This window comes from Coregonus lavaretus, assembly GCF_964263955.1.
Source record: "Coregonus lavaretus genome assembly, contig: HAP1_SCAFFOLD_436, whole genome shotgun sequence".
In the NCBI taxonomy this organism is placed as follows: domain Eukaryota; kingdom Metazoa; phylum Chordata; class Actinopteri; order Salmoniformes; family Salmonidae; genus Coregonus; species Coregonus lavaretus.
In genome coordinates, this window is record NW_028161380.1 from 192,995 (window position 1) to 265,083 (window position 72,089).

A 72,089-nucleotide genomic window follows, 5' to 3' on the forward strand; every position below is an offset into this window, starting at 1 on the left:
AAGCATGCACGGATTACAAGTCAAGCTTATTGCCATTTATATATATATATATATATATATATATATATAAACTAAAAACAGAGTATTGCATTTTATTTTATTCGATATGGCTGGTTGCAGGCTTCTTGTCATAAGAGACAATGTCCCAGCTCTAAGTTGAGTCAACGCTTAACATCCAATAAAGGCAGTTCCTTTAAACCTGGACTCCTGACTTATTTGTTCAGTATTTGGAATATTCTACAGGCCAGTTTATTAGGTACACCATCCCATTGTATATAATATTCTACAGATTGCACCGTGTCCCATCCACTGTACTTGAACAAATATGGTGGACGCCTTGGCACCATAAATTATGTCTCATCGATGGTAGTAGATTACAGATGCTTTGCTAAAACAAAATGTATATTTTAAAAATAACTGAAATATATAAATATTGTCCGTGTGGGGCCAACACGCCCGCCAGTCAAAGCCAATACAACAGCGCCCCCTGGTGGCTAACACAGTATTTACTGAATAATGTGTTTGTTTTCTAGAATAGTGTTTTGTATTCGTTTGTTATTTCGTATTTGACGTGTGAATCTTTGTAACTCAGGGCTAATTTGTAAGAGACGTTAGTCTTAACATAATTCACTGTCTAATAATGGTAACCAAATGAATAAAGATGATCTGATATATAGAATATATGAATGAAGTCAACATGGCCTTGTTTTGTAACAATTTACTCCCTACTTCTAATATATTAGAATTTACTGAGGCAGCCATAACAAAACCAAAGAATGCTGCAGGACTCTCCGGATGTAGAAATACTATTTTCACATTTTTATTTCCACTGATCTCCTCTAACAGTTTAACATGATTTAAGAACATACCGTTATACACAGATATTGGGGGGGGGTGTTCGACGACGACGACGACGAAAACTAAACAAATTCCATACAAAATGGTGTCTACTCAAGCGCAAGAAAATATATGGTCATGTCTAGATGGGATACAGCTTTTGTCAAATTGAAGTCTAAAGTAATTTTATCTAACTCTCCCAACCTGCTACGCTAATTCTCCTAACCTGCTACGAAAACTAAATTTTGACAAAAGCCGTTTGCATTCTAGACCAGGGTTCCCCAAACTCAGTCTAGCCCCATCTGGTTCACGTTTTGGTTTTTGCACTACACAGCCGATTCAAATAACCAACTCATCATCAAGCTTTGATGATTTGAATCAGCTGTGTAATATAAAAAATATAATATGCCATTTAGCAGACGCTTTTATCCAAAGCGACTTACAGTCATGTGTGCATACATTTTATGGGTGGTCCCGGGGATCGAACCCACTACCCTGGCGTTACAAGCGCCATGCTCTACCAGCTGAGCTACAGAGGAGTGTAGTGCTAGGGCAAAAAAAACTAAACATGCACCCGGGGCGGGACCGAATTCAAGAACCCCTGTTCTAGACACAAAAAAAAAACATCTATGTGTATAAAATAACATTGTGGGTGGGAGAGTTCCAGTGGCAACATCATAATCACCACCTCCTCCTCGATTCTTCTCTTCTTCTCTGGTTGTTTTTAAATACATTAATAAAAATACAATATTTTAATGGCGCTTTAAACAAGCAGACTGTTAAATTATAAGAGGATCTAGACAAGGGTTCTCAAACCCTGTTCCTGGAGAGATACCCTCCTGTAGGTTTTAACTCCAACCCTGTTCCTGGAGAGCTACCCTCCTGTAGGTTTTCGCTCCAACCCCAGTTGTAACTAACCTGATTCACCTTATCAACCAGCTAATTATTACACAAATCAGGTGCGCTGGATTAGGGTTGGAGCGAAAACCTACAGGACGGTAGCACTCCAGGAACAGGGTTGGAGAACCCCATAGAGATAGATAGAGGACTCGTCTTTGTATCTGTGCCATTTACAGTGTCTGTGACAGCGTGGGCAGCGCCATTTTGAAGTAGTACATTTTCTTCTTCCGAATTGGCTGATCCCTCCCGATGACCCGGTTGGACATGACTCCAACAGGGTCAGCAGAAGGGATCAGCCAAATGAAGTTGGAAGCCCCACCCAGTTGACTACATTAAAAATGGTGGAAGCCCTCAATGGTGCTGCCCATGGTAACACGGCCACTAGAGGCCTCTGTCATTCTCTATGGAGAACCTTGCTCTGGAGGCTAGATGATGGGGCAGTTTCATAGAGGTCAGGGGTTAAAGGTCGGAGGTCAAGGTTCGAGGGTTCAGAGGGGGAATTCTCCAAACAAAGAAAATGGCACACAGACTTTATGCAACTAACTTTACGTCGTGTCATAGTTACCACCGGGCTACTTTTCACCATATCACTGTATATCTGTTATTAGTTACCACCGGGCTACTTTTCACCATATCACTGTATATCTGTTATTACACATGATCAACCACATGATCAACCACATAATCAAAACAACAGCATCAACCACATGATCAACCACATCAAAAAGAAAAACACAATTTACATTTTTCATCATAAGTTTAAGTTTCACAAGGCTTCCTTCCTTCAGCTTGTGTGCTTTCGGTGCTGTAGTGCTTCTCTGTTGGAAACTGAACTGGTTTAGAGGAAGGAGAGAGAGGGAAGGAGAGAGGGAAGGAGACCGAGAGAGGTGAGGAGATGACTAGCTGACCGAGGTGTATCAGGGTCTGTTACCATGGAGATGTGAGGTGGAGGTGTATTGGGTCTGTTACCATGGAGATGTGAAATGGAGGTGTATCGGGTCCATTACCATGGAGACATGAGGTGGAGGTGTATCTGGTGTCCGTTACCATGGCTGCATCTGACAACACCCGCCATGTGGGTTACATCAGCAGATCTTGTCCTGTGATTGGTTTAAAAACCTGGTAGGATTCAAAGACATGCCTTTCATGGCCACCGAGCTCCTCCCCCAACCCATATCCCATAACAGGCCCTGCCCAAAAAGGAAGCTTGTTAACAGGCCCCACCTACTCAAATACAGATATCTACCACCACACTACCATCACCACACACCAGTCTCAGCACTCAGGGTCATATTCATTAGTGCAAAACGTAGCAAAACGTTTTGTAATAGAAAACTAAAAGTTCAGGTAGTCCCTCCCCGTTTTCTTCCGTTAGGTGAACACGATCCTGAATAGTAGTAGACCCACTAGACCAGGAGGAAGAGGAGGAAGAGGAGGGAGGAAGAGGAGGGAGGAAGGAGGAGGGAGGAAGGAGGAGGGAGCAAGGAGGAAGAGGAGGAGGGAGGAAGGAGGAAGAGGAAGGAAGGAGGAGGGAGGAAGAGGAGGGAGGAAGAGGAGGGATGAAGAAGAGGGATGAAGAAGAGGGATGAAGAAGAGGGAGGGCCCTCTTGTCTGTCTCCGGGACTCGGGAATGTCGGTGTGCCCTCTTCAGTTTTTTAATTTAATTTTAAATAGTGTTTTTTATATTTCCATTATGTTCCGTTGGAAGTGAGCGCAGACCCCAGACCCCCTCCCAGACCCCCTCCCAGACCCCCTCCCAGACCCCCTCCCAGAGACCCAATGCCTGCCATACTGCTGGGCTAGTGGGGTGGGGTGAGCAGGGTAGCTGGGGTGAGCAGGGTAGCTGGGGTGAGCAGGGTAGCTGGGGTGAGCAGGGTAGCTGGGGTGAGCAGGGTAGCTGGTCTGAGAGCTGTCTAGGTTCTCAAGGTCTGGAGCCATACAGTCTGGCCTGCCGGCTGGAGGCTTCTGCTGGCTGAGGCTAGGGGCCGATGGAGTGTAGCTGAAACTGTGGCCCCTGAAGCTGAACCTGGTTTGAGCCGCCCGGTGTAACTGAAACTGTGGCCCCTGAAGCTGAACCTGGTAGGAGCCGCCCGGTGTAACTGAAACTGTGGCCCCTGAAGCTGAACCTGGTAGGAGCCGCCCGGTGTAACTGAAACTGTGGCCCCTGAAGCTGAACCTGGTAGGAGCCGCCCGGTGTAACTGAAACTGTGGCCCCAGGGCTGGACCAGGAAGCTAGGGGTCTGTATCTGTGGCCCCAGGGTTGGACCAGGAAGCTAGGGGTCTGTAGCTGTGGCCCCAGGGCTGGACCAGGAAGCTAGGGGTCTGTATCTGTGGCCCTTGGGCTGAGTTTAAGGGCCATGCTGTCATCTGTTAGCAGGGTAGTAGTTTGGGTCCAGATAGTTATATCCAGGGGTCTGATCCAGGCAGTAGTCCCTGTCTAGGAAGGTCTCATGGTGATAGACCGGTTCCAGACGGTGGCCGGGCGCGTGGCTCTCAGTCTTGTACAGGCTGGAGGAGGTAAACACAGGGGAAAGACAGGTTCATAAATTATCATTGGAAAAAGGGTTGCACGTACACCTTACAGTTGTGGCCAAATACACTGCTCAAAAAAATAAAGGGAACACTTAAACAACACAATGTAACTCCAAGTCAATCACACTTCTGTGAAATCAAACTGTCCACTTAGGAAGCAACACTGATTGACAATACATTTCACATGCTGTTGTGCAAATGGAATAGACAACAGGTGGAAATTATAGGCAATTAGCAAGACACCCCCAATAAAGGACTGGTTTTGCAGGTGGTGACCACAGACCACTTCTCAGTTCCTATGCTTCCTGGCTGATGTTTTGGTCACTTTTGAATGCTGGCGGTGCTTTCACTCTAGTGGTAGCATGAGACGGAGTCTACAACCCACACAAGTGGCTCAGGTAGTGCAGCTCATCCAGGATGGCACATCAATGCGAGCTGTGGCAAGAAGGTTTGCTGTGTCTGTCAGCGTAGTGTCCAGAGCATGGAGGCGCTACCAGGAGACAGGCCAGTACATCAGGAGACGTGGAGGAGGCCGTAGGAGGGCAACAACCCAGCAGCAGGACTGCTACCTCCGCCTTTGTGCAAGGAGGAGCAGGAGGAGCACTGCCAGAGCCCTGCAAAATGACCTCCAGCAGGCCACAAATGTGCATGTGTCTGCTCAAACGGTCAGAAACAGACTCCATGAGGGTGGTATGAGGGCCCGACGTCCACAGGTGGGGGTTGTGCTTACAGCCCAACACCGTGCAGGACGTTTGGCATTTGCCAGAGAACACCAAGATTGGCAAATTCGCCACTGGCGCCCTGTGCTCTTCACAGATGAAAGCAGGTTCACACTGAGCACATGTGACAGACGTGACAGAGTCTGGAGACGCCGTGGAGAACGTTCTGCTGCCTGCAACATCCTCCAGCATGACCGGTTTGGCGGTGGGTCAGTCATGGTGTGGGGTGGCATTTCTTTGGGGGGCCGCACAGCCCTCCATGTGCTCACCAGAGGTAGCCTGACTGCCATTAGGTACCGAGATGAGATCCTCAGACCCCTTGTGAGACCATATGCTGGTGCGGTTGGCCCTGGGTTCCTCCTAATGCAAGACAATGCTAGACCTCATGTGGCTGGAGTGTGTCAGCAGGTCCTGCAAGAGGAAGGCATTGATGCTATGGACTGGCCCGCCCGTTCCCCAGACCTGAATCCAATTGAGCACATCTGGGACATCATGTCTCGCTCCATCCACCAACGCCACGTTGCACCACAGACTGTCCAGGAGTTGGCGGATGCTTTAGTCCAGGTCTGGGAGGAGATCCCTCAGGAGACCATCCACCACCTCATCAGGAGCATGCCCAGGCGTTGTAGGGAGGTCATACAGGCACGTGGAGGCCACACACACTACTGAGCCTCATTTTGACTTGTTTTAAGGACATTACATCATAGTTGGATCAGCCTGTAGTGTGGTTTTCCACTTTAATTTTGAGGGCGACTCCAAATCCAGACCTCCATGGGTTGATAAATTTGATTTCCATTGATAATTTGTGTGTGATTTTGTTGTCAGCACATTCAACTATGTAAAGAAAAAAGTATTTAATAAGATTATTTCATTCATTCAGATCTAGGATGTGTTATTTTAGTGTTCCCTTTATTTTTTTGAGCAGTGTACATTGTCACCCTTATACTTTTCTTAAATAAGTTTTAACCCGTTTCAGGTATACTGAACCAGCCAATACATAGTAATTGAAGAAAGGGTCGTTGGCAAACACATCAATGAAACCGAAGTGGTCTACTGCACCAGGAACAAAACCGCTAAGATGCAGGCCAAGGTATGCAATGGAGTAAAACCTTCCTGTTTAAAATCATTAGCCTGATGAACAGATCCCCAGCCAGGCAGGACTCACCAGTCGGAGCAGTTGGAGCAGAAGTCTACAGCGTTGTATGAGGGACAGTCCTGACAATGCCACCGCACCCCCTGGATTGGCTCCACACCACACACGTCACACTGGAGAGAGAAACATTAGCTAGTCTCAGATGCAAGCTTTAAAAAAAAAAATACTAATGTCAAACCACATTACACTAAGGAGAGAGTTAGCTAGCTACCACACAGATTACACTAAGGAGAGAGTTAGCTAGCTACCACACAGATTACACTAAGGAGAGAGTTAGCTAGCTACCACACAGATTACACTAAGGAGAGAGTTAGCTAGCTACCACACATATTACACTAAGGAGAGAGTTAGCTAGCTACCACACAGATTACACTAAGGAGAGAGAGTTAGCTAGCTACCACACAGATTACACTAAGGAGAGAGTTAGCTAGCTACCACACAGATTACACTAAGGAGAGAGAGTTAGCTAGCTACCACACATATTACACTAAGGAGAGAGTTAGGTAGGTACCAAACAGATTATTTATTTATTTATTTTTATTTTAGTCATTTAGCAGACGCTCTTATCCAGAGCGACTTACAGGAGCAATTAGGGTTAAGTGCCTTGCTCAAGGGCACATCGACAGATTTTTCACCTAGTCGGCTCGGGGATTAGAACCAGCGACCTTTCGGTTACTGGCACAACGCTTTTAACCACTAAGCTACCTGCCGATTACACTAAGGAGTGAGTTAGCTAGCTACCACACAGATTACACTAAGGAGTGAGAGTTAGCTAGCTACCACACAGATTACACTAAGGAGAGAGTTAGCTAGCTACCACACATATTACACTAAGGAGTGAGAGTTAGCTAGCTACCACACATATTACACTAAGGAGAGAGAGTTAGCTAGCTACCACACAGATTACACTAAGGAGAGAGTTAGCTAGCTACCACACAGATTACACTAAGGAGAGAGTTAGCTAGCTACCACACAGATTACACTAAGGAGAGAGTTAGCTAGCTACCACACATATTACACTAAGGAGAGAGTTAGCTAGCTACCACACAGATTACACTAAGGAGAGAGTTAGCTAGCTACCACATAGATTACACTAAGGAGAGAGTTAGCTAGCTACCACACAGATTACACTAAGGAGAGAGAGTTAGCTAGCTACCACATAGATTACACTAAGGAGAGAGAGTTAGCTAGCTACCACACAGATTACACTAAGGAGAGAGAGAGTTAGCTAGCTACCACACATATTACACTAAGGAGAGAGTTAGCTAGCTACCACACAGATTACACTAAGGAGAGAGAGTTAGCTAGCTACCACACATATTACACTAATGAGAGAGTTAGCTAGCTACCACATAGATTACACTAAGGAGAGAGTTAGCTAGCTACCACACAGATTACACTAAGGAGAGAGAGTTAGCTAGCTACCACATAGATTACACTAAGGAGAGAGAGTTAGCTAGCTACCACACAGATTACACTAAGGAGAGAGAGAGTTAGCTAGCTACCACACATATTACACTAAGGAGAGAGTTAGCTAGCTACCACACAGATTACACTAAGGAGAGAGAGTTAGCTAGCTACCACACATATTACACTAAGGAGAGAGTTAGCTAGCTACCACATAGATTACACTAAGGAGAGAGTTAGCTAGCTACCACACAGATTACACTAAGGAGAGCGCGTTAGCTAGCTACCACACAGATTACACTAAGGAGAGAGAGTTAGCTAGCTACCACACAGATTACACTAAGGAGAGAGAGGTAGCTAGCTACCACACAGATTACACTAAGGAGAGAGAGTTAGCTAGCTACCACACAGATTACACTAAGGAGAGAGTTAGCTAGCTACCACACAGATTACACTAAGGAGAGAGAGTTAGCTAGCTACCACATAGATTACACTAAGGAGAGAGCGTTAGCTAGCTACCACACAGATTACACTAAGGAGGGAGAGAGTTAGCTAGCTACCACACAGATTACACTAAGGAGAGAGAGTTAGCTAGCTACCACACAGATTACACTAAGGAGAGTGAGTAAACTAGCTACCACACAGATTACACTAAGGAGAGAGAGTTAGCTAGCTACCACACATATTACACTAAGGAGAGAGTTAGCTAGCTACCACACAGATTACACTAAGGAGAGAGAGTTAGCTAGCTACCACACATATTACACTAAGGAGAGAGAGTTAGCTAGCTACCACACAGATTACACTAAGGAGAGAGAGAGTTAGCTAGCTACCACACAGATTACACTAAGGAGAGAGAGTTAGCTAGCTACCACACAGATTACACTAAGGAGAGAGGTAGCTAGCTACCACACAGATTACACTAAGGAGAGAGAGTTAGCTAGCTACCACACATATTACACTAAGGAGAGAGTTAGGTAGGTACCAAACAGATTACACTAAGGAGAGAGAGTTAGCTAGCTACCACACAGATTACACTAAGGAGAGAGAGTTAGCTAGCTACCACACAGATTACACTAAGGAGAGCGCGTTAGCTAGCTACCACACAGATTACACTAAGGAGAGAGAGTTAGCTAGCTACCACACAGATTACACTAAGGAGAGAGAGTTAGCTAGCTACCACACAGATTACACTAAGGAGAGAGAGTTAGCTAGCTACCACACAGATTACACTAAGGAGAGAGTTAGCTAGCTACCACACAGATTACACTAAGGAGAGAGAGTTAGCTAGCTACCACATAGATTACACTAAGGAGAGAGCGTTAGCTAGCTACCACACAGATTACACTAAGGAGGGAGAGAGTTAGCTAGCTACCACACAGATTACACTAAGGAGAGAGAGTTAGCTAGCTACCACACAGATTACACTAAGGAGAGTGAGTAAACTAGCTACCACACAGATTACACTAAGGAGAGAGAGTTAGCTAGCTACCACACATATTACACTAAGGAGAGAGTTAGCTAGCTACCACACAGATTACACTAAGGAGAGAGAGTTAGCTAGCTACCACACATATTACACTAAGGAGAGAGAGTTAGCTAGCTACCACACAGATTACACTAAGGAGAGAGAGAGTTAGCTAGCTACCACACAGATTACACTAAGGAGAGAGAGTTAGCTAGCTACCACACAGATTACACTAAGGAGAGAGAGTTAGCTAGCTACCACACAGATTACACTAAGGAGAGAGAGTTAGCTAGCTACCACACATATTACACTAAGGAGAGAGTTAGGTAGGTACCAAACAGATTACACTAAGGAGAGAGAGTTAGCTAGCTACCACACAGATTACACTAAGGAGAGAGAGTTAGCTAGCTACCACACAGATTACACTAAGGAGAGAGAGTTAGCTAGCTACCACACAGATTACACTAAGGAGAGAGAGCTAGCTAGCTACCACACATATTACACTAAGGAGAGAGAGTTAGCTAGCTACCACACATATTACACTAAGGAGAGAGTTAGGTAGGTACCAAACAGATTACACTAAGGAGAGAGAGTTAGCTAGCTACCACACAGATTACACTAAGGAGAGAGAGTTAGCTAGCTACCACACATATTACACTAAGGAGAGAGTTAGCTAGCTACCACACAGATTACACTAAGGAGAGAGTTAGCTAGCTACCACACAGATTACACTAAGGAGAGAGAGTTAGCTAGCTACCACACATATTACACTAAGGAGAGAGAGTTAGCTAGCTACCACACATATTACACTAAGGAGAGAGTTAGCTAGCTACCACACAGATTACAATAAGGAGAGAGTTAGCTAGCTACCACACAGATTACACTAAGGAGAGAGAGTTAGCTAGCTACCACACAGATTACACTAAGGAGAGAAAGTTAGCTAGCTACCACACAGATTACACTAAGGAGAGAGAGCTAGCTAGCTACCACACATATTACACTAAGGAGAGAGAGAGTTAGCTAGCTACCACACAGATTACACTAAGGAGAGAGAGTTAGCTAGCTACCACACAGATTACACTAAGGAGAGAGAGAGTTAGCTAGCTACCACACAGATTACACTAAGGAGAGAGAGTTAGCTAGCTACCACACAGATTACACTAAGGAGAGAGTTAGCTAGCTACCACACAGATTACACTAAGGAGAGAGTTAGCTAGCTACCACACAGATTACACTAAGGAGAGAGAGTTAGCTAGCTACCACACAGATTACACTAAGGAGAGAGTTAGCTAGCTACCACACAGATTACACTAAGGAGAGCGCGTTAGCTAGCTACCACACAGATTACACTAAGGAGAGAGTTAGCAGGCTACCACACAGATTACACTAAGGAGAGCGCGTTAGCTAGCTACCACACAGATTACACTAAGGAGATAGTTAGCTAGCTACCACACATATTACACTAAGGAGAGAGTTAGCTAGCTACCACACAGATTACATAATGTGGTGTTTTGTTGATGGTGGTGGAAAACACTGTCTCAGGCGCCGCTCCAGAATCTCCCATAAGTGTTGAATTGTGTTGAGATCTGGTGACTGAGACGGCCGTGGCATATGGTTTACATAGTTTTCGTGCCCTGTGGATAGGGGCGTTGTCATCCTAGAAGAAACCACTACCTTGTATCCATGGTACAGGGCCATGGCGGTGTGTGTGTGAGTGAGTGTGTGTGTGTGTGTGTGTGTGTGTGTGTGTGTGTGTGTGTGTGAGAGACTGTGTGTGTACCTTGTATCCATGGTGAAGGGCCATGCCGCTCTCAGCCTGGATCTCCTGTAGTTTGTGTTTCTTCATCCTCTTCAGCTCCAGAAGCTCCTTGTACTCCGGCAGGTGTCTCAACTCCACAGGTACACCATCCTCATCCTGGAGAAACACGCACACACACACACACACACACACACACACACAGAGACACAAACACACACACACAGAGACACACACACACACACACAGAGACACACACACACACACACACACACACACACACACACACACACACACACAAGGATACACAAACACACACAAGGAGACACAAACACACACAAGGAGACACAAACACACACACACACACGAAAACACAGACACACTCCTTAGTATCACAGACTAATATTTGCAGTGAGTTTTCTAAAGAGCATAGGCATGCAGCCCCTCTAACCAATAAAGACTGGCTCCTTGTAGTGAGATTCCTTTAACAGTAGAACGGCCGGGCCTCGACTGCATGCAGCCCCTCTAACCAATAAAGACTGGCTCCTTGTAGTGAGATTCCTTTAACAGTAGAACGGCCGGGCCTCGACTGCCGCCCCCCTTCAAGCTAACGAGCTGTCATTCTGACTGCAACATTCTAACCGTCTAATAAATACATTTCACATACGCCATCGCCAAAAATAATTATTTGGTTGTGTTTATGTAGGTATTGGGTAGTATTAGAATACATATTGTTTTTCCTTCTTCAATAGCATTTATGACTTTATGTTACTGTAGGCTATATGTAAAAAATAAATAAAATAAAAACAAAACAAGTGTTCAATAGTTGGTGTCTTTATTTTTAAAAAATTTTATGGGGGTAGATCAGCTTTAATATTGCAGATAGATTGTAACTTCCATCAATGTAATTGTCTGCATCACTTTACATTATTTAATGTATTTATTTATTTTCCACTTTGTTGGAGTCTTTGTTCCAGCTATGAAACAGAAAGCGTATGTGTTGGAACACGGCAGCAGCTTGTTTTTATAAAACGGCAAAATAATAAAATACCCCGACCACCAAGACGCACGGGAAGCAAGACTCAGTCAGATGATGAAAGCATCAGTTGCCTAGACGACATTATAGGCGCCAACTGTGCTTAATTAATAGTGGAAATCAGCACTAAAGCAATAATGGCATTATAATGAATATAAGTGTCGATATGACAGCAGTCAAAAATAGTCCATTATTTATCCATTGGATACCATGTCTGTTTCCAGCTCATCAACAGAGAGATCCCAGGCAGTGACTCCTTGCTCCCTGTGAGCCTCAGCACAGTACAGTCCCTGATCCCAGGCAGTGACTCCTTGCTCCCTGTGAGCCTCAGCACAGTACAGTCCCTGATCCCAGGCAGTGACTCCTTGCTCCCTGTGAGCCTCAGCACAGTACAGTCCCTGATCCCAGGCAGTGACTCCTTGCTCCCTGTGAGCCTCAGTACAGTCCCTGATCCCAGGCAGTGACTCCTTGCTCCCTGTGAGCCTCAGTACAGTCCCTGATCCCAGGCAGTGTCTGCTTGCTCCCTGTGAGCCTCAGTACAGTACAGTCCCTGATCCCAGGCAGTGACTCCTTGCTCCCTGTGAGCCTCAGTACAGTCCCTGATCCCAGGCAGTGAGTCCTTGCTCCCTGTGAGTCTCAGTACAGTCCCTGATCCCAGGCAGTGACTCCTTGCTCCCTGTGAGCCTCAGCACAGTCCCTGATCCCAGGCAGTGACTCCTTAATCCCTGTGAGCCTCAGTACAGTCCCTGATCCCAGGCAGTGACTCCTTGCTCCCTGTGAGCCTCAGCACAGTCCCTGATCCCAGGCAGTGACTCCTTGCTCCCTGTGAGCCTCAGCACAGTACAGTCCCTGATCCAAGGCAGTGTCTCCTTGCTCCCTGTGAGCCTCAGTACAGTCCCTGATCCCAGGCAGTGACTCCTTGCTCCCTGTGAGTCTCAGAACAGTCCCTGATCCCAGGCAGTGTCTGCTTGCTCCCTGTGAGCCTCAGCACAGTACAGTCCCTGATCCCAGGCAGTGTCTGCTTGCTCCCTGTGAGCCTCAGTACAGTCCCTGATCCCAGGCAGTGACTCCTTGCTCCCTGTGAGCCTCAGTACAGTCCCTGATCCCAGGCAGTGAGTCCTTGCTCCCTGTGAGCCTCAGTACAGTCCCTGATCCCAGGCAGTGACTCCTTGCTCCCTGTGAGCCTCAGCACAGTCCCTGATCCCAGGCAGTGACTCCTTGCTCCCTGTGAGCCTCAGCACAGTCCCTGATCCCAGGCAGTGACTCCTTGCTCCCTGTGAGCCTCAGCACAGTACAGTCCCTGATCCAAGGCAGTGTCTCCTTGCTCCCTGTGAGCCTCAGTACAGTCCCTGATCCCAGGCAGTGACTCCTTGCTCCCTGTGAGTCTCAGAACAGTCCTTGATCCCAGGCAGTGTCTGCTTGCTCCCTGTGAGCCTCAGCACAGTACAGTCCCTGATCCCAGGCAGTGTCTCCTTGCTCCCTGTGAGCCTCAGTACAGTCCCTGATCCCAGGCAGTGTCTCCTTGCTCCCTGTGAGCCTCAGCACAGTACAGTACCTGATCCCAGGCAGTGACTCCTTGCTCCCTGTGAGCCTCAGTACAGTCCCTGATCCCAGGCAGTGACTCCTTGCTCCCTGTGAGCCTCAGTACAGTCCCTGATCCCAGGCAGTGACTCCTTGCTCCCTGTGAGCCTCAGTACAGTCCCTGATCCCAGGCAGTGACTCCTTGCTCCCTGTGAGCCTCAGTACAGTCCCTGATCCCAGGCAGTGACTCCTTGCTCCCTGTGAGCCTCAGTACAGTCCCTGATCCCAGGCAGTGACTCCTTGCTCCCTGTGAGCCTCAGTACAGTCCCTGATCCCAGGCAGTGACTCCTTGCTCCCTGTGAGCCTCAGTACAGTACAGTCCCTGATCCCAGGCAGTGACTCCTTGCTCCCTGTGAGCCTCAGTACAGTCCCTGATCCCAGGCAGTGACTCCTTGCTCCCTGTGAGCCTCAGTCCCTGATCCCAGGCAGTGACTCCTTGCTCCCTGTGAGCCTCAGTCCCTGATCCCAGGCAGTGACTCCTTGCTCCCTGTGAGCCTCAGCACAGTCCCTGATCCCAGGCAGTGACTCCTTGCTCCCTGTGAGCCTCAGCACAGTCCCTGATCCCAGGCAGTGACTCCTTGCTCCCTGTGAGCCTCAGCACAGTCCCTGATCCCAGGCAGTGACTCCTTGCTCCCTGTGAGCCTCAGTACAGTCCCTGATCCCAGGCAGTGACTCCTTGCTCCCTGTGAGCCTCAGTACAGTCCCTGATCCCAGGCAGTGACTCCTTGCTCCCTGTGAGCCTCAGCACAGTCCCTGATCCCAGGCAGTGACTCCTTGCTCCCTGTGAGCCTCAGTACAGTCCCTGATCCCAGGCAGTGACTCCTTGCTCCCTGTGAGCCTCAGTACAGTCCCTGATCCCAGGCAGTGACTCCTTCCTCCCTGTGAGCCTCAGTACAGTCCCTGATCCCAGGCAGTGACTCCTTGCTCCCTGTGAGCCTCAGTACAGTCCCTGATCCCAGGCAGTGACTCCTTCCTCCATGTGAGCCTCAGTACAGTCCCTGATCCCAGGCAGTGACTCCTTGCTCCCTGTGAGCCTCAGTACAGTCCCTGATCCCAGGCAGTGACTCCTTCCTCCCTGTGAGCCTCAGTACAGTCCCTGATCCCAGGCAGTGACTCCTTGCTCCCTGTGAGCCTCAGTACAGTACAGTCCCTGATCCCAGGCAGTGACTCCTTCCTCCCTGTGAGCCTCAGCACAGTCCCTGATCCCAGGCAGTGACTCCTTGCTCCCTGTGAGTCTCAGAACAGTCCCTGATGTGCTGTAGCATGTCCATCTCACATAAACAATAAAAGCTGGTGAGTGTGTTGCTGATGTTTTTTGCTTGAGATGTAGGGCCTGCTCTCTGTGATTACATTTTGTGCCAATAATCATCCTGTAGCATTGTCACTGGCTTGATCTATCCAAACAGTGCCATCCCTTCCTCTCGCTCTCAACCAATCAAATGTATTGATAAAGCCCTTTTTACATCAGCAGATGTCACAAAGCGCTATACAGAAACCCAGCCTAAAACCCCAAACAGCAAGCCATACAGATGCTCTCCTGTCTCACTGTTTCATCTGGTGGTACTCAGTGCGCACCGTTCTGGCTTTTTTGCGCTTAGGCCTCGGCGGCGTAGGCTCAAAGGCCTCGGCGGCGTAGGCTCAAAGGCCTCGGCGGCGTAGGCTCAAAGGCCTCGGCGGCGTAGGCTCAAAGGCCTCGGCGGCGTAGGCTCAAAGGCCTCGGCGGCGTAGGCTCAAAGGCCTCGGCGGCGTAGGCTCAAAGGCCTCGGCGGCGTAGGCTCAAAGGCCTCGGCGGCGTAGGCTCAAAGGCCTCGGCGGCGTAGGCTCAAAGGCCTCGGCGGCGTAGGCTCAAAGGCATCGGCGGCGTAGGCTCAAAGGCCTCGGCGGCGTAGGTTCTTAGGCCTCGGCGGCGTAGGTTCTTAGGCCTCGGCGGCGTAGGCTCAAAGGCCTCGGCGGCGTAGGTTCTTAGGCCTCGGCGGCGTAGGCTCAAAGGCCTCGGCGGCGTAGGCTCAAAGGCCTCGGCGGCGTAGGTTCTTAGGCCTCGGCGGCGTAGGCTCAAAGGCCTCGGCGGCGTAGGTTCTTAGGCCTCGGCGGCGTAGGTTCTTAGGCCTCGGCGGCGTAGGTTCTTAGGCCTCGGCGGCGTAGGTTCTTAGGCCTCGGCGGCGTAGGCTCAAATGCCTCGGCGGCGTAGGTTCTTAGGCCTCGGCGGCGTAGGTTCTTAGGCCTCGGCGGCGTAGGTTCTTAGGCCTCGGCGGCGTAGGTTCTTAGGCCTCGGCGGCGTAGGTTCTTAGGCCTCGGCGGCGTAGGTTCTTAGGCCTCGGCGGCGTAGGTTCTTAGGCCTCGGCGGCGTAGGTTCTTAGGCCTCGGCGGCGTAGGTTCTTAGGCCTCGGCGGCGTAGGTTCTTAGGCCTCGGCGGCGTAGGTTCTTAGGCCTCGGCGGCGTAGGCTCAAAGGCCTCGGCGGCGTAGGTTCTTAGGCCTCGGCGGCGTAGGTTCTTAGGCCTCGGCGGCGTAGGTTCTTAGGCCTCGGCGGCGTAGGTTCTTAGGCCTCGGCGGCGTAGGTTCTTAGGCCTCGGCGGCGTAGGTTCTTAGGCCTCTGCGGCGTAGGTTCTTAGGCCTCTGCGGCGTAGGTTCTTAGGCCTCGGCGGCGTAGGCTCAAAGGCCTCGGCGGCGTAGGCTCTTAGGCCTCGGCGGCGTAGGCTCTTAGGCCTCGGCGGCGTAGGTTCTTAGGCCTCGGCGGCGTAGGTTCTTAGGCCTCGGCGGCGTAGGTTCTTAGGCCTCGGCGGCGTAGGTTCTTAGGCCTCGGCGGCGTAGGTTCTTAGGCCTCGGCGGCGTAGGTTCTTAGGCCTCGGCGGCGTAGGTTCTTAGGCCTCGGCGGCGTAGGTTCTTAGGCCTCGGCGGCGTAGGTTCTTAGGCCTCGGCGGTGTAGGTTCTTAGGCCTCGGCGGCGTAGGTTCAGGCTGAGGCTCAGAATCAGAAGAATCATCAGAGATATCATGACTCATTTCTTCCCCACCATCTGAGTCGTTTTCATTCAGATTTTGTAGCAGCGCTAACGCAGCATGTACATCCATTCGTCTTGGTCTTCTTGCCATTGTAAATGACGCCTCTCACTGTGTACTCCAAGTAGGCCAGAGTAGACTGATAAAACAGCTTGGATTTGGTGGACTGGTATAGGGTACATTTTGAGAGTATAATTTGAAAATACCAATACAATAGAATGGCCCGCCCTGTTCTTCATTCACAATCAGTGATTACATAATTATGCATCGTTAGCTTCCCCTCGTTCATAAACTCACCCATTCTCCCCATCATACTTCACTTCATTTATTTCATCTGTTGCTATATGTGTGAAATTAGTTTAGGTTCAGTTGAGGCAATTATCGGGGTGATTATCAACTGGGCACGGCACCTTCCACTGTAGGGGGAAGGAACGGAGCAGGCCCTCCTAAAACTGGTTCTAACTCCAGTTCTGTTTGTCATTTTAAGATTCTGACAACGGCAGTCTGTTACATAAACTTATTAAGGAAAAGTCGAGGACGGAGGGGAGCGTGACTTTAAACAATGGCAGAGTAATAAAACAATGAAATTCATGAGCAGTCAAAATGATTAACGGTTCTAGTGTTAACCCTGCTTGCATGACTGAATCTGAAATCTGAGCTTTGCTGCTGACGCACTTTTGCAGTACGTGTCTGTGTGTGTCTGTGTGTGTCTATGTGTCTGTGTGTGTCTGTGTGTCAGCAGGGAACAGCGACTCTTCGTTTCATAAAGGTTGCACACATCAGAGATAGAGTGAGAGAGAGGGAAATGTCAGTACTAGCATCTTGAGAGAGGGAGGAAGCTAGAAAGAGAGCGAGCGACAGAAGAGAGGAAGAGAGAGATGGAGTGGAAGAGAGAGGAAGAGAGGGAGATGGAGTGGAAGAGAGGCTGCGGAGTAGAGAGGTAGACAGAATGGACTGTGTGTGTCTGTGTGTAACATACCGAGTGGTCTCCATCAGGGTCCTGTAGAGAGCTATAGTAGGCAGCTCTCTCATCCTCTTCATCCATATAGACAGGAGGCTCATATGACGTCAGGAAGGTGGACGGTCGGTACAGGTGCTTGTTCAGGTGGTGCTGCCTCTTATTGGACACCTACAGACAACATCATCAACATCATCATCAACATCAACAGCAGCATCATCAACAACAGCAACAACAACAGCAGCATCAACAACAACAGCAGCATCAACAACAACAGCAGCATCAACAACAGCAGCAACAACAACAGCAGCATCAACAACAGCAGCAGCATCATCAACAGCAGCAGCATCATCAACAGCAGCAGCATCATCAACAGCATCATCATCAACAACAGCAGCATCATCAACAGCATCATCATCAACAACAGCAGCATCATCATCAACAGATTTCTTCGTGTTCCTGTTTTACTTAGTTATTGAACTAAACATACAGTGGGGAAAAAAGTATTTAGTCAGCCACCAATTGTGCAAGTTCTCCCACTTAAAAAGATGAGGCCTGTAATTTTCATCATAGGTACACGTCAACTATGACAGACAAATTGAGGAAAAAAAACCCAGAAAATCACATTGTAGGATTTTTAATGAATTTATTTGCAAATTATGGTGGAAAATAAGTATTTGGTCAATAACAAAAGTTTCTCAATACTTTGTTATATACCCTTTGTTGGCAATGACACAGGTCAAACGTTTTCTGTAAGTCTTCACAAGGTTTTCACACACTGTTGCTGGTATTTTGGCCCATTCCTCCATGCAGATCTCCTCTAGAGCAGTGATGTTTTGGGGCTGTCGCTGGGCAACACAGACTTTCAACTCCCTCCAAAGATTTTCTATGGGGTTGAGATCTGGAGACTGGCTAGGCCACTCCAGGACCTTGAAATGCTTCTTACGAAGCCACTCCTTCGTTGCCAGGGCGGTGTGTTTGGGATCATTGTCATGCTGAAAGACCCAGCCACGTTTCATCTTCAATGCCCTTGCTGATGGAAGGCGGTTTTCACTCAAAATCTCACGATACATGGCCCCATTCATTCTTTCCTTTACACGGATCAGTCGTCCTGGTCCCTTTGCAGAAAAACAGCCCCAAAGCATGATGTTTCCACCCCCATGCTTCACAGTAGGCATGGTGTTCTTTGGATGCAACTCAGCATTTTTTGTCCTCCAAACACGACGAGTTGAGTTTTTACCAAAAAGTTCTATTTTTGTTTCATCTGACCATATGACATTCTCCCAATCCTCTTCTGGATCATCCAAATGACCTCTAGCAAACTTCAGACGGGCCTGAACATGTACTGGCTTAAGCAGGGGGACACGTCTGCCACTGCAGGATTTGAGTCCCTGGTGGTGTAGTGTGTTACTGATGGTAACCAGCTCTCTGCAGGTCATTCACTAGGTCCCCCCGTGTGGTTCTGGGATTTTTGCTCACCGTTCTTGTGATCATTTTGACCCCACGGGGTGAGATCTTGCGTGGAGCCCCAGATCGAGGGAGATTATCAGTGGTCTTGTATGTCTTCCATTTCCTAATAATTGCTCCCACAGTTGATTTATTCAAACCAAGCTGCTTACCTATTGCAGATTCAGTCTTCCCAGCCTGGTGCAGGTCTACAATTTTGTTTCTGGTGTCCTTTGACAGCTCTTTGGTCTTGGCCATAGTGGAGTTTGGAGTGTGACTGTTTGAGGTTGTGGACAGGTGTCTTTTATACTGATAACAAGTTCAAACAGGTGCCATTAATACAGGTAATGAGTGGAGGACAGAGGAGCCTCTTAAAGAAGAAGTTACAGGTCTGTGAGAGCCAGAAATCTTGCTTGTTTGTAGGCGACCAAATACTTATTTTCCACCATAATTTGCAAATAAATTCATTAAAAATCCTACAATGTGATTTTCTGGAGAAAAAAAATTCTCAATTTGTCTGTCATAGTTGACGTGTACCTATGATGAAAATTACAGGCCTCTCTCATCTTTTTAAGTGGGAGAAATTGCACAATTGGTGGCTGACTAAATACTTTTTTCCCCCACTGTACTTGCTGCGGATCCCACCTCTGCCACCAACTGCCCGGCAGCCAGAGGGGGGTAAAACTGATGTGATCCTTAGACTGCCTCATCCCCACACCTTCTTTTTACGCTGCTGCTACTCTCTGTTTATTATCTATGCATAGTCACTGTACCTCTACCCACATGTACATATTACCTCAATTACCTCGGCTAACCTGTGCCCCCGCACATTGACTCTGTACCGGTACCCCCTGTATAGAGCCTCCCTACTGTTATTTTATTTTACTGCTGCTCTTTAATTCTATTTTTATTTTTTTATTTTTACTTATCAATTTTTTACTTAACACTTATTTTTCTTAAAACTGCATTGTTGGTTAAGGGCTTGTCAGTAAGCATTTCACGGTAAGGTCTACACCTGTTGTATTCGGCGCATGTGGCAAATAAAATTATATTTCATAACCATTTTTTAAATGTATTTCATGAAGTTAATATTATCTCAAACGCTTCAAGGTATATACATGTGTGGTTGGGATGAAGTGGACTAGTCCATTGCCATGCATAGCTATCTACCAGTTTAGGTGTTCCTGAACTTAATTGTTTGCTACCGAGTTGGTTGCTCCGGTTTAAGCCAGGTGTGGTGAGTTAGATAGTTAGCGTGTAGTTCACCCAGGCTTTCAGTCTCCCTCAGTCTCGTTCTAATCATGTTTTATTTGATGTAAACTAAAAAGTGTACATGACTAAATATGGTCATTTAAAATAACGAACGCAATTAGCTTAAATCATGGTTTTCCATAGTGTTACGTCGTCTAATTAACAGAGTAAAGTCATTCTAATTAAATGCTCATTCTCATTGGTTAACAAGTATGGGCGGGGTTGTGGAATGTGCTCCACAGCAGTTTGTTGTGTCCTGTACGTACAGGCAGTTGATTTAGGATGTCCTGGTAGACTCTCTTTAAGTCCCTGTAAGGGGAGCGTCAGGCTCCGTTTACGGCTGGAAAAGGGGTAATGCCTTAGTTACGCCGTTTAGCATTTAGGCCTAGTCTTCCGCTGCAGTAGAACCCTATTGAGGGCCGAGCTTTTGACTCGCCGTCATCCATCATGTTTGTGAGTTTTCGTATCCTGAATGGTGCGGCTATGGACAACTTTGTTTGAGACAAGCCACGTATCCTGAAACACTGCCTCTGTAATAAATGCAAGTATTGTTTCTGTCCAAATCACAGGTCCGCCTCATTCCCACCTATCACCTCCCTTGGCTCCTCTGGGTCAGGTATCCTACTCCCCCAGGTAAACTAGGTGAGCTACAACAACATTGTGAGATGTCTGGGGGGTCAAACCCAGTAAATAAAGGAATATCCAGGTACCTTCTTGCTACACATGTTAGGGATCCTCCCGGGAACAGGGATTCCTGCTTTAGTCAGTTTGATGAAGTACTTCTGAACGCGGCTGGCCACCTGCGCGCACACACACGGAGTACAAAACGTTTAGCTCAAAGATAATACATTGTTGCGTTTAGTGTGTGTGTGCAGGTGTGTGTGTGTGACCTGTTTAGCGGTCCTGTTGCCCAGGGCGTCAGCTATCTTCTGCCAGCGTTTAGACTCCACCTCCTCAGGAGAGAACTTCAGCAGCAGATGCTCCAACTTTTTCTACACAGAAACAACTCATTTAGGATGCTCATTAATAACGTCCTACACAGAAACAACTCATTTAGGATGCTCATTAATAACGTTCTACACAGAAACAACTCATTTAGGATGCTCATTAATAACGTTCCACACAGAAACAACTCATTTAGGATGCTCATTAATAACGTTCTACACAGAAACAACTCATTTAGGATGCTCATTAATAACGTTCTACACAGAAACAACTCATTTAGGATGCTCATTAATAACGTTCTACACAGAAACAACTCATTTAGGATGCTCATTAATAACGTTCCGCACAGAAACAACTCATTTAGGATGCTCATTAATAACGTTCTACACAGAAACAACTCATTTAGGATGCTCATTAATAACGTTCCACACAGAAACAACTCATTTAGGATGCTCATTAATAACGTTCCACACAGAAACAACTCATTTAGGATGCTCATTAATAACGTTCCACACAGAAACAACTCATTTAGGATGCTCATTAATAACGTTCCACACAGAAACAACTCATTTAGGATGCTCATTAATAACGTTCCACACAGAAACAACTCATTTAGGATGCTCATTAATAACGTTCTGCACAGAAACAACTCATTTAGGATGCTCATTAATAACGTTCCACACAGAAACAACTCATTTAGGATGCTCATTAATAACGTTCTGCACAGAAACAACTCATTTAGGATGCTCATTAATAACGTTCTACACAGAAACAACTCATTTAGGATGCTCATTAATAACGTTCCACACAGAAACAACTCATTTAGGATGCTCATTAATAACGTTCTACACAGAAACAACTCATTTAGGATGCTCATTAATAACGTTCCGCACAGAAACAACTCATTTAGGATGCTCATTAATAACGTTCTACACAGAAACAACTCATTTAGGATGCTCATTAATAACGTTCCACACAGAAACAACTCATTTAGGATGCTCACTAATAACGTTCCACACAGAAACAACTCATTTAGGATGCTCATTAATAACGTTCCACACAGAAACAACTCATTTAGGATGCTCATTAATAACGTTCTACACAGAAACGACTCATTTAGGATGCTCATTAATAACGTTCCGCACAGAAACAACTCATTTAGGATGCTCATTAATAACGTTCTACACAGAAACAACTCATTTAGGATGCTCATTAATAACGTTCCACACAGAAACAACTCATTTAGGATGCTCATTAATAACGTTCCACACAGAAACAACTCATTTAGGATGCTCATTAATAACGTTCTACACAGAAACAACTCATTTAGGATGCTCATTAATAACGTTCTACACAGAAACAACTCATTTAGGATGCTCATTAATAACGTTCTACACAGAAACAACTCATTTAGGATGTTCATTAATAACGTTCTACACAGAAACAACTCATTTAGGATGCTCATTAATAACGTTCTACACAGAAACAACTCATTTAGGATGCTCATTAATAACGTTCTACACAGAAACAACTCATTTAGGATGCTCATTAATAACGTTCTACACAGAAACAACTCATTTAGGATGCTCATTAATAACGTTCCACACAGAAACAACTCATTTAGGATGCTCATTAATAACGTTCCACACAGAAACAACTCATTTAGGATGCTCATTAATAACGTTCCACACAGAAACAACTCATTTAGGATGCTCATTAATAACGTTCCACACAGAAACAACTCATTTAGGATGCTCATTAATAACGTTCTACACAGAAACAACTCATTTAGGATGCTCATTAATAACGTTCTACACAGAAACAACTCATTTAGGATGCTCATTAATAACGTTCTACACAGAAACAACTCATTTAGGATGCTCATTAATAACGTTCTACACAGAAACAACTCATTTAGGATGCTCATTAATAACGTTCTACACAGAAACAACTCATTTAGGATGCTCATTAATAACGTTCTACACAGAAACAACTCATTTAGGATGCTCATTAATAACGTTCCACACAGAAACAACTCATTTAGGATGCTCATTAATAACGTTCCACACAGAAACAACTCATTTAGGATGCTCATTAATAACGTTCCACACAGAAACAACTCATTTAGGATGCTCATTAATAACGTTCCACACAGAAACAACTCATTTAGGATGCTCATTAATAACGTTCCACACAGAAACAACTCATTTAGGATGCTCATTAATAACGTTCCACACAGAAACAACTCATTTAGGATGCTCATTAATAACGTTCCACACAGAAACAACTCATTTAGGATGCTCATTAATAACGTTCCACACAGAAACAACTCATTTAGGATGCTCATTAATAACGTTCTACACAGAAACAACTCATTTAGGATGCTCATTAATAACGTTCTACACAGAAACAACTCATTTAGGATGCTCATTAATAACGTTCTACACAGAAACAACTCATTTAGGATGCTCATTAATAACATTCTACACAGAAACAACTCATTTAGGATGCTCATTAATAACGTTCCACACAGAAACAACTCATTTAGGATGCTCATTAATAACGTTCTACACAGAAACAACTCATTTAGGATGCTCATTAATAACGTTCCACACAGAAACAACTCATTTAGGATGCTCATTAATAACGTTCTACACAGAAACAACTCATTTAGGATGCTCATTAATAACGTTCTACACAGAAACAACTCATTTAGGATGCTCATTAATAACGTTCTACACAGAAACAACTCATTTAGGATGTTCATTAATAACGTTCTACACAGAAACAACTCATTTAGGATGCTCATTAATAACGTTCTACACAGAAACAACTCATTTAGGATGCTCATTAATAACGTTCTACACAGAAACAACTCATTTAGGATGCTCATTAATAACGTTCTACACAGAAACAACTCATTTAGGATGCTCATTAATAACGTTCCACACAGAAACAACTCATTTAGGATGCTCATTAATAACGTTCCACACAGAAACAACTCATTTAGGATGCTCATTAATAACGTTCCACACAGAAACAACTCATTTAGGATGCTCATTAATAACGTTCCACACAGAAACAACTCATTTAGGATGCTCATTAATAACGTTCTACACAGAAACAACTCATTTAGGATGCTCATTAATAACGTTCTACACAGAAACAACTCATTTAGGATGCTCATTAATAACGTTCTACACAGAAACAACTCATTTAGGATGCTCATTAATAACGTTCTACACAGAAACAACTCATTTAGGATGCTCATTAATAACGTTCTACACAGAAACAACTCATTTAGGATGCTCATTAATAACGTTCTACACAGAAACAACTCATTTAGGATGCTCATTAATAACGTTCCACACAGAAACAACTCATTTAGGATGCTCATTAATAACGTTCCACACAGAAACAACTCATTTAGGATGCTCATTAATAACGTTCCACACAGAAACAACTCATTTAGGATGCTCATTAATAACGTTCCACACAGAAACAACTCATTTAGGATGCTCATTAATAACGTTCCACACAGAAACAACTCATTTAGGATGCTCATTAATAACGTTCCACACAGAAACAACTCATTTAGGATGCTCATTAATAACGTTCCACACAGAAACAACTCATTTAGGATGCTCATTAATAACGTTCCACACAGAAACAACTCATTTAGGATGCTCATTAATAACGTTCTACACAGAAACAACTCATTTAGGATGCTCATTAATAACGTTCTACACAGAAACAACTCATTTAGGATGCTCATTAATAACGTTCTACACAGAAACAACTCATTTAGGATGCTCATTAATAACGTTCTACACAGAAACAACTCATTTAGGATGCTCATTAATAACGTTCCACACAGAAACAACTCATTTAGGATGCTCATTAATAACGTTCTACACAGAAACAACTCATTTAGGATGCTCATTAATAACGTTCCACACAGAAACAACTCATTTAGGATGCTCATTAATAACGTTCCACACAGAAACAACTCATTTAGGATGCTCATTAATAACGTTCCACACAGAAACAACTCATTTAGGATGCTCATTAATAACGTTCCACACAGAAACAACTCATTTAGGATGCTCATTAATAACGTTCTACACAGAAACAACTCATTTAGGATGCTCATTAATAACGTTCTACACAGAAACAACTCATTTAGGATGCTCATTAATAACGTTCTACACAGAAACAACTCATTTAGGATGCTCATTAATAACGTTATACACAGAAACAACTCATTTAGGATGCTCATTAATAATGTTCTACACAGAAACAACTCATTTAGGATGCTCATTAATAACGTTCTACACAGAAACAACCCATTTAGGATGCTCATTAATAACGTTCCACACAGAAACAACTCATTTAGGATGCTCATTAATAACGTTCCACACAGAAACAACTCATTTAGGATGCTCATTAATAACGTTCCACACAGAAACAACTCATTTAGGATGCTCATTAATAACGTTCCACACAGAAACAACTCATTTAGGATGCTCATTAATAACGTTCCACACAGAAACAACTCATTTAGGATGCTCATTAATAACGTTCCACACAGAAACAACTCATTTAGGATGCTCATTAATAACGTTCTACACAGAAACAACTCATTTAGGATGCTCATTAATAACGTTCTACACAGAAACAACTCATTTAGGATGCTCATTAATAACGTTCTACACAGAAACAACTCATTTAGGATGCTCATTAATAACGTTCTACACAGAAACAACTCATTTAGGATGCTCATTAATAACGTTCCACACAGAAACAACTCATTTAGGATGCTCATTAATAACGTTCTACACAGAAACAACTCATTTAGGATGCTCATTAATAACGTTCCACACAGAAACAACTCATTTAGGATGCTCATTAATAACGTTCCACACAGAAACAACTCATTTAGGATGCTCATTAATAACGTTCTACACAGAAACAACTCATTTAGGATGCTCATTAATAACGTTCTACACAGAAACAACTTATTTAGGATGCTCATTAATAACGTTCTGGTAACAAACAAAAAAAAGATAACGCTTGAAAGAGAGGATCTCGAATCTGTATGGTATTGTTCTACGCTCTTGGCTGAGACATCTGTGAGATTTAAATGAGTCAAAATTCATTTATTTATTCTTTGTAAAATAAAGAATTTCCCGTCAGTACCTGCTCCTCCACGGTCCACAGCTGGTTGAAGGTGTCAGGTTTACTCTGGTGACACAGCCTCCCTCGGATCATCTGGAGACAGAGAGACATGTTAGAGACAGACGGGTAGACAGACAGACAGACAGGCAGGCATGCAGACGCCCTTGGATCATCTGGAGACAGAGAGACAGGTCATGTTTAAGACTGCGGAAGGATCCCCAATATGGTTCAGAAGTTGAACATGTCTATACACTGAGTGTACAAAACATTAAAGAACACCTGCAAGCTGTGATCCTTATTGATGTCACCTGTTAAATCCACTTCAAATCAGTGTAGATGAAGGAGGAGGAGACCGGTTAAAGAAGGATTTTTAAAGCCTTGAGACAATTGAGATATGGATTGTGCCAGGCACACCGGTTTGAATGTGTCAAGAACTGCAACGCTGCTGGGTTTTTCACGCTCAACAGTTTCCCGTGTGTATCAAGAATGGTCCATCACCCAAATGACATCCAGCCAACTTGACACAACTGTGGGAAGCACTGGAGTCAACATGGGCCAGCATCCCTGTGGAACGCTTTCGACACCTTGTAGAGTCCATGCCCTGACGAATTGAGGCTGTTCTGAGGGCAAAAGGGGGGGGGGGGGGTCCTTAATGTTTGGTATACTCAGTGTATACTACGAATATATATTTTTTTACTGAATACTTTTCATACTTTTATTAGTAAATGTCATGAGCGATTGCAAGTTAACATTTCACTGTGTACACTTTTCTTTATCCTGTGCATGTGACAAATAAACGTAGATTTCAAGAGTGCCTTGGTTTTTCAAGATTAGAAATAAACCCTCAAACCAAATACTGCTGCGTATCCACATAGTACACCGAGTCTGCTCCATTCCGACTGACTGGTAAACACGTCAAGTCAAATAAATATCACGTTCGAAAGACAAAGCATGTCAAGTCCACTGTGAGTAACTTTCTGAGAATCCATCCATCGTCTTTTTCTGCTAGCCCTGACACTACTAAGTTTGACTGACTACAGTGCATTCGGAAAGTATTCAGACCCCCCTTGACTTTTTCCACATTTCGTTACAGCCTTATTCTAAAATTGATTAAATTGTTATTTTTTTATTTTTTTATTTTTTTACACACAGTACCCCATAATGACAAAGCAAAAACAGGTTTTTAGAAATGTTTGCAAATGTATTACAAACAAAAAACTGAAATATCACATTTACATAAGTATTCAGACCCTTTACTCAGTACTCTGTTGAAGCACCTTTGGCAGCGATTGCAGCCTCATGTCTTCTTGAGTTTCTCCCAAAATATCCTCTGTGTAAAACGTTAAAAAAAGCAGTTAAATTCTACAACCAACTAAAAGGAAGCGATTCCCAAACCTTCCATAACAAAGCCATCACCTACAGAGAGATGAACCTGGAGAAGAGTCCCCTAAGCAAGCTGGTCCTGGGGCTCTGTTCACAAACAGACCCCACAGAGCCCCAGGACAGCAACACAATTAGACCCAACCAAATCATGAGAAAACAAAAAGAGAATTACTTGACACATTGGAAAGTATCAACAACAAAACAGAGCAAACTAGAATGCTATTTGGCCCTAAACAGAGAGTACACAGTGGCAGAATACCTGACCACTGTGACTGACCCAAACTTAAGGAAAGCTTTGACTATGTACAGACTCAGTGAGCATAGCCTAGCTATTGAGAAAGGCCACCGTAGGCAGACCTGGCTCTCAAGAGAAGACAGGCTATGTGCACACTGCCCACAAAATGAGCTGGAAACTGAGCTGAACTTCCTAACCTCCTGCCAAATGTATGACCATATTAGAGACACATATTTCCCTCAGATTACAAAGACTCACTAAGAATTCGAAAACAAACCCAATTTTGATAAACTCCCTTATCTACCGGGTGAAAAACCACAGTGTGCCATCACAGCTGCAAGATTTGTGACCTGTTGCCACAAGAAAAGGGCAACCAGTGAAGAACAAACACCATTGTAAATATAACCCATATTTATGTTTATTTATTTTCCCATTTGTACTTTAACTATTTGCACATTGTTACAGCACTGTATATAGCCATCATATGACATTTGAAATGTCTTTATTCTTTTGGAACTTTTGTGAGTGTAATGTTTACTGTTGTTTATTTCACTTTTGTTTATTATCCATTTCACTTGCTTTGGCAATATGTTTCCCATGCCAATAAAGCCCCTTAAATTGAATTGAGAGCGAGAGACAGTGTGACTAATAAAAGATGTGAGAGAGAGAGAGAGTGACTAATGAAAATGTGAGAGAGAGAGAGAGAGAGAGAGAGTGAGAGAGAGTGACTAATGAAGATGTGTGAGAGAGAGCGAGAGAGAGTGACTAATGAAGATGTGAGAGAGAGAGTGACTAATGAAGATGTGAGAGAGAGAGAGTGACTAATGAAGGTGAGGTGAGGTGTGTGTGTGTGTGTGTGTGTGTGTGTGTGTGTGTGTGTTCGGAGACAAGGTGCAGTAAAACGGCAATAACTTTTGTGAGCTCTTTATAAGCAATTAGTAGAGAAAGGAGGCAGTTGTGCCCTAGCTACAGGGCTTTGGGTTAACCTGTGGGTTATACCTGTGGGTTATACCTGTGGGTTAACAGTGGGTTATACCTGTGGGTTAACAGTGGGTTATACCTGTGGGTTAACAGTGGGTTATACCTGTGGGTTAACGTTGGGTTATACCTGTGGGTTAACAGTGGGTTATACCTGTGGGTTAACAGTGGGTTATACCTGTGGGTTAACAGTGGGTTATACCTGTGGGTTAACGTTGGGTTATACCTGTGGGTTAACAGTGGGTTATACCTGTGGGTTAACAGTGGGTTATACCTGTGAGTTGCTGCTGTTCTCAGGAGCGTCACTAGAGGGCAGAGCAGAGTACAGGGTTGACGGTTCACCCTCCTCCTCCTTCTTGGGATCCAGAGGGCTTTTTGGTCGGACTGGTAACCTAACTATAGGAAAACAATATATCATATTGATTTATCATATTGATTTATAAATACATGATTTAGCACTATTTCATGAAACAACAAAGCTGTTAAGCATTTCCAAAACAAATTCCATATATTCTAATGAGGAAATAAACTAAATGAATCAATCAACTAAATCAATATCTGCCATAACAGTCAACTCACCCTTATCGAATATAAGTTTGAGCCTCCTGGTTTTGCGTTTCTTGTCACAGAACTCCCCCTCGAAGTCTCCCAGCCCCGAGGTGTACTGGTCCCATGAGATGTCTGGCAGCTGAACCACTCTCTGGGGCCGCGGCAGGTCCAACTCCACCTGGGGGTCAAAGGTAAGGGGTCAGAGGTCAGGCAGCTGAACCACTCTCTGGGGCCGCGGCAGGTCCAACTCCACCTGGGGGTCAAAGGTAAGGGGTCAGAGGTCAGGCAGCTGAACCACTCTCTGGGGCCGCGGCAGGTCCAACTCCACCTGGGGGTCAAAGGTAAGGGGTCAGAGGTCAGGCAGCTGAACCACTCTCTGGGGCCGCGGCAGGTCCAACTCCACCTGGGGGTCAGAGGTCAGGCAGCTGAACCACTCTCTGGGGCCGCGGCAGGTCCAACTCCACCTGAGGTTAGAGATCAGGGGTCAACAGGAAGTGGCCTCATAGAATTAGATAAAGGTCACCAGGACCCATGTATGGGCAGGAAACATGGGAACTAGCTCCTCAAAAGTAGACTTTGGCCGAACGTTGTTCTTTGTCAGCCAAGATGAGCAGCTGAAACCTTCCATGTGTCACGGTTTCGGCCGAGGCTGCCTCTCTTCCCGGTTTCGGCCGAGGCTGCCTCTCTTCCCGGTTTCGGCCGAGGCCGCCTCTCTTCCCGGTTTCGGCCGAGGCCGCCTCTCTTCCCGGTTTCGGCCGAGGCTGCCTCTCTTCCCGGTTTCGGCCGAGGCTGCCTCTCTTCCTGGCTCGGCAAGGCTGCCTCTCTTCCCGGTTTCGGCCGAGGCTGCCTCTCTTCCCGGTTTCGGCCGAGGCTGCCTCTCTTCCCGGTTTCGGCCGAGGCTGCCTCTCTTCCCGGTTTCGGCAGAGGCTGCCTCTCTTCCCGGTTTCGGCCGAGGCTGCCTCTCTTCCCGGTTTCGGCCGAGGCTGCCTCTCTTCCCGGTTTCGGCCGAGGCTGCCTCTCTTCCCGGTTTCGGCCGAGGCTGCCTCTCTTCCCGGTTTCGGCCGAGGCTGCCTCTCTTCCCGGCTCGGGCAGGCTGCCTCTCTTCCCGGTTTCGGCCGAGGCTGCCTCTCTTCCCGGTTTCGGCCGAGGCTGCCTCTCTTCCCGGTTTCGGCCGAGGCTGCCTCTCTTCCCGGTTTCGGCCGAGGCTGCCTCTCTTCCCGGTTTCGGCCGAGGCTGCCTCTCTTCCTGGCTCGGGCAGGCTGCCTCTCTTCCCGGTTTCGGCCGAGGCTGCCTCTCTTCCCGGTTTCGGCCGAGGCTGCCTCTCTTCCCGGTTTCGGCCGAGGCTGCCTCTCTTCCCGGTTTCGGCCGAGGCTGCCTCTCTTCCTGGCTCGGGCAGGCTGCCTCTCTTCCCGGTTTCGGCCGAGGCTGCCTCTCTTCCCGGTTTCGGCCGAGGCTGCCTCTCTTCCCGGTTTCGGCCGAGGCTGCCTCTCTTCCCGGTTTCGGCCGAGGCTGCCCCTCTTCCCGGTTTCGGCCGAGGCTGCCTCTCTTCCCGGTTTCGGCCGAGGCTGCCTCTCCTCCTGGCTCGGGCAGGCTGCCTCTCTTCCCGGTTTCGGCCGAGGCTGCCTCTCTTCCTGGCTCGGGCAGGCTTCGGCGGTCGTCGTCTCCGGAGTACTAGCTGCCACCGTTGTATGTTTCGATGTTCGTTTGGTTTTGTCTTGATGTTGTACACCTGTTATCGTTTAGCGTTAATTATTGTCCTATAAGTTCTCGTTGTGTTTGTCAGGTGTTGTGTGTGATTGCGCTACTGTTGGTTGTCTGTGCTTCGTTGTTTCCTCCTCTGTTTGAGAGAGGGTTCTCGCACATGTTAGTGCGCATTTTGTTTTACGCCTGTGTGCGTATTTTCTCGCCTCCGGGCTTTTTTGGCTCGTGTTCAAAGTGATTGTTCACTAAAGTCTTTTGGACAAAGTTTCTGCGTCCTGCGCCTGATTCCTGCACCAACCCACCTACAGCATCCACTGACACCATGTGAACCACCTGGAGCGACAGCCTCTTGTTGTGGATAAACGGAGGGAGAGCTGGATGGGGTTTGTATAAGAAAACCTTGTGATTAAATGTCGTTTTGCCAATCGATTAGTGTATTTTTTGTCCGAGCATGTGTTTCTCATTACATTAGCATTTCTTCAAGTTCCTGTACAAAGTACAGTGTTTCTTTAAATAAAGTGTTTTCAACCCATAACAAATGACTAAGACAAGATCAAAGATGGCTACAAGGTAAGCTAGTCTTTTGTCTTTTATTATGTTTCAATTTGATAATTGTCCTCATACTCCCCATTTAACCATTTTAGAATATCATTACCGTAACTGTGTAATACTTAATGTTGGAGAAAATGTTTTGTTTCAACTATTTCCAGCAGAATATATTACAGAGAGCATGAATTGATTATGTATTTTTCATTTTGCTTAGTCATAATGGCTTCTGCCATTGTTAGCTAAATTTGCTAGGGCTTCTCATTCCGTTAATGGCCAATTCTCATTGCCATATTTTATTTCACCTTTATTTGACACGGTCCCCCTGTTCCTAGCTCCTAGACATCTTTGCAATAGGTATTAATGCACTGTTAGAGCTATGAACATAAACATTTCGCTACACCCGCGATAAGATCTGCAAAATATGTGATAACATATGTTTCCCATGCCAATAAAGCTCTTTGAATAGAATTAAGAGAGAGAGAGACGGACAAAAGGAGAGAGAGCAAGCGAGAGAGAGACAGAGACAGAGAGAGACAGAGAAAGAGAGAGAGAGAGACAGAGAGAGACAGAGAGTGTTACTGTAATCCTGAATATTATCATCACAAGGCTTTCTAATACAAACACCCCAACCCAGAGAGAGACCATATAGAGCAACTGGCCCAACCCAGAGAGAGACCATAAAGAGCAACTGGCCCAACCCAGAGAGAGACCCTATAGAGCAACTGGCCCAACCCAGAGAGAGACCCTATAGAGCAACTGGCCCAACCCAGAGAGAGACCCTATAGAGCAACTGGCCCAACCCAGAGAGAGACCCTATAGAGCAACTGGCCCAACCCAGAGAGAGACCCTATAGAGCAACTGGCCCAACCCAGAGAGAGACCCTATAGAGCAACTGGCCCAACCCAGAGAGAGACCATATAGAGCAACTGGCCCAACCCAGAGAGAGACCCTATAGAGCAACTGGCCCAACCCAGAGAGAGACCCTATAGAGCAACTGGCCCAACCCAGAGAGAGACCATATAGAGCAACTGGCCCAACCCAGAGAGAGACCATTTAGAGCAACTGGCCCAACCCAGAGAGAGACCCTTTAGAGAAACTGGCCCAAAAGCACAAGCTAAATTCAACAATTCCACCATCAATATTAAAATTAAAACAAATAGAAATCTCTATCCAAAATTCATACACTAATCTATGGCAAAACGAAATTCTGTTTAATCACAAACTTCAAACGTTACCAAATTCTAAACAGAGATATCAAATTAGCACAACGTCAAAATCAAATATTTCAAACAAAGACGTTAATAATGTTGAGACTGAGTGACCATAGCCTGGCAAGAGAGACGGGATGCCAAAACTAAACACGGACAGGCAGAGAAGAGAGACGGGATGCCAAAACTAAACACGGACAGGCAGAGAAGAGAGACGGGATGCCAAAACTAAACACGGACAGGCAGAGAAGAGAGACGGGATGCCAAAACTAAACAAGGACAGGCAGAGAAGAGAGACGGGATGCCAAAACTAAACAAGGACAGGCAGAGAAGAGAGACGAGATGCCAAAACTAAACAAGGACAGGCAGAGAAGAGAGACGGGATGCCAAAACTAAACAAGGACAGGCAGAGAAGAGAGACGGGATGCCAAAACTAATCAAGGACAGGCAGAGAAGAGAGACGGGATGCCAAAACTAAACACGGACAGGCAGAGAAGAGAGACGGGATGCCAAAACTAAACAAGGACAGGCAGAGAAGAGAGACGGGATGCCAAAACTAAACAAGGACAGGCAGAGAAGAGAGACGGGATGCCAAAACTAAACAAGGACAGGCAGAGAAGAGAGACGGGATGCCAAAACTAATCAAGGACAGGCAGAGAAGAGAGACGGGATGCCAAAACTAAACACGGACAGGCAGAGAAGAGAGACGGGATGCCAAAACTAAACACGGACAGGCAGAGAAGAGAGACGGGATGCCAAAACTAAACAAGGACAGGCAGAGAAGAGAGACGGGATGCCAAAACTAAACACGGACAGGCAGAGAAGAGAGACGGGATGCCAAAACTAAACACGGACAGGCAGAGAAGAGAGACGGGATGCCAAAACTAAACACGGACAGGCAGAGAAGAGAGACGGGATGCCAAAACTAAACACGGACAGGCAGAGAAGAGAGACGGGATGCCAAAACTAATCAAGGACAGGCAGAGAAGAGAGACGGGATGCCAAAACTAAACACGGACAGGCAGAGAAGAGAGACGGGATGCCAAAACTAAACACGGACAGGCAGAGAAGAGAGACGGGATGCCAAAACTAAACACGGACAGGCAGAGAAGAGAGACGGGATGCCAAAACTAAACAAGGACAGGCAGAGAAGAGAGACGGGATGCCAAAACTAAACAAGGACAGGCAGAGAAGAGAGACGGGATGCCAAAACTAAACAAGGACAGGCAGAGAAGAGAGACGGGATGCCAAAACTAAACAAGGACAGGCAGAGAAGAGAGACGGGATGCCAAAACTAAACAAGGACAGGCAGAGAAGAGAGACGGGATGCCAAAACTAAACAAGGACAGGCAGAGAAGAGAGACGGGATGCCAAAACTAATCAAGGACAGGCAGAGAAGAGAGACGGGATGCCAAAACTAAACAAGGACAGGCAGAGAAGAGAGACGGGATGCCAAAACTAAACACGGACAGGCAGAGAAGAGAGACGGGATGCCAAAACGAAACAAGGACAGGCAGAGAAGAGAGACGGGATGCCAAAACTAAACACGGACAGGCAGAGAAGAGAGACGGGATGCCAAAACTAAACAAGGACAGGCAGAGAAGAGAGACGGGATGCCAAAACTAAACAAGGACATTCAGAGAAGAGAGACGGGATGCCAAAACTAAACACGGACAGGCAGAGAAGAGAGACGGGATGCCAAAACTAAACACGGACAGGCAGAGAAGAGAGACGGGATGCCAAAACTAAACACGGACAGGCAGAGAAGAGAGACGGGATGCCAAAACGAAACAAGGACAGGCAGAGAAGAGAGACGGGATGCCAAAACGAAACAAGGACAGGCAGAGAAGAGAGACGGGATGCCAAAACTAAACACGGACAGGCAGAGAAGAGAGACGGGATGCCAAAACTAAACACGGACAGGCAGAGAAGAGAGACGGGATGCCAAAACTAAACACGGACAGGCAGAGAAGAGAGACGGGATGCCAAAACTAAACACGGACAGGCAGAGAAGAGAGACGCGATGCCAAAACGAAACACGGACAGGCAGAGAAGAGAGACGGGATGCCAAAACTAAACAAGGACAGGCAGAGAAGAGAGACTTTGTGGGGAAGCAGAGGAAGAGCTTCTCTTCTGACTGCACTGCTCCACATCTGACTCAGGGGGTATTCATCTGACTCAGGGGGTATTCATCTGACTCAGGGGGTATTCATCTGACTCAGGGGGTATTCATCTGACTCAGGGGGTATTCATCTGACTCAGGGGGTATTCATCATTACATTTGAAGAACGAATTGCAGGATTTCTTAAACTGCATGTTGAGGAGAAAATCCAAAATGTTCTAGGAGAAAACGTAGACAGCAGACCTTGTTATAGGAGAAAACGTAGACAGCAGACCTTGTTATAGGAGAAAATGTAGACAGCAGACCTTGTTCTAGGAGAAAACGTAGACAGCAGACCTTGTTATAGGAGAAAACGTAGACAGCAGACCTTGTTATAGGAGAAAACGTAGACAGCAGACCTTGTTATAGGAGAAAACGTAGACAGCAGACCTTGTTCTAGGAGAAAACGTAGACAGCAGACCTTGCAGCAGAGTATGTCCTGGTCTGTTATTATAGAATAGCTTGTTTGTGTTATTTGTAATTTTTTCATGGATTAATTTAGTTTTTTTTCCTTCTGTAGGTAATTATTAATATAACCCATCATATACCTGTTATAACCCATCATATACCTGTTATTACCATCACCTACCCGTTATTACCCATCATATACCTGTTATTACCCATCACCTACCCGTTATTACACATCACCTACCCGTTATTACCCATCACCTACCTGTTATTACCCATCACCTACCCGTTATTACCCATCACCTACCCGTTATTACCCATCATATACCTGTTATTACCCATCACCTACCCGTTATTACCCATCACCTACCTGTTATTACCCATCACCTACCCGTTATTACCCATCACCTACCCGTTATTACCCATCACCTACCCGTTATTACCCATCACCTACCCGTTATTACCCATCACCTACCCGTTATTACCCATCACCTACCCGTTATTACCCATCACCTACCCGTTATTACCCATCACCTACCCGTTATTACCCATCACCTACCCGTTATTACCCATCACCTACCCATTATTACCCATCACCTACCCGTTATTACCCATCACCTACCCGTTATTACCCATCACCTACCCGTTATTACCCATTTATTACCCATCACCTACCCGTTATTACCCATCATATACCTATTAGAATTCTGATTATACAGTACCTGTTTCTGCAGCCAAGGGTGAGGGTTACTAGTATTATTATTACTACTACAACGCTTCTATACCGTACACCAGCTGATTCTGCAGGGTTAAGAGTTACAACGCATCATACACCGGTTATAACAGGCTATAACCTATCATGTAAAGTACAGTACCTGTTTCTGCAGCTGCTCCACAAAGCTGACGGGGTCTTGGAGAGCTTCTCTCTGATGTCTGGCCAGACGCTCCAAGTCCAGTATCCCCTGAGTTCTCTGGGCCTCCAACACCCCCACAGTCTGGAGTAACCTCTGGTAACTGGTGGAGGGGGAGAGAGAGGACAACATGCATCAGAGAATCCAACCACCAGCACCTGGAGTAACCTCTGGTAACTGGTGGAGGGGGAGAGAGAGGACAACATGCATCAGAGAATCCAACCACCAGCACCTGGAGTAACCTCTGGTAACTGGTGGAGGGGGAGAGAGAGGACAACATGCATCAGAGAATCCAACCACCAGCACCTGGAGTAACCTCTGGTAACTGGTGGAGGGAGAGAGAGGACAACATGCATCAGAGAATCCAACCACCAGCACCTGGAGTAACCTCTGGTAACTGGTGGAGGGGGAGAGAGAGGACAACATGCATCAGAGAATCCAACCACCAGCACCTGGAGTAACCTCTGGTAACTGGTGGAGGGGGAGAGAGAGGACAACATGCATCAGAGAATCCAACCACCAGCACCTGGAGTAACCTCTGGTAACTGGTGGAGGGGGAGAGAGAGGACAACATGCATCAGAGAATCCAACCACCAGCACCTGGAGTAACCTCTGGTAACTGGTGGAGGGAGAGAGAGGACAACATGCATCAGAGAATCCAACCACCAGCACCTGGAGTAACCTCTGGTAACTGGTGGAGGGGGAGAGAGAGGACAACATGCATCAGAGAATCCAACCACCAGCACCTGGAGTAACCTCTGGTAACTGGTGGAGGGGGAGAGAGAGGACAACATGCATCAGAGAATCCAACCACCAGCACCTGGAGTAACCTCTGGTAACTGGTGGAGGGGGAGAGAGAGGACAACATGCATCAGAGAATCCAACCACCAGCACCTGGAGTAACCTCTGGTAACTGGTGGAGGGAGAGAGAGGACAACATGCATCAGAGAATCCAACCACCAGCACCTGGAGTAACCTCTGGTAACTGGTGGAGGGGGAGAGAGGACAACATGCATCAGAGAATCCAACCACCAGCACCTGGAGTAACCTCTGGTAACTGGTGGAGGGGGAGAGAGAGGACAACATGCATCAGAGAATCCAACCACCAGCACCTGGAGTAACCTCTGGTAACTGGTGGAGGGAGAGAGAGGACAACATGCATCAGAGAATCCAACCACCAGCACCTGGAGTAACCTCTGGTAACTGGTGGAGGGAGAGAGAGGACAACATGCATCAGAGAATCCAACCACCAGCACCTGGAGTAACCTCTGGTAACTGGTGGAGGGGGAGAGAGAGGACAACATGCATCAGAGAATCCAACCACCAGCACCTGGAGTAACCTCTGGTAACTGGTGGAGGGGGAGAGAGAGGACAACATGCATCAGAGAATCCAACCACCAGCACCTGGAGTAACCTCTGGTAACTGGTGGAGGGAGAGAGAGGACAACATGCATCAGAGAATCCAACCACCAGCACCTGGAGTAACCTCTGGTAACTGGTGGAGGGGGAGAGAGAGGACAACATGCATCAGAGAATCCAACCACCAGCACCTGGAGTAACCTCTGGTAACTGGTGGAGGGGGAGAGAGAGGACAACATGCATCAGAGAATCCAACCACCAGCACCTGGAGTAACCTCTGGTAACTGGTGGAGGGGGAGAGAGAGGACAACATGCATCAGAGAATCCAACCACCAGCACCTGGAGTAACCTCTGGTAACTGGTGGAGGGGGAGAGAGAGGACAACATGCATCAGAGAATCCAACCACCAGCACCTGGAGTAACCTCTGGTAACTGGTGGAGGGGGAGAGAGAGGACAACATGCATCAGAGAATCCAACCACCAGCACCTGGAGTAACCTCTGGTAACTGGTGGAGGGGGAGAGAGAGGACAACATGCATCAGAGAATCCAACCACCAGCACCTGGACTATACATCATTAACTCAAGATGAGTCCCAAATGGTACCCTGGTCAAAAGTAGTGCACTATATTATAGGGAATAGGGTGCCATTTGGGAGAGATCCACACTATGGGAGAAACAGACAGCAGCATGTATGTAAATCAGGAAACACATCAGAGAGGTAAGACTGTGTCTGTCCCAAAACAGGAAACACATCAGAGAGGTAAGGCTGTGTCTGTCCCAAAACAGGAAACACATCAGAGAGGTAAGGCTGTGTCTGTGTCCCAAAACAGGAAACACATCAGAGAGGTAAGGCTGTGTCTGTCCCAAAACAGGAAACACATCAGAGAGGTAAGGCTGTGTCTGTGTCCCAAAACAGGAAACACATCAGAGAGGTAAGGCTGTGTCTGTGTCCCAAAACAGGAAACACATCAGAGAGGTAAGACTGTGTCTGTCCCAAAACAGGAAACACATCAGAGAGGTAAGACTGTGTCTGTGTCCCAAAACAGGAAACACATCAGAGAGGTAAGACTGTGTCTGTGTCCCAAAACAGGAAACACATCAGAGAGGTAAGACTGTGTCTGTGTCCCAAAACAGGAAACACATCAGAGAGGTAAGACTGTGTCTGTGTCCCAAAACAGGAAACACATCAGAGAGGTAAGACTGTGTCTGTCCCAAAACAGGAAACACATCAGAGAGGTAAGACTGTGTCTGTGTCCCAAAACAGGAAACACATCAGAGAGGTAAGACTGTGTCTGTCCCAAAACAGGAAACACATCAGAGAGGTAAGACTGTGTCTGTGTCCCAAAACAGGAAACACATCAGAGAGGTAAGACTGTGTCTGTGTCCCAAAACAGGAAACACATCAGAGAGGTAAGGCTGTGTCTGTGTCCCAAAACAGGAAACACATCAGAGAGGTAAGACTGTGTCTGTGTCCCAAAACAGGAAACACATCAGAGAGGTAAGGCTGTGTCTGTGTCCCAAGCCGTTCTATTCCCTATTTAGTGCACTACTTTCGCCCAGGGCCCATAGGGGGTGAGAGCCTGTCACAAAGCAGGGGAGAGCTGCTAACTGATCAACAATCATCTGATCAGATACTGATTGACCCTGCTTTGTGAGCCTGTGTTATTTTCATGGATGTGCTGCATACCATTCCCCAAAACAGGTATCGTCCCAAATCTCTCAAATCAACTGTAGGTATCATGGTGCTTAGTGCTACAGATGGTCTTCCTCCCAAACATGACCTTATTTCCTATAATAATGTATTTATTTTGACAAGTCCTATATTGAACGACTGGCACACTAGGTCGGACACCCATGCATACCCCACAAGACATGCCACCAGAGGTCTCTTCACAGTCCCCAAGTCCAGAACAGACTATGGGAGGCGCACAGTACTACATAAAGCCATGACTACATGGAACTCTATTCCACATCAGGTAACTGATGCAAGCAGTAGAATCAGATTTAAAAACAGATAAAATACACCTTATGGAACAGCGGGGACTGTGAAGCAACACAAACATAGACACAGACACATGGATACACACACACGATAACATACGCACTATACACACACGTACACATGGATTTTGTGTTGTAGATATGTGGTAGTGGAGTTGGGGCCTGAGGGCAAACACTTAGTGTGTTGTGAAATCTGTTATGAATGTAATGTAATGTTTTTTAAATGTATAACTGCCTTAAATGTTGCTGGACCTCAGGAAGAGTAGCTGCTGCCTTGGCAGGAACTAATGGGGATCCATAATAAACCCCAGGAAGAGTAGCTGCTGCCTTGGCAGGAACTAATGGGGATCCATAATAAACCCCAGGAAGAGTAGCTGCTGCCTTGGCAGGAACTAATGGGGATCCATAATAAACCCCAGGAAGAGTAGCTGCTGCCTTGGCAGGAACTAATGGGGATCCATAATAAACCCCAGGAAGAGTAGCTGCTGCCTTGGCAGGAACTAATGGGGATCCATAATAAACCCCAGGAAGAGTAGCTGCTGCCTTGGCAGGAACTAATGGGGATCCATAATAAACCCCAGGAAGAGTAGCTGCTGCCTTGGCAGGAACTAATGGGGCTCCATAACAAACCACAGGAAGAGTAGCTGCTGCCTTGGCAGGAACTAATGGGGATCCATAATAAACCCCAGGAAGAGTAGCTGCTGCCTTGGCAGGAACTAATGGGGATCCATAATAAACCCCAGGAAGAGTAGCCGCTGCCTTGGCAGGAACTAATGGGGACCCATAATAAATACAAATACAAAACCCTGGACAAAAGTAGTGCACTTCGTTAAGGGAATAGGGTGCTATTTTGGACGCATCCTAGGTTTCACAGACTCCTCTGAATGAGATGTATCCAGAAGCATGACCTTTCCATTTAGACGACCTCAGGCTAAAAGAGGAAGCACTAATGAGCAGAAGGTGGAGTGAACGACAGGACTGGTCAAAGGGCATTCCACTGAACAGTTCTACTGATTAAATCACCAGTTAGAATTCTGCATTTACATGTAACTGCCAAAATAAAGGAAACACCAACATAAAGTGTCTTAACAGGGCGTTGGGCCACAACGAGCCAGAACAGCTTCAATGCACCTTGGCATAGATTCTACAAGTGTCTGGAACTCTATTGGAGGGATGCGACACCGTTCTTCCACGAGAAATTACATCATTTGGTGTTTTGTTGATGGTGGTAGGAAACGCTGTCAAAGGCGCCGCTCCAGAATCTCCCGTAAGTGTTGAATTGGGTTGAGATCTGGTGACTGAGACGGCCGTGGCATATGGTTTACATCGTTTTCATGGTCATCAAACCATTCAGGTGACCACTCGTGCCCTGTGGATGGGGGCATTGCCATCCTATGGGGGCATAGCCATGGTAGCCAAAATAATGGCCTGCCCAGCATTTTTATACATGACCCTAAGCATGATGGGATGTTTTAATTGCTTAATTAACTCAGGAACCACACCAGTGTGGAACCACCTGCTTTCAATGGATGTATATACAGGTCAGTCCCAGATGGATGGGGGCGTTGTCATCCTAGAAGAGACCACTCCCATCACGATAGAACAGCTTCACCATAGGTTGAAGGTGATCACTCAGAATGGATGTGTATTTACTGGTGTTTACCTTGCCCTCTAAGGGGTTGAGTGGACCTGACCCTTGCCCTCTAAGGGGTTGAGTGGACCTGACCCATGCCCTCTAAGGGGTTGAGTGGACCTGACCCATGCCCTCTAAGGGGTTGAGTGGACCTGACCCATGCCCTCTAAGGGGTTGAGTGGACCTGACCCTTGCCCTCTAAGGGGTTGAGTGGACCTGACCCATGCCCTCTAAGGGGTTGAGTGGACCTGACCCATGCCCTCTAAGGGGTTGAGTGGACCTGACCCATGCCCTCTAAGGGGTTGAGTGGACCTGACCCATGCCCTCTAAGGGGTTGAGTGGACCTGACCCTTGCCCTCTAAGGGGTTGAGTGGACCTGACCCATGCCCTCTAAGGGGTTGAGTGGACCTGACCCATGCCCTCTAAGGGGTTGAGTGGACCTGACCCATGCCCTCTAAGGGGTTGAGTGGACCTGACCCATGCCCTCTAAGGGGTTGAGTGGACCTGACCCATGCCCTCTAAGGGGTTGAGTGGACCTGACCCTTGCCCTCTAAGGGGTTGAGTGGACCTGACCCATGCCAGGAAAATGCACCCCACACCACCAGCAGTGTTCCCATTACTCTGGCAGTTACCTGTACATCAACATTGAGCTTCTCTTCCCCTTCTAAGTGTGCACTCCTTCACTCCCCCTCATTGAAATCACTGAAATCACTGATTTAAAAGGAATGGACTTGGAAGACTCCCTCTAGTCAAACCCATGCATTCACCAATCCAACACTGAAATCACTGAGGGATCACAGAGATCACTGGAATCACTGAGGGATCACTGAGAAATCACTGAGGGATCACTGAGGGATCACTGGAATCACTGAGGGATCACTGAGAGATCACTGGAATCACTGAGGGATCACTGAAATCACTGAGGGATCACAGAGATCACTGGAATCACTGAGGGATCACTGAAATCACTAAGAGATCACTACAATCACTGAGAGATCACTGAAATCACTGAGAGATCACTACAATCACTGAGAGATCACTGAAATCACTGAGAGATCACTGAAATCACTGAGGGATCACTGGAATCATTTAGAAGGGGAAAGGAAATGAGGGTAAATCCTTGGGGAGTGAACGAGTACACACTTGGGGAGTGAACGAGTACACACTTGGGGAGTGAACGAGTACACACTTGGGGAGTAGTAGAAAGAGAATAGGTCTGTAACCTAACACTGGGTTTGTATGAAATGGCACCTTATTCCCAAAACAGTGCCCTTCTTTTGACCAGGGCCCTATGAAACCTTGTCAAAAGTAGTGCACTAAATAGTTAATAGTGTGTGATTTGCAACCCAGATGCTCAGTAGAGCAGCCCTAATTGGACAAGAGCTATAATCAATAACGAGACAGTCATTTCTCTAAACCACTGCATAATGGTCAGATTCTAACCCTACAATCAGGAAACTCCTGTTAGTTTAACTTCCGTCCTCCTTCACTCCCCCCTCCTCTCCCCCCCTCCTCCTCCTCCTCCTCCTCCTCCTCCTCCTCTACTCCCCCGTTCCTCTCCCCCCCCCCTCCTCCTCCTCCTCCTCTACTCCCCCGTTCCTCTCCTCCCCCCCTTCCTCCTCCACTCCCCCCCCTCCTCCTCTACTCCCCCCCTCCTCTCCTCCTCCACTCCCCCCCTCCTCTCCTCCTCCACTCCCCCCCTCCTCCTCCTCCTCCTCCACCCCCCCCCCCCTCTCCTCCTCCTCTACTCCCCCCTCCTCTCCTCCTCCACTCCCCCCTTCCTTCTCCTCTCCTCCTCCACTCCCCCCCCTCCTCTCCTCCTCCACTCCCCCCTTCCTTCTCCTCTCCTCCTCCCCCCCTCCTCTCCTCCTCCTATCCCTCCTTGTCTCCTCCTGCTGGGTTTTTCACGCTCAACAGTTTCCAGTGTGTATCAAGAATGGTCCACCACCCAAAGGACATCCAGCCAACTTGACACAACTGTGGGAAGCATTGGAGTCAACATGGGCCAGCATCCCTGTGGAACGCTTTCGACACCTTGTAGAGTCCATGCCCCGATGAATTGAGGCTGTTCTGAGGGCAAAAGGGGGATGCAACTCAACATTAGGAAGGTGTTCCGAATGTTTTGTCCACTCAGTGTGTGTGTATATATATATATATAATCCCATGAACTCCAACTACGTACTCTTTGTTGTGTTTGAGGGTCAGGTGGTCTGACTCAAAGTAATACACATCTGGTTCCTCTTCCTCCTCCTGTTGACTTCCTCCTCCTCCGGGCACCTCCTTCCTGTTTAGAACTCCCTTGGCCCCGCAGAGCTCCCCGTGGCCCCCGCTGGCCCCCCCGTTCCCCTGCTCCATGGGGACAGACAGGGGAGACCCCTCCCTGGCCTGGATTCTGGAGCCGGAGGAGGGGATAGGAGTAGCCGGAGTAGCGTCCAGCTCTCTCCCCGCCTCCAACCCCTCCCACAGAGGGCCGTTGTCCCTGGGAGGGGAGCAGGGTTTGGGGGAGGAGGAGGGGGCCACAGCCTTGCCCCCGCCGCAGCCCGCCCTACGGGGCGAAGTCCTCAGGGTGTACCTGTGTTCGTGGGGCTCTGTGAAGGAGGGGGGCGAGGTGCTGGAGATAGAGAGGGGGTGGGAGGGGTCTGAGGGGGGGTGGGAGGGGTCTGAGGGGGGGTGGGAGGGGTCTGAGGAAGGGTGGGAGGGGTCTGGGGGGGTCGGGGGGGCTAGCAGTGGCATGGTGGATTCTCCTGAGTTGTTGTTGTTTACAGCGTCCTGCACCACCAGCGGCATGAACGACCATCCGTTAATTCCCCCGCCGCAACTCTCCTGCTCCTCGGTCGCCGCCACCACCTCCTCCTCGGTCGCCGCCACCACCTCCTCCTCCTCGGTCGCCGCCACCTCCTCGGTCGCCGTCTCCTCCTCGGTCGCCGCCACCACCACCTCCTCGGTCACCGTCACCACCACCTCCTCGGTCGCCGTCACCTCCTCCTCCTCGGTCGCCGTCACCTCCTCCTCCTCGGTCGCCGTCACCTCCTCCTCCTCGGTCGCCGTCACCTCCTCCTCCTCGGTCGCAGTCACCACCACCTCCTCGGTCGCTGTCACCACCACCTCCTCCTCCTCGGTCGCCGTCACCACCACCTCCTCCTCCTCGGTCGCCGCCACCACCACCTCCTCCTCGGTCGCCGCCACCACCACCACCTCCTCGGTCGCCGCCACCTCCTCCTCCCCGGTCGCCGTCACCTCCTCCTCGGTCGCCGTCACCACCACCTCCTCGGTCGCTGTCACCTCCTCCTCCCGACACACCGAGTCCCCCACTACATCCACCTCCTCCTCTCTGACGGACAGGTGGGGAGTAGAGGAGTCCTCCTCAAAAGAGGCCAAAAGAGGAGCAGGATACTCCCCTGAGTCCTTACCCTCCTCCTCCTGCCCAGGATCAGAGTTTCTAGAAGGCACTATGGGGTCCGGAGGCGCCCCCCTCTGGCTGCCGTTCAGCAGTGCTGGACCAGGACCTGGACAGGTGGTGCTGGTGGCAGCGCTGGGACCCAGGGAGTTTGTCTGAGCATCAGGGCTACTGCTGGTCTGCCCCAGCCCGGTACGTGACTTATGGGAGTTGGAGTTCTGGGGCTGCTGAGCATGGCTGTCGCTCTCAATATGGCCGCCGACGTCATCCTCCTCCTCCTCTCCTTCCTCCTTGACAGTCTCTGAGGGGGCACACGGGGAGGCTGCGTTTGAATTTTGTCTGAGCAGGTCGCCCCCTTCACTGTTCTCCTTGACAGTCGCTGAGGGGGCACACGGGGAGGCGGGGCTGTCAGGTTTGGGGGGCGCAGACGGGGGGTCATCCTTGGATCCATGCGACTCCCCAGAGCGGGAGCACCGTTTGGCCCTTTTGAGGATGGGCGAGGCATCCCTCCCCCCAGCCCCCGACGTCTCCTTCCTCCTCCCCTCACAGTTCTCAGCCTTCTCCGAACCCCCGACCCCTTCTCTCTCTGAGCAGGACAGGACCCTCTTCCTGGGGCTCGCCCATGTCTCCCCATCCACTGAGGTGGCCTTGTGGTGAGCTACCTTTCCCTGGTGAGCCCCAGGCTTCTCTGAGGCACCCGTCTGACCATCCTGCCTCTTCTTGGGGGAGCGTGGGGCCCTGCTGCCGGCGAGGGGCGACCCCTGACCCTCCTCCGGCTGGGCGATACTGCGATTCCTGAGGGTTCGGCCACAGAAGTTCTCGTCCAATCCATTGAGCCCGACCGATGACCTTGTGACGCGCGAGGAACGGGACGTGGCCATGCTACGGCGGGGGGGTACTACTGGCGTCTCATGGTGCTGCTGCAGAATGGGGGCACCTGGGAGCATAGAGGAGACAGAGGTTATAAGGCTTCATAAAGGATACATTAGGCTTTGCATTATTCATCTAGGGGCTTAAATCCTAAAGCACATTTAATTGAAAGGGAATTAATCTTTGTAAGCAAAACATGTTTTTATATCAACACAGAGGATAATGCATAACTGAATAAGTTTCAGCGTTGGGAGATGCTAGACTGACAGAGGGTGAATAAGTTTCAGCGTTGGGAGATGCTAGACTGACAGAGGGTGAATAAGTTTCAGCGTTGGGAGATGCTAGACTGACAGAGGGTGAATAAGTTTCAGCGTTGGGAGATGCTAGACTGACAGAGGGTGAATAAGTTTCAGCGTTGGGAGATGCTAGACTGACAGAGGGTGAATAAGTTTCAGCGTTGGGAGATGCTAGACTGACAGAGGGTGAATAAGTTTCAGCGTTGGGAGATGCTAGACTGACAGAGGGTGAATAAGTTTCAGCGTTGGGAGATGCTAGACTGACAGAGGGTGAATAAGGGCAGTATCTTTCATCTAGTGCCAGTTCAAATAAATCACTGGACTTTTCAAATGTCAGCTCAGCTTTGATGCTTCGGCTGTGAGTGCTCTGTGTCGGTCTGGGGAAACAAGGAGACTGGAGTACTAGACTTGCATCCCAAATGGTACCCTATTCCCTATGTAGTGCACTACTTTTCGAAGGGCCATAGGGCTCTGGTCTAAAGTAGTGCACTATATATAGGGAATAGGGTGGCATTTGGGACGCATCCCTCATCTCTCAAGGCCTGGTTTCCCAAAAGCATCTTAAGGCTAAGTTCAAGTCAGAACCTTCGTAGGAGCATCGTTACACTTCCGAGCCGTTTCCCAAAACCACCGTTATTAACATTACACTTGAAGAAACGCTCGTAATCTGATGCCCCGTTTACATCGTAACGTATTTCATTACGCCGTACATGAACTTCATGCAATTTCATTCCACTACTGGACGGACAGACTAGTCTCTCGTCAGAGATCGCATTTATTTTGGGAGATTGCAAAATATGACCTTTTCATTCAAGACAGGAGAAACATATTGTTTCAGTTGATAATAAAAGTTAGTTAGTTACTTTTCCCTCATCTTGTTTTTCTAACTTTCTAGCAAGTCAAGCTAACTTAAAGAGCAGCTAGCTAGCTAAAAGCTAGGCTATACTGTAGCTAGCAACCTCCACCTAATAATCATCAAACACAAACGTCATTACCATCACAATAAACTTGAACGGGAGGCAACAGTCAATATAATTGACTTAACAGCCAATGTTTATTATTTAAACATTACTATAAAAATATTACTCCCGTATAGGTGGTCCTCTGTAGCTCAGCTGGTAGAGCACGGCGCTTGTAACGCCAAGGTAGTGGGTTCGATCCCCGGGACCACCCATACACAAAAATGTATGCACGCATGACTGTAAGTCGCTTTGGATAAAAGCGTCTGCTAAATGGCATATTATTTATTATTTGTATAGAAATTGGTAATTGTTTACAAGTTGCTAGCTTTTTTGGATATATCCAAACTGTAGACTAGACAGAAATAGTAGCAAAAGGTGAATGTTTAACTTTTGTTGCACACGTATCCAGTAAAAATTTTGGATTACATAATGAAAAAAGGTTTGACTGCAGAATTTATTAAGCAGCATTGATGCAATGACACTGTCGGTCTGATCGAGGCGTTAACGCCTGCCTCAGATCACTCATAGAACAACTAGCTGGTTCGTTGTTCAATGCTTGTTTTGCAAACTCTACATAAACAACGCTAAACAGCAGCCTCTTGATAGGTGTGCACTGGAATAAAAAGGGTAACTACAACCAAAAATACATTTCTCAAAATGTTTCTCAGACCTCAAAAGTGGTCTCCTGATGTGGTTTAAGCATTGTTGTGGACTTAGAAAATCAACTAAATAGGATGTTCTGGTTTTGAGAGCGAAAACCTGAAAAAACTGGGGGGGGAAATAAAAATCTGGAAAAACACAAAAGGAGAAAATGGAATTTGGAGAGAAAAAATTAACGGAATCAGGCAAAAAATGTATTGGGTAAGCATTAGTATAAGCATTAGAATAAGCATAAGCATTAGCATAAGCATTAGCATAAGCATTAGCATTAGCCACCTCAATACAGGCAGCCGTAGCTGGTAATATCTCTCTAGGGAGATGATCTGTCGTCAGTATTGTGAATAATTATAATGTCAAGGAAAGATTTGAATAGAGAAAGCTGATCTGAGAGCAGCTCTCCCTTTCTATCGATCCCATCAGTATTGACATGCTCCAACGACACACTTAGTGACCACTCTCTCTAAGTGGTGGTGTTTTGGGAAACGCATGTTACATCTTCGGTCGTTGTAGGAAAAATGCATTGTTTAAAACACTCGTAAGCCTAAATTCCATCGCTATCTGGAAACCACCGGGCCCAGGTCAGCAAGACCTGGGATTCACATACTAACTTTGCCTGCCTAGAGACTAATCAATCACTAATTGATTAGTGGAATCGGGTGAGTAGTGTTAAGGCAAAAATGTGTGTAGCTCCCCTGGACCAGGACTTAGAGAGACTGGCTCCCCAGGACCAGGACTAAGAGAGACTGGCTCCACTGGACCAGGACTAAGAGAGACTGGCTCCCCTGGACCAGGACAAAGAGAGACTGGCTCCCCTGGACCAGGACTAAGAGAGACTGGCTCCCCTGGACCAGGACTAAGAGAGACTGGCTCCCCTGGACCAGGACTAAGAGAGACTGGCTCCCCAGGACCAGGACTAAGAGAGACTGGCTCCCCAGGACCAGGACTAAGAGAGACTGGCTCCCCAGGACCAGGACTAAGAGAGACTGGCTCCCCAGGACCAGGACTAAGAGAGACTGGCTCCCCAGGACCAGGACTAAGAGAGACTGGCTCCCCTGGACCAGAACTAAGAGAGACTGGCTCCCCTGGACCAGGACTAAGAAAGACTGGCTCCCCAGGACCAGGACTAAGAGAGACTGGCTCCCCTGGACCAGGACTAAGAGAGACTGGCTCCCCAGGGCCAGGACTAAGAGAGACTGGCTCCCCAGGACCACTCCACTACCCAGGCAGAACACACCATCTCCACTACCCAGGCAGAACACACCGTCTCCACTACCCAGGCAGAACACACCGTCCACTACCCAGGCAGAACACACCGTCTCCGCTACCCAGGCAGAACACACCGTCTCCGCTACCCAGGCAGAACACACCGTCTCCGCTACCCAGGCAGAACACACCGTCTCCGCTACCCAGGCAGAACACACCGTCCACTACCCAGGCAGAACACACCGTCTCCACTACCCAGGCAGAACACACCGTCCACTACCCAGGCAGAACACACCGTCCACTACCCAGGCAGGACACACCGTCCACTACCCAGGCAGAACACACCGTCTCCACTACCCAGGCAGAACACACCGTCCACTACCCAGGCAGAACACACCGTCCACTACCCAGGCAGAACACACCGTCCACTACCCAGGCAGAACACACCGTCTCCACTACCCAGGCAGAACACACCGTCTCCACTACCCAGGCAGAACACACCGTCTCCACTACCCAGGCAGAACACACCGTCTCCACTACCCAGGCAGAACACACCGTCCACTACCCAGGCAGAACACACCGTCTCCACTACCCAGGCAGAACACACCATCCACTACCCAGGCAGAACACACCGTCCACTACCCAGGTAGAACACACCGTCTCCACTACCCAGGCAGAACACACCGTCTCCACTACCCAGGCAGAACACACCGTCCACTACCCAGGCAGAACACACCGTCTCCACTACCCAGGCAGAACACACCGTCTCCACTACCCAGGCAGAACACACCGTCTCCACTACCCAGGCAGCCAAGCAGAGGAACAGCGGACATGACAACACACTATCACTCCATCAATCAATAACTGACTCTGATGCCTGTCTTAAAATAGGGAACAGAGTACTGTGTGTGATCATTTCATTAAATCAAATCAAATCAAATTTTATTGGTCACATGCGCCGAATACAACAGGTGCAGACATTACAGTGAAATGCTTACTTACAGCCCTTAACCAACAGTGCATTTATTTTAAACAAAAAAGTAAGAATAAAACAACAACAAAAAAGTGTTGAGAAAAAAAGAGCAGAAGTAAAAAATAAAGTGACAGTAGGGAGGCTATATATACAATAGAATAAAGTGACAGTAGGGAGGCTATATATACAGGGGGGTACCGTTGCATAGTCAATGTGCGGGGGCACCGGCTAGTTGAGGTAATATGTACATGTGGGTAGAGTTAAAGTGACTATGCATAAATACTTAACAGAGTAGCAGCAGCGTAAAAAGGATGGGGTGGTATGACGTGATGCATTGTATTGTCATTCAGACCTAACCTTCTTAAACTTGTTGAGAGAGCTGACTGAAGTGTACCATACATAGTAGTAATTAGTCTTGGCTACACCCAATAAATCTGGCAGCAGGGGACTGGTCGGGACAATATCATCACGCTGACATTGAGGGGAGGTATAATCTCACAGAGAAATGGCACCCTATTCCCTATATAGTGCTCTACTTTTTACCAGGGCCCAATGACCCGTAGGCCTCTCCATTCCCTATATAAACCCTAGTACACTACTTTTGACAGGGGTCATTTTATCCACTGCCTTGTGCCTGTCCCACTGTAGAACACAGACATCTTGACATCAATAACAGGGGGACAAAGTTCCCTTGCTGCATAAACTTTCTCCTCATATCCTTCTCTATATGTCACTACAACTCTTGTAAAGCCCTTGACAAAGAAACAATAGCCTTTCACTGGATTTAGCCACTCCCCTTTCTACAAGGCTCTTAGAATATGCCTGTGAATAGGCTAAATCAGTGCTTCTCAAACTATGGGTCTAAACAGATACTTTATTAAACCCAAGTGTATCAACTATATTATAAAACACAATGACTGTACACTATCCATAGTTGTTCAGTCTGTCAATAACACATTCATCTGTACTTTGAGGCATTATGCAGGGAAGGGATGGGCAACTGGCAGCCATAACGTTCCTCACAATGGTTGGACACTGACTGAGTCCCAAATGGCACCCTATTCACTATATAGTGCACTACTTTTGACCAGAGCCCTAAGCACTAATTTTGACCCGGGCCAATGGGGATCTGGTCCAAAGTAGTGCACTACGTAGCATGGAATAGGATGCCATTTCAGACACAGAATCTGTTTGGCAAGTTTAGCTGGCCTAGCCAACGGTCCGGGACAAATGTCTGGTTCAGCTGGCCTAGCCAACGGTCCGGGGCAAATGTCTGGTTCAGCTGGCCTAGCCAACGGTCCGGGGCAAATGTCTGGTTCAGCTGGCCTAGCCAACGGTCCGGGGCAAATGTCTGGTTCAGCTGGCCTAGCCAACGGTCCGGGGCAAATGTCTGGTTCAGCTGGCCTAGCCAACGGTCCAGGGGCAAATGTCTGGTTCAGCTGGCCTAGCCAACGGTCCGGGGCAAATGTCTGGTTCAGCTGGCCTAGCCAACGGTCCGGGGCAAATGTCTGGCAACATGTAAACATTAAAAGGCATCAGCAGCTACAAATCTAGAAAGGAGATAATTCAATGATTCAAAGTGTAAGTTTTCCATGTCAAGCCTAAATGACTTCATGCCCAGGGCGCGTTGCATGACATCAACTTTAAATGGACACGTGTTTCCACTAGCTGAGCATGCACTGGCTTTTCTAATTCTCCCCGTCCTGACAGTCCTGCTGTTATCCAATACATGTTTGCTAACGTTAGCTAGCGGGGTTTTAAAACCCTGTAAACAAATAAAGTCACAACAACAAAACTCATTAAACCGCGTGTGAAAGGAAAGCTGATAGCTAGCTACCTTGGTTGGTATAGGAAACGGTGGAGTAGCAGGTAGAATTTGTGATCCAACTTCACCAATTCAATAGAGTAAACAATGGGAGTATTTAGTTTGTCTTTACTTCACCGTATATCTCCATTCAGCGGGCCTTACCGACTACACCAAATCCGCGGATTGGCATGGCACTAAGGCCGCCAGGCGGGGAGCACCGGGGAACCGCAGCCTGCGGAACACAAGCCCGAAGTTGTACAACTCTGGTACGCGGGGGGTCTAAGTAGTTCGTTAGCTAGCTCCAAATACGTTAACTAACGTTATTATTTTTGCAAGGCGAACTCGGCTAACTAACTACTCCATGGTAGTGTGTTTATCTTATACCAATGCAAACTACTACGCTAGCGTTAGCTGGCTAACATGAGCTGGAGTGTGTAGCCGCTATCGGACCGTTAGCCCACATGCTAACCAACCCATAAAAAGGCTGCAGAAAGCAGACAAAATGTGCAAGCTTTGGTCGCACCCTACAGCATTATGCACCATAAAGTCTTTGCTACTCCCAACTCATTTCTGCCCTTCTCTTCCGTTAAGTCGCACAGTTTGCAGGTGGCTGGATAACAAAAACGTTAACTAACCAGTTAGCTTTGTTTTATTACATGAAATAAAACTAGCTACGTTAGCTAGCTAACTTAGCGTTTAGTTACATTGGCGCACCGGAGCTACCGAATTCAGTAGTTATATATCAGTCTTACTAGTCGTCAAATAACGGGTAGCTAGGGAGTAATGGTTTAAATGCAAATTAAAGTATTTGACAAACTAGCCAATACTAAAGCAAGTTAGTTGATAATCGCATAGCTGAACATTGGTAGCTAACGTTAGTTGATGGACATTAGCGGTTGCCAAGCTAACGTGAGCTAGCAGGGATAGCCACGCAAAGCTAGGCCGAAGATGTGTAATAACAGAATAGTTCCATCTGTGGCTAGGCTAACCGCTGCTAGGCTAACCGCTGCTAGGCTAACCGCTGCTAGGCTAACCGCTGCTAGCTAACCGCCGCTAGTAGCCGATTGTTCCGACCAACAACTTTCCTAAAGCATTCGCATACATAACCGACTCACTATTGGTCGACTTGACTAAAAAAATGTCCAGTACATAACAAGACTACGCTTCACTTCTGATCACAGTTGATTGCGACCGACTAATCGTTTATTGAAAAAAATGGTTTATGAAGCTAGCTAGAGAATTTCACTCACCTCACTTCCACAAATCGTGTGCTGCACTCTCGGCAGCAGCCATGTTTTCTATCCAGTCAACTGGTCCGTGTGTGTGTGTGTGTGTGTGTGTCTGTGTGTGTGTGTGTGTGTGTCCGTGTGTGTGTGTGTGTGTCCGTGTGTGTGTGTGTGTGTCCGTGTGTGTGTGTGTGTGTGTCCGTGTGTGTGTCTGTGTGTGTGTGTCTGTGTGTGTGTGTGTGTGTGTGTGTGTGTGTGTGTGTTGCCTGGTTCCACAACTTGTCAAAAAATGCAACACTACATTTGTCCTGTTGCAAGGAGAACAGTAAAGACATCTTTGGCCCCTGAACTAGGCTGTGTGTAGCCCGGGCCACCCAATGCCATGTCTCAATTGAAAGTCATCTATAATTTTACCAAATGCACATTTTATAATCATTCAAAAATACATATTTATTATTTATCTCAATGAATCATTATTCATAATCCAGAAATAAAGGGTCCCTTATAATGAAATTAGTATTTCAGAATCTTATTAGATGGAGATGTTCCGATTAGTTGGTAAAAAAAAAAAAAGTTTGGGTCCACAATTCAATTAAACATAAATGTCCATACAAAATGTTCAACTTTGATCTTAAAACCATAACATGCACTGCAATAACTATTATTCCAATTAAGTTGCTGGGTAAACAAACTGGTGAAGAGAAATCATGTTTGGGTTACACTGTTCTCTTTCATCATCAGGGTTTAATAGAATCATAGAATCATAGAACCAGAATCATATCAGCCATTCAGAATCAGAACAGATGTGTTTAGTTTAGTAATCAGAATGCATTCATCATTATGCATTATTCCATATAGTACACATACCTACAGCATTCTTCACAATGCTACTTCGGTCTTCAGTGACCACATACCATAAGCAACACCATACCCTTATACACAAGTTAATGCTTTCTTCCATTGACAAAACTGATGAATATTATGATTTGATAGCTTATGTAATTCTGTACATTTCAAAGACAAAAGATAGCCACATAAGTTTGTGATTAATTGTGTACATATTATGCAGTGAGTGAGCAGCTTTACATGCAATTTAATGTGATATCTGTGGCCAGTAAGGTTTTCAATCATTTGTGCGTGTCAGGGTTGGGGTCTATACCCATTTCAATTCAATTCCACATTTTTCTCACAGAGAATCATTGAGGAAAATTGGATTTGGAATTTCAGTTTACTTCCTGAATTGAAATGGGATTGACCCCAACCCTGGCTGAGTGAGTGGGGGTCCCCTCTAAAGCGTGTCTTCTGAATGCTCTGGGACTGCCTGCCACAAACTTTATTCAAAAAGTCTATTAACATCATATGGATGCCTCCCAATGGTACTATATTCCCCATTGGGTCCTGGTCAAAAGCATCGCACTATATAGGGATTTATTTATTTATTTTTTATCCCACCTTTATTTAACCAGGTAAGCCAGTTGAGAACAAGTTCTCATTTCCAACTGCGACCTGGCCATAGGGTGCCATTTGGGCCAATGGGGGGTGAATACAGCCCAAGTGCTGGGACTGTCTATTCATTAGTCACACCATGTTTATGCAATGGAAAACAAGAGTTTATATTGGACAACTTCAGATAGGTGGATCCCCTACCAGTTTCATTCCTTTTGCTTCCTTTTCGATCCTAGTGAATACACCCCTGGAATCACTAGTACATTCAAATACACATTTACATTTACGTCATTTAGCAGACGCTCTTATCCAGAGCCACTTACAGTTAGTGAGTGCATACATTTTTTTATACTGCCCCCCCTCCCTTGGGAATCAAACCCACGACCCTGGCGTTGCAAGCGCCATGCTCTACCAACTGAGCTACACGGGGCCCCACATCAGACAATGTGTGAGCATGCCACGTATCTTAACCAGACAACAGTACAAAACATACCTGTCCTTCCTGAGACGACTTAAGTTTACACAGGCTGCCCAATTCTGATCTTTTGCCTAATTAGTGGTAAAAGACCTGATCTGATTGGTCAAAAGACCAATTAGTGGAAAAAGATCAGAATTAGGCTGCCTGTGTAAACAGTCTTAGCAGTGTTTCCCCTATATTCATTTAGTTGCCACCACTCCAAAAAAAACAGGAGAATGTAAAGTCCTCCAAACGTCATCATGGTGGTATGGGGCTGGTATGGCGTCATCATGGTGGTATGGGGGCTGGTATGGCGTCATCATGGTGGTATGGGGGCTGGTATGGCGTCATCATGGTGGTATGGGGGCTGGTATGGCGTCATCATGGTGGTATGGGGGCTGGTATGGCGTCATCATGGTGGTATGGGGGCTGGTATGGCGTCATCATGGTGGTATGGGGGCTGGTATGGCGTCATCATGGTGGTATGGGGGCTGGTATGGCGTCATCATGGTGGTATGGGGGCTGGTATGGCGTCATCATGGTGGTATGGGTGCTGGTATGGCGTCATCATGGTGGTATGGGGGCTGGTATGGCGTCATCATGGTGGTATGGGGCTGGTATGGCGTCATCATGGTGGTATGGGGGCTGGTATGGCGTCATCATGGTGGTATGGGGCTGGTATGGCGTCATCATGGTGGTATGGGGGCTGGTATGGCGTCATCATGGTGGTATGGGGGCTGGTATGGCGTCATCATGGTGGTATGGGGCTGGTATGGCGTCATCATGGTGGTATGGGGGCTGGTATGGCGTCATCATGGTGGTATGGGGCTGGTATGGCGTCATCATGGTGGTATGGGGGCTGGTATGGCCCATTGATTAGAGCGTTTGAGTCACTCCGATGGCAGAAGAACACGGTATAAGCCGTGTCAGAATCTGTAGCATAGCAGGAAATGAGCTTTAAAAAACGGCTACATTTTGTCTGCAAACGAGAGGAGGGCCTCTAGAATGTGTGGACGGAGATTTCTCTTCTTCACTTTATGGAAAAGTAAGAGCTTGAACAAGCTTCCTGCCATCCAGGACCTCTATACCAGGCGGTGTCAGAGGAAGGCCCTCTATACCAGGCGGTGTCAGAGGAAGGACCTCTATACCAGGCGGTGTCAGAGGAAGGCCCTCTATACCAGGCGGTGTCAGAGGAAGGCCCTCTATACCAGGCGGTGTCAGAGGAAGGCCCTCTATACCAGGCGGTGTCAGAGGAAGGACCTCTATACCAGGCGGTGTCAGAGGAAGGCCCTACCAAGCTTCCTGCCATCCAGGACCTCTATACCAGGCGGTGTCAGAGGAAGGCCCTACAAATTGCCAAAGACTCCAGCCACCCTAGTCATAGACTGTTCTCTCTGCTACCGCACGGCAAGCGGTACCGGAGTGCCAAGTCTAGGTCCAAAAGGCTTCTTAACAGCTTCTACCCCCAAGCCATAATACTCTTGAACAGCTAATCAAATGGCTACCTGGACTATTTGCATTGACCACCCCCAATTTTTACGCTGCTGCTACTCTGTGTATTATCTATGCATAGTCACTTTAATAACTCTACCTACATGTACATATTACCTCGATTACCTCGACTAACCAGTGCCCCCTGCACATTGACTCTGTACCGGTACCCCCTGTATATAGCCTCCCTACTGTTATTTCCCATTGACTCTGTACCGGTACCCCCTGTATATAGCCTCCCTACTGTTATTTCCCATTGACTCTGTACCGGTACCCCCTGTATATAGCCTCCCTACTGTTATTTCCCATTGACTCTGTACCAGTACCCCCTGTATATAGCCTCCCTACTGTTATTTCCCATTGACTCTGTACCGGTACCCCCTGTATATAGCCTCCCTACTGTTATTTCCCATTGACTCTGTACCGGTACCCCCTGTATATAGCCTCCCTACTGTTATTTCCCATTGACTCTGTACCGGTACCCCCTGTATATAGCCTCCCTACTGTTATTTCCCATTGACTCTGTACCGGTACCCCCTGTATATAGCCTCCCTACTGTTATTACACATTGACTCTGTACCGGTACCCTCTGTATATAGCCTCCCTACTGTTATTTCCCATTGACTCTGTACCAGTACCCCCTGTATATAGCCTCCCTACTGTTATTTCCCATTGACTCTGTACCGGTACCCCCTGTATATAGCCTCCCTACTGTTATTTCCCATTGACTCTGTACCGGTACCCCCTGTATATAGCCTCCCTACTGTTATTTCACATTGACTCTGTACCGGTACCCCCTGTATATAGCCTCCCTACTGTTATTACACATTGACTCTGTACCGGTACCCCCTGTATATAGCCTCCCTACTGTTATTTCCCATTGACTCTGTACCGGTACCCCCTGTATATAGCCTCCCTACTGTTATTTCACATTGACTCTGTACCGGTACCCCCTGTATATAGCCTCCCTACTGTTATTTCCCATTGACTCTGTACCGGTACCCCCTGTATATAGCCTCCCTACTGTTATTACACATTGACTCTGTACCGGTACCCCCTGTATATAGCCTCCCTACTGTTATTTCCCATTGACTCTGTACCGGTACCCCCTGTATATAGCCTCCCTACTGTTATTTCACATTGACTCTGTACCGGTACCCCCTGTATATAGCCTCCCTACTGTTATTTCCCATTGACTCTGTACCGGTACCCCCTGTATATAGCCTCCCTACTGTTATTACACATTGACTCTGTACCGGTACCCCCTGTATATAGCCTCCCTACTGTTATTTCCCATTGACTCTGTACCGGTACCCCCTGTATATAGCCTCCCTACTGTTATGTTATTGTTGCTCTTTAAGTATGCAGACCCATGAACCACTTCAGACCCTCATGATGAGTTCCGATTTTTGTGGCCCCCACCCCCATTTAAGTTTCCCATCCCTGATATAGAGTGACTTTGTCTCAATTTTGGTCCAAAAACCCCCCCACTGTATTCAGGAAAAATCCTTTTACCTCCACACAAAATTAATAAACGCTTGGTTCTGGAAATTACCGGACACAGTTTTCATGTATTATTCTACAGTGCTACTAGAAATGATATGTTTATACATTTATGTACATACATGTCATCATGTTATTTTCAGACATGTTTATTCCTTCTGCCCAGTTGTCAAGAAGGGCTGTCATTTTGTGGTGGTCAAGGTTAAGGAAGGGAAGTCCTTTTGCTTGAATGCTTTTTAAATAAAAAGTCAAGTGCAAAATAAAAGGCTTTAGTTGTTGTTGTTGTTTTACTCAGGGCTGGCATTGGTAGTTACTGTTAGGGGGTTGGTAGTTTCCTGTTAGGGGGTTGGTAGGTAGGTCGTTTCCTGTTAGGGGGTTGGTAGGTAGGTCGTTTCCTGTTAGGGGGTTGGTAGGTAGGTCGTTTCCTGTTAGGGGGTTGGTAGGTAGGTCGTTTCCTGTTAGGGGGTTGGTAGGTAGGTCGTTTCCTGTTAGGGGGTTGGTAGGTAGGTCGTTTCCTGTTAGGGGGTTGGTAGGTAGGTAGTTTCCTGTGAAGGGGTTGGTAGGTAGGTCGTTTCCTGTTAGGGGGTTGGTAGGTAGGTCGTTTCCTGTGAAGGGGTTGGTAGGTAGGTAGTTTCCTGTGAAGGGGTTGGTAGGTAGGTCGTTTCCTGTTAGGGGGTTGGTAGGTAGGTCGTTTCCTGTTAGGGGGTTGGTAGGTAGGTCGTTTCCTGTTAGGGGGTTGGTAGGTAGGTCGTTTCCTGTGAAGGGGTTGGTAGGTATGTAGTTTCCTGTTAGGGGGTTGGTAGGTAGGTCGTTTCCTGTGAAGGGGTTGGTAGGTAGGTCGTTTCCTGTGAAGGGGTTGGTAGGTAGGTCGTTTTAAACGTAGCACGTCTCCACCTATATCTTCTCCTTAGACTGTGAGGAGGCCTCTGGTTCGGGGTGAGAGACGTTGGGGTGGACTGTTACAAGCGGACCCCCTCCGTGGATGGAGTGGAGGAAGTTCCACGTCTCCTCAGAGATCTGTCCCGAGTCAGCTCCTTGATGGAGTAGCACACAGATTTAATGAGACTGAAATAATGTAAACATTTAGTAGCTTTTCAGAAGGATTTATCTTGATCAAGTGTGTCCACTACAGTTCCATCAGCCTCACACAAATACATAAACAGTCGTCAAGTTAGGACATTAAACAAGCAGGGTATTTAGATTTAGAAAAGACAGAACGAAGAGTTGACTGGGTCAGGCTGTTACCTTGTTTGAGTGTTAGATGGCCATTCTTGTTTATCGCGATCTTGGAGTTATCGATTGGTCCCGGTGGATCTTCAAGGGAGAGGGAAATAAATTATTATGACACATAAAATGTCGTCTGTGAGCCATGGAAATAATTTTAGCAGACATCAAAACATTTGAATTGGGATTTGTCCAAAATGAATTGACTGCCATTCACAGCCAGATGAAGGCAGCCCGCTATAACATTTTATAGCACATTACAGCTCTCCTTTTAACAAACATTTTACATTTACATTTTAGTCATTTAGCAGACGCTCTTATCCAGAGCCACTTACAGTTAGTGAGTGCATACATTTTTCATACTGGCCCCCCCGTGGGAATTGAACCCACAACCCTGGTGTTGCAAGTGCCATGCTCTACCAACTGAGCTACAGTGTGAGGCTATAGGGGTGGAGACTCCAAAGCCCTTCTAATCCACTATATATACAGCAGTATGTGGACACCCCTTCAAATTAGTGGATTCGGCTATTTCAGCCACACCCGTTGCTGACAGGTGTATAAAACCGAGCGCGCACGGCCATGCAATCTCCATAGACAAACATCGGCAGTAGAATGGCCTTACTGAAGAGCTCAGTGACTTTCAACGTGTCACCGTCATAGGATGCCACCTTTCCAACAGGTCAGTTGGTCAAATTTCTGCCCTGCTAGAGCTGCCCCGGTCAACTGTAAGTGCTGTTATTGTGAAGTGGAAACGTCTAGGAGCAACAACGGCTCAGCCGCGAAGTGGTAGGCCACACAAGCTCACAGAACGGAACCGGCGAGTGCTGAAGCGCGTAAAAATAGTCTGTTCTCGGTTGCAACACTCACTACCAAGTTCCAAACTGCCTCTGGAAGCAACGTCAGCACAATAACTGTTTGTCGGGAGCTTCATGAAATGGGTTTCCATGGCCAAGCAGCTGCACACAAGCCTAAGATCACCATGCGCAATGCCAAGTGTTGGCTGGAGTGGTGTAAAGCTCGCCGCCATTGGACTCTGGAGCAGTGGAAACACCTTCTCTGGAGTAACGAATCATGCTTCACCATCTGGCAGTCCGACGGACGAATCTGGGTTTGGCGGATGCCAGGAGAACACTACCTGCCCCAATGCATAGTGCCAACTGTAACGTTTGGTGGAGGAGGAATAATGGTCTGGGGATGTTTTTCATGGTTTAACTCCATATTAATGCCCATGATTTTGGAACGAGATGTTCGACAAGCAGGTGTCCACATACTTTTGGTCATGTGGTGTATCTGTTTAGCCAATCACCATTATCCTTTGACGAAGCCCTCCCAGGTTTTGTCTAGAAAGGATACAGGTTTTGTCAAAATGTACTTTTCACAGCAGGTTAGGAGAATTAGGTAAGGTTAGGAAAAGGGTTAGGGTTAGCTAAAATGCATTTTTTTAAAATACTTGACGTCAATTTTACAAAAGCTGTATCCCATCTCCCACTCTCTGAACCAACCACTCACCATTGTCCTTTCCCTTGACGAAGCCCTCCCACTCTCTGAACCAACCACTCACCATTGTCCTTTCCCTTGACGAAGCCCTCCCACTCTCTGAACCAACCACTCACCATTGTCCTTTCCCTTGACGAAGCCCTCCCACTCTCTGAACCAACCACTCACCATTGTCCTTTCCCTTGACGAAGCCCTCCCACTCTCTGAACCAACCACTCACCATTGTCCTTTCCCTTGACGAAGCCCTCCCACTCTCTGAACCACTGCATGCTGATGCAGTATATGATCACTGGAGACTCCTCCTCCTGGAACGCCTTGTTCAGCTGAACAGAGGGAGGAGGAGGGGGAGGGAGGAGAGGAGAGAGGGGAGGGGGGAGGGGAGGAGAGGAGAGAGGGAGAGGGGGGAGGGGGGAGGAGAGGGAGAGGGGGAGGGGAGGGGAGGAGAGAGGAGAGGAGAGGGAGAAGAGCGAGGGAAGAGGAGAGTACGGGAAGAAAGAGGGTTGAGAGAATAAGATTATAATTTCAATTAATTGAGAACATTCACTTATCTACCAGTCTCCTCCTCCTATTTACCCCTGGGATCTCTACCTCTCTCCCTCTCTGTCCCTCTCTGTCTCTCTGTCCCTCTCTCTCTCTCTCTCTCCCTCTCTGTCCCTCTCTGTCTCTCTGTCCCTCTCTCTCTCTCCCTCTCTGTCCCTCTCTCTCCCTCTCTCTCTGTCCCTCTCTCTCCCTCTCTGTCCCTCTCTCTCCCTCTCTGTCCCTCTCTCTCTCTCCCTCTCCCTCTCTGTCCCTCTCTCTCCCTCTCTCTCTGTCCCTCTCCCTCTCTGTCCCTCTCTCTCTCTCTCTCCCTCTCTGTCCCTCTCTCTCCCTCTCTCTCTGTCCCTCTCCCTCTCTCTCCCTCTCTGTCCCTCTCTGTCCCTCTCTCTGTCCCTCTCTCTCTCTCTCTCCCTCTCTGTCTCTCTCTCCCTCTCTGTCTCTCTCTCCCTCTCTGTCCCTCTCTGTCCCTCTACCTCTCTCCCTCTCCCTCTCTGTCCCTCTCTCTCCCTCTCTGTCCCTCTCTCTCTCTCCCTCTCCCTCTCTGTCCCTCTCTCTCCCTCTCTGTCCCCCTCTCTCCCTCTCTCCCTCTCTGTCCCTCTCTCTCTCTCCCCCTCTCCCTCTCTGTCCCTCTCTCTCTGTCCCTCTCTCTCCCTCTCTGTCCCTCTCTCTCCCTCTCTGTCCCTCTCTCTCTCTCCCTCTCCCTCTCTGTCCCTCTCTCTCCCTCTCTCTCTGTCCCTCTCCCTCTCTGTCCCTCTCTCTCTCTCTCCCTCTCTGTCTCTCTCTCCCTCTCTCTCCCTCTCTGTCCCTCTCTCTCTCTCCCTCTCCCTCTCTGTCCCTCTCTCTCTCCCTCTCCCTCTCTCTCCCTCTCTGTCTCTCTCTCCCTCTCTGTCCCTCTCTGTCCCTCTACCTCTCTCCCTCTCCCTCTCTGTCCCTCTCTCTCCCTCTCTGTCCCTCTCTCTCCCTCTCTGTCCCCCTCTCTCCCTCTCTCCCTGTCTCTCTCTCTCTCTCCCTCCCTCTCTGTCTCTCTCTCTCTCCCTCTCTCTCCCTCTCTGTCCCTCTCTCTCCCTCTCTGTCCCTCTCTCTCTCTCCCTCTCTGTCCCTCTCTCTCCCTCTCTGTCCCTCTCTCTCTCTCTCTCCCTCTCTGTCCCCCTCTCTCCCTCTCTGTCCCTCTCTCTCTCTCCCTCTCTGTCCCTCTCTGTCCCTCTCTGTCTCTCTCTGTCTCTCTCTGTCTCTCTCTGTCCCTCTCTGTCCCTCTCTCTGTCCCTCTCTCTGTCCCTCTCTGTCCCTCTCTGTCCCTCTATGTCTCTCTCTACCTCTCTGTCTCTCTCTGTCTCTCTCTGTCTCTCTCTGTCCCTCTCTGTCCCTCTCTGTCCCTCTGTCTCTCTCTGTCCCTCTCTCTCCCTCTCTCTCCCTCTGTCCCTCTGTGTCTCTCTCTCTGTCTCTCTCTACCTCTCTGTCTCTCTCTGTCTCTCTCTGTCTCTCTCTGTCTCTCTCTACCTCTCTGTCTCTCTCTGTCTCTCTCTGTCTCTCTCTACCTCTCTGTCTCTCTCTGTCTCTCTCTACCTCTCTGTCTCTCTCTGTCTCTCTCTGTCTCTCTCTGTCTCTCTCTGTCTCTCTCTACCTCTCTGTCTCTCTCTGTCCCTCTCTGTCTCTCTCTACCTCTCTGTCTCTCTGTCTCTCTCTGTCTCTCTCTGTCTCTCTCTACCTCTCTGTCTCTCTCTGTCTCTCTCTGTCTCTCTCTGTCTCTCTCTACCTCTCTCTACCTCTCTGTCTCTCTCTGTCTCTCTCTGTCTCTCTCTGTCTCTCTCTGTCTCTCTCGGTCTCTCTCTACCTCTCTGTCTCTCTCTGTCTCTCTCCGTCTCTCTCTGTCTCTCTCTGTCTCTCTCTGTCCCTCTGTCTCTCTCTGTCTCTCTCTGTCTCTCTCTACCTCTCTGTCTCTCTCTACCTCTCTGTCTCTCTCTGTCTCTCTCTGTCTCTCTCTGTCTCTCTCTGTCTCTCTCTGTCTCTCTCTGTCTCTCTCTACCTCTCTGTCTCTGTCTCTCTCTGTCTCTCTCTGTCTCTCTCTACCTCTCTCTACCTCTCTCTACCTCTCTCTACCTCTCTGTCTCTCTCTGTCTCTCTCTGTCTCTCTCTGTCTCTCTCTGTCTCTCTCTGTCTCTCTCTGTCTCTCTGTCCCTCTCTGTCCCTCTCTGTCTCTCTCTGTCTCTCTCTACCTCTCTGTCTCTCTCTGTCTCTCTCTGTCTCTCTCTGTCTCTCTCTACCTCTCTGTCTCTCTCTGTCTCTCTCTGTCTCTCTCTGTCTCTCTCTACCTCTCTGTCTCTCTCTACCTCTCTGTCTCTCTCTGTCCCTCTCTGTCTCTCTCTACCTCTCTGTCTCTCTCTGTCTCTCTCTGTCTCTCTCTGTCTCTCTCTGTCTCTCTCTGTCTCTCTCTGTCTCTGTCTCTCTCTGTCTCTCTCTGTCTCTCTCTCTCTCTCTGTCTCTCTCTACCTCTCTGTCTCTCTCTGTCCCTCTCTGTCCCTCTCTGTCCCTCTCTGTCCCTCTCTGTCCCTCTCTGTCTCTCTGTCCCTCTCTCTCTCATTCTTTGTGCAGTTAGTCAGTCAGTCTATATGGGTGGTATTAGTTGACACCAGGTCCATCTGTTTCCATGCATTAATAATGAGCCCTATGTCTCTGTGTCTGACCCAGCCCCTGCTCTTCTGCTGGGGCAGAGGGCTACAACACCAGGTCATCAACTCATTGTGCAGGGTTTTCCTCCAGCCCAGCACTGACAAAACAGATTCAGATCATCATGGTTGGTTGATTATTTAAAACAGGTGCGTTAGTGCTGGGGTAGAAAAAAGCCTGCACATCTACAGCTCTCTGTTAACTCCAGTACATAGAGGACAGGATCAGGGAAAGGTCTTACCCGGATAAACATGTCCAGCTCTGTCTTGCGTCTCTTTCCCAGTTTCTCAATCTCTGTCTGACAAGTGTGACACACGTACAGGTGGTTGACAGCAGGCCCTCCTCCATACCTAGACAACAGACCAATCACAGCTTAGTAACACACCTTGACAGACCAATCACAGCTTAGTAACACACCTTGACAGACCAATCACAGCTTAGTAACACCTTGACAGACCAATCACGGCTTAGTAACACAACTTGATAGAACAATCACAGCTTAGTAACACACCTTGACAGACCAATCACGGCTTAGTAACATACCTTGACAGACCAATCACAGCTTAGTAACACCTTGACAGACCAATCACGGCTTAGTAACACACCTTGACAGACTAATCACGGCTTAGTAACATACCTTGACAGACCAATCACAGCTTAGTAACACCTTGACAGACCAATCACGGCTTAGTAACTCACCTTGACTTGACCAATCACGGCTAAGTAACACAACTTGATAGAACAATCACAGCTTAGTAACACAACTTGACAGACCAATCACAGCTTAGTAACACAACTTGACAGACCAATCACAGCTTAGTAACACCCTGACAGACCAATCACGGCTTAGTAACACACCTTGACAGACCAATCACGGCTTAGTAACACCTTGAAATACCAATCACAGCTTAGTAACACCCCTTGACCAGACCAATCACAGCTTAGTAACACACCTTGACAGACCAATCATGGCTTAGTAACACACCTTGACAGACCAATCACAGCTTAGTAACACCTTGACAGACCAATAACGGCTTAGTAACACACCTTGACAGACCAATCACGGCTTAGTAAGACCTTGAAATACCAATCACAGCTTAGTAACACACCTTGACAGACCAATCATGGCTTAGTAACACACCTTGAAATACCAATCACAGCTTAGTAACACACCTTGACAGACCAATCACAGTTTAGTAACACCTTGACAGACCAATCACAGCTTAGTAACACACCTTGAAATACCAATCACAGCTTAGTAACACACCTTGACAGACCAATCATGGCTTAGTAACACACCTTGAAATACCAATCACAGCTTAGTAACACACCTTGACAGACCAATCACAGCTTAGTAACACACCTTGACAGACCAATCACGGCTTAGTAACACCTTGACAGACCAATCACGGCTTAGTAACACACCTTGACAGACCAATCACAGCTTAGTAACACACCTTGACAGACCAATCACGGCTTAGTAACACCTTGACAGACCAATCACGGCTTAGTAACACCTTGACAGACCAATCACGGCTTAGTAACACACCTTGACAGACCAATCACGGCTTAGTAACACACCTTGACAGACCAATCACAGCTTAGTAACACAATTTGACAGACCAATCACAGCTTAGTAACACCTTGAAATACCAATCACAGCTTAGTAACACACCTTGACAGACCAATCACGGCTTAGTAACACCTTGACAGACCAATCACGGCTTAGTAACACCTTGACAGACCAATCACGGCTTAGTAACACACCTTGACAGACCAATCACGGCTTAGTAACACCTTGACAGACCAATCACAGCTTAGTAACACCTTGACAGACCAATCACGGCTTAGTAACACACCTTGACAGACCAATCACGGCTTAGTAACACCTTGACAGACCAATCACGGCTTAGTAACACACCTTGACAGACCAATCACAGCTTAGTAACACCTTGAAATACCAATCACAGCTTAGTAACACACCTTGACAGACAAATCACGGCTTAGTAACACCTTGACAGACCAATCACGGCTTAGTAACACACCTTGACAGACCAATCACGGCTTAGTAACACACCTTGACAGACCAATCACGGCTAAGTAACACAACTTGATAGAACAATCACAGCTTAGTAACACACCTTGACAGACCAATCACAGCTTAATAACACACCTTGACAGACCAATCACGGCTTAGTAACACACCTTGACAGACCAATCACGGCTTAGTAACACACCTTGACAGACCAATCATGGCTTAGTAACACACCTTAACAGACCAATCACAGCTTAGTAACTCACCTTGAAATACCAATCACAGCTTAGTAACACCCCTTGACCAGACCAATCACAGCTTAGTAACACACCTTGACAGACCAATCATGGCTTAGTAACACACCTTGACAGACCAATCACAGCTTAGTAACACCTTGACAGACCAATAACGGCTTAGTAACACACCTTGACAGACCAATCACGGCTTAGTAAGACCTTGAAATACCAATCACAGCTTAGTAACACCCCTTGACCAGACCAATCACAGCTTAGTAACACACCTTGACAGACCAATCATGGCTTAGTAACACACCTTGAAATACCAATCACAGCTTAGTAACACACCTTGACAGACCAATCACAGTTTAGTAACACCTTGACAGACCAATCACAGCTTAGTAACACACCTTGAAATACCAATCACAGCTTAGTAACACACCTTGACAGACCAATCATGGCTTAGTAACACACCTTGAAATACCAATCACAGCTTAGTAACACACCTTGACAGACCAATCACAGCTTAGTAACACACCTTGACAGACCAATCACGGCTTAGTAACACCTTGACAGACCAATCACGGCTTAGTAACACACCTTGACAGACCAATCACAGCTTAGTAACACACCTTGACAGACCAATCACGGCTTAGTAACACCTTGACAGACCAATCACGGCTTAGTAACACCTTGACAGACCAATCACGGCTTAGTAACACACCTTGACAGACCAATCACGGCTTAGTAACACACCTTGACAGACCAATCACAGCTTAGTAACACACCTTGACAGACCAATCACAGCTTAGTAACACCTTGAAATACCAATCACAGCTTAGTAACACACCTTGACAGACCAATCACGGCTTAGTAACACCTTGACAGACCAATCACGGCTTAGTAACACCTTGACAGACCAATCACGGCTTAGTAACACACCTTGACAGACCAATCACGGCTTAGTAACACCTTGACAGACCAATCACAGCTTAGTAACACCTTGACAGACCAATCACGGCTTAGTAACACACCTTGACAGACCAATCACGGCTTAGTAACACCTTGACAGACCAATCACGGCTTAGTAACACACCTTGACAGACCAATCACAGCTTAGTAACACCTTGAAATACCAATCACAGCTTAGTAACACACCTTGACAGACAAATCACGGCTTAGTAACACCTTGACAGACCAATCACGGCTTAGTAACACACCTTGACAGACCAATCACGGCTTAGTAACACACCTTGACAGACCAATCACGGCTAAGTAACACAACTTGATAGAACAATCACAGCTTAGTAACACACCTTGACAGACCAATCACAGCTTAATAACACACCTTGACAGACCAATCACGGCTTAGTAACACACCTTGACAGACCAATCACGGCTTAGTAACACACCTTGACAGACCAATCATGGCTTAGTAACACACCTTAACAGACCAATCACAGCTTAGTAACTCACCTTGACAGACCAATCACAGCTTAATAACACACCTTGACAGACCAATCACGGCTTAGTAACACACCTTGACAGACCAATCACGGCTTAGTAACACACCTTGACAGACCAATCATGGCTTAGTAACACACCTTAACAGACCAATCACGGCTTAGTAACACCTTAACAGACCAATCACGGCTTAGTAACACCTTGACAGACCAATCACGGCTTAGTAACACCTTGACCAGACCAATCACAGCTTAGTAACACACCTTGACAGACCAATCACGGCTTAGTAACACCTTGACCAGGGACCACAGTCCCAGAATTCAGTTCTTGAAACACAGCTCAGTGAATAAACTTCTCAGAACCAGTAACCACTCCCCTTAGCCGCATCGTCTTCTGACAGTTGCCAGGAGACGGCCGTCGTGCTCTCTGACGTAAGACAATGCTCCTAGCCGTAAAAATAGATCTTATAAACCATGACTATCTGATGTAAGACAATGCCCAATAACCGTAACAATACATCTTATAAACCATGACTTTATCAACAATGGGTACGGTTACACTGACACATTAATACGATTATTGTGAATACTCTGATTAATATAATAGTTTGATTAAAACATTCTACGCAAGAAGAAGGATTTCCCTAAACAATCCTGTTTAATAATCCTGCATGTAATCCCACTTAATGACACTACTGTGTCTCTGTATGAAGCTGACCTGCTGTAGAGGTGATCCCACACATTCTGAGGCAGCATCACTACCAGGTCATCGATGAACGCTGCCTTGGCAGGTGGCACACCTGATGATAACAACATTTAAAAACATCATCATCATAAGTCATTATGGGCATCACTAACCTAAACTTCACCCAATATCACTGTAGACACAGATTCATTTTGTCATTTTGTTGTTGTTGCTTTGACAGCTGAGCGATTGACTGAATGGCTGACTGGCTGACTGGCTAACTGGCTGGCTGACAGACTGAATGGCTGACTGGCTGACTGGCTAACTGGCTGGCTGACAGACTGAATGGCTGACTGGCTGACTGGCTGACTGAATGGCTGACTGACTGACTGACTGACAGACTGACTGGCTGACTGATTCAGATAGAGAGAAAGATATATCGATGTCTTCTAGAGACAGACATGGATAGACGAATGTCCATAGCTCCGTACCTCCGTGTGAGCAGAGGAAGTCGTCGTTGGAGATCGGTCCAGGCTCAGCGAAGGTCTTGAACTTGTTGAGCCACTGTCTGGAGACATAGAACTGTAGCAGACTGGCCTCCGTCATGCTGAGTAGACCCGTCACCCTCCTCCTCTCCTTCGGAGCGTCCTCGTTGCTCTTCCTGGAGGGACACACACGTTACGCATTAGTAACAGAGAGATAAAGAAACTACATGGGCGGGGGTCTGTACCACAGAATGGCAACTTCCTGCTTACAGAAAACAAGAAAATTATAATCTGCTAAAAAAAGCGGCAAATCTTGGCAGATTAGAATTTTGTTGCTGCTGTTGACGTCTAGATGAAGGATGTCGCCTCACTGTGTATGATGACGACGTAACAGTTCTTAGTGTGGTGGTTTTATGCTGTGTTGCTTTGTGCAATAGAAGAGGACTGAGTCATAATACCACTCCTAGAAGAGGACTTAGTCATAATACCACTCCTAGAAGAGGACTGAGTCATAATACCACTCCTAGAAGAGGACTGAGTCATAATACCACTCCTAGAAGAGGACTGAGTCATAATACCACTCCTAGAAGAGGACTGAGTCATAATACCACTCCTAGAAGAGGACTGAGTCATAATACCACTCCTAGAAGAGGACTGAGTCATAATACCACTCCTAGAAGAGGACTGAGTCATAATACCACTCCTAGAAGAGGACTTAGTCATAATACCACTCCTAGAAGAGGACTGAGTCATAATACCACTCCTAGAAGAGGACTGAGTCATAATACCACTCCTAGAAGAGGACTTAGTCATAATACCACTCCTAGAAGAGGACTGAGTCATAATACCACTCCTAGAAGAGGACTTAGTCATAATACCACTCCTAGAAGAGGACTGAGTCATAATACCACTCCTAGAAGAGGACTGAGTCATAATACCACTCCTAGAAGAGGACTGAGTCATAATACCACTCCTAGAAGAGGACTTAGTCATAATACCACTCCTAGAAGAGGACTTAGTTATAATACCACTCCTAGAAGAGGACTTAGTTATAATACCACTCCTAGAAGAGGGCTGAGTCATAATACCACTCCTAGAAGAGGACTGAGTCATAATACCACTCCTATAAGAGGACTGAGTCATAATACCACTCCTAGAATAGGACTTAGTCATAATACCACTCCTAGAAGAGGACTGAGTCATAATACCACTCCTAGAAGAGGACTGAGTCATAATACCACTCCTAGAAGAGGACTTAGTCATAATACCACTCCTAGAAGAGGACTGAGTCATAATACCACTCCTAGAAGAGGACTGAGTCATAATACCACTCCTAGAAGAGGACTTAGTCATAATACCACTCATAGAAGAGGACTTAGTCATAATACCACTCCTAGAAGAGGACTGAGTCATAATACCACTCCTAGAAGAGGACTTAGTCATAATACCACTCCTAGAAGAGGACTTAGTCATAATACCACTCCTAGAAGAGGACTGAGTCATAATACCACTCCTAGAAGAGGACTGAGTCATAATACCACTCCTAGAAGAGGACTGAGTCATAATACCACTCCTAGAAGAGGACAGTCATAATACCACTCCTAGAAGAGGACTGAGTCATAATACCACTCCTAGAAGAGGACTTAGTCATAATACCACTCCTAGAAGAGGACTGAGTCATAATACCACTCCTAGAAGAGGACTGAGTCATAATACCACTCCTAGAAGAGGACTTAGTTATAATACCACTCCTAGAAGAGGACTTAGTCATAATACCACTCCTAGAAGAGGACTTAGTTATAATACCACTCCTAGAAGAGGACTGAGTCATAATACCACTCCTAGAAGAGGACTGAGTCATAATACCACTCCTAGAAGAGGACTGAGTCATAATACCACTCCTAGAAGAGGACTGAGTCATAATACCACTCCTAGAAGAGGACTGAGTCATAATACCACTCCTAGAAGAGGACTGAGTCATAATACCACTCCTAGAAGAGGACTGAGTCATAATACCACTCCTAGAAGAGGACTGAGTCATAATACCACTCCTAGAAGAGGACTTAGTCATAATACCACTCTTAGGGTGTGTTGATTTTGTCTTACTTGTAAAAGAGGACGTAGGCCTCAGCGTTCTGGACGCAGGACTCTGACACCTCGGTGACCCTCTGGTCATCAAACTCATACCACAGGTTGTTCAGGTCATTCCTGCAGTAGGCTATGTAGTGACCACCTGGCGGGAGGAGGAGGAGGAAGAGGATAAAGAGAGGAAGGGAGAGAGGAAGAGGAGAAAGAGAGAGGAGGTTAACCTGGGGTTTGCAAGACAAGAAAATGATAGCAATCCCCACAGAGTTGATTACTTTAAAAAATGGTGAAAGCCCTCGAGATCAACGCTAGAACAAGTTCTAGCCATCAATCCAGAGCCCTCTGTCTCCCTCCATGGAACAGACACTATCTGGACGAACACTCACTGCTGGCGGTGCCATGGTGACAGATGACAGACAGCAGGTCGTAGGAGGTGGTGTGGGCGGACCTATCCTTGGCCAGGAAGGGCTGCAGGTCCAGGCCCTCCAATGGGAAGGAGACGTGAGTCCCGATCTTAGTGGAGAACATCAGCTCATGTCTAAACCGCTTCAGGTGGATGCACAAGATCTGGATGAGAGGGGATTACAAATAATGTAATAATTGTATTGAATTAAAGTGTAACTAAATAATTTCCCGTGATGAAAACTGTGCTGCCTGGTTTAGTAGCAGACAGCCTAGCGATTAGAGCAGAAGGTTGCTGGTTCGAATACCCGAGACAACAAGGTGAAAAATATGTCGATGTGTCCTTGAGCAAGGCACTTAACCCTAATTTTCTCCAGGGACGCCATAATATATTGGCCGACCCTGTAAAACAACATATTTCACTGCACCTATCTGGTGTACACTCCCACATGCTCTACATGGCCAAAAGTATGTGGACACCTGCTCATTCCAAAATCATGGGCACTCAGTACGGGCCATTCTACTGCCAATGTTTGTCTATGGAGATTGCATGGCTGTGTGGTCGATTTTATACACCTGTCAGCAATGAGTGTGGCTGAAATAGCCAAATCCACTAATTTGAAGGGGTGTCCACATACCTTTGGCCATGTAGTGTATATACAAGCGCATTCGTAAAGTATTCAGACCCCTTGACTTTTTCCACATTGTTACATTACAACCTTATTCTAAAATGTATTGATTTATTTTTTCTCATCGATCTACACACAATACCCCATAATGACAAAGCAAAAACAGTTATTTAGACATTTTAGCAAATGTATATACAGTTGAAGTCGGAGGTTTACATACACCTTAGCCAAATACATTTAAACTCAGTTTTTCACAATTCCTGACATTTAATCCTAGTAAAAATTCCCTGTTTTAGGTCAGTTAGGATCACCACTTTATTTTAAGAATGTGAAATGTCAGAATAATAGTAGAGAGAATGATTTATTTCAGGTTTTATTTCTTTCATCACATTCCCAGTGGGTCAAACGTTTACAGACACTCAATTAGTATTTGGTAGCATGGCTTTTAAATTGTTTAACTTCGGTCAAACGTTTCGGGTAGCCTTCCACAAGCTTCCCACAATAAGTTGGGTGAATTTTGGCCCATTCCTCCTGACAGAGCTGGTGTAACTGAGTCAGGTTTGTAGGCCTCCTTGCTCGCACAAGCTTTTTCAGTTCTGCCCACAAATGTTCTATA

General features: G+C 47.0%; 2 protein-coding genes across 2 annotated transcripts in view; both read right to left on the bottom strand.

Moving 5' to 3' along the window:
- Positions 1-3,524: 3,524 nt before the first annotated feature.
- On the bottom strand, positions 3,525-52,715 carry LOC311120750 (ZZ-type zinc finger-containing protein 3-like). The gene is made up of 13 exons (XM_084195325.1): positions 52,659-52,715; positions 44,436-45,574; positions 43,423-44,225; positions 36,211-36,349; positions 29,339-29,486; positions 29,034-29,155; positions 26,185-26,256; positions 20,931-21,032; positions 20,751-20,840; positions 17,365-17,514; positions 10,797-10,931; positions 6,154-6,254; positions 3,525-4,245 (listed from the first exon to the last, which is right to left on the bottom strand). Exons 2-13 carry the CDS (start codon positions 45,516-45,518, stop codon positions 4,101-4,103), a joined length of 3,090 nt encoding a protein of 1,029 aa, XP_084051451.1. The 5' UTR covers positions 45,519-45,574; positions 52,659-52,715; the 3' UTR covers positions 3,525-4,100.
- A 4,000-nt stretch (positions 52,716-56,715) lies between these two features.
- Positions 56,716-72,089, bottom strand: part of LOC311120751 (ubiquitin carboxyl-terminal hydrolase 33-like) — a gene marked incomplete at its 5' end in the record, with an annotated part of 36,064 nt that continues 20,690 nt past the window's right edge. The window contains 8 exons of the mRNA XM_084195326.1: positions 56,716-58,565; positions 58,777-58,845; positions 60,473-60,575; positions 63,695-63,803; positions 67,906-67,987; positions 68,364-68,533; positions 70,464-70,590; positions 70,829-71,009. Coding sequence (XP_084051452.1) covers positions 58,426-58,565; positions 58,777-58,845; positions 60,473-60,575; positions 63,695-63,803; positions 67,906-67,987; positions 68,364-68,533; positions 70,464-70,590; positions 70,829-71,009 — 981 coding nt within the window. The remainder of the gene's footprint in view (positions 58,566-58,776; positions 58,846-60,472; positions 60,576-63,694; positions 63,804-67,905; positions 67,988-68,363; positions 68,534-70,463; positions 70,591-70,828; positions 71,010-72,089) is intronic.

Excerpts from the sequence above, each read along its gene's own strand:
- LOC311120750 (XM_084195325.1), bottom strand. The coding sequence starts at position 45,518 with ATGGCCACGTCCCGTTCCTCGCGCGTCACAAGGTCATCGGTCGGGCTC. Across the intron at positions 29,487-36,210 it reads TGGAGCAGCTGCAGAAACAG|GTGGAGTTGGACCTGCCGCG; the intron begins GTACTGTACTTT and ends TTTGACCCCCAG. Across the intron at positions 4,246-6,153 it reads TGCTCCAACTGCTCCGACTG|CCTGTACAAGACTGAGAGCC; the intron begins GTGAGTCCTGCC and ends TACCTCCTCCAG.